The following is a 60,948-nucleotide window of genomic DNA, read 5'->3' as shown; positions in this document are numbered from 1 at the left end:
ACCCTGAAAAGTGGTTGGAGAAGTGTTACTAGCCTACGTACCCCGCTGTCTTTTGCTCGTTCCTCTCATCATAAGTTGAGAAGCTATATCTATGTAAACGTAAAAATTTGTACAAAAAATAAATAAATACACAAACCACATATCCACTGTGTCCGCAAGCAACCTGTTCATCAGACACTTTACATCTTGTCTTATATATGTATTTAAACAAGCTAAATGAAATAGGGAATCCATTAGTGTAAATTTGTACATTTAAAGGGGTAGTGCGGCGCTAAACAATTATTCACTAAATAACACACATTACAAAGTTATACAACTTTGTAATGTATGTTATGTTAGTGAATGGCCCCCTTCCCCGTGTCCCCCCCCCACACGCTAGACCTGGAAGTGTAGTGCTCTATACTCACCTGATCCGTGTCGACCCCCGTCCGTTATATATTAGTGAATAATTGTTTAGCGCCGCACTACACCTTTAAAAAAAAATAACAATAGTGGAAAAAAAAACATGTGTGCAAAACTACTATGGCTTTCAGCTACCTTCAATAGGTGGCACCAGAGAGTTACCTGTCATCTTTCTGGATAAGAGCTACTTTGCAATTTTTCCCCCAGGGGGCATTGCATTCCACAAGCCTTTAGGCACTCTCCTCATGGAGAACCTTGATCCAGAAAAAGCGGTTTGAACCAAAACATGGGGATGGGGGCAGATAGGGGATTGAAGCATATTACAAAGTTATATAACTTTGTAATGTGTTTCAATTACTGGGAAAAAGCTTTTTGCTGGAGTACCCCTTTAACTCATCTCTCCCCGTGCCTCTTTAGCCCCAGATTTCCACTCTGGAACCCGCTGATGGACTAACCGCTCAGCCATTCGAGGCTCCAGTCGCTCATTGGCTAAGTAGGCTGTATCATCCAGGACAGGCAATTTCCCTCATGACGTTGTTACAAACGGGGGAAAAATGCCTTTCAGCAGGGGTCTCGAGGCCACGGGAGAGGTAAGCAATACTTCATCAGTACTTTCCCCCTGTTCCTGCCACCTGCAAGAAGTCAGCTGAGGCAGAACTTCCCCTTTAAGGGGGCAAACTTGTATTCTCAACACCTATCCAACAGTGTTAGGGGTGAGGAGGTGAGGTTTTGCCAAAACTGGTGACAGCCCCCAACCCACTCCCCCCTCCACCCCCCAAAAAATAAATTAAAAAAATTGATTATTTGTCCTTTGTTGTCCATCTATGTGGGGTGGTTTCTTGCATCTCTATGTCCAATAAATTTGGTAGAAAACCGCCACACTGCAACTTTCACATCAACTGGCAAAGGTGTGTCTGAGCGGGAGCCTGTTTTCCCATAGACAATCCAATGAAGCAAGACAACACCAATTTCACTTAAACATTTTCTTTTGTATTTCTCAAGCAGCAGAAAGAGGCTATCGTACTTCGAAACGTCGCAGACGTGTAGACATGGATCTTAAGCCAACACTTACCCGTGAGTCCAGCTGGTGGCTCATTATGAGCATGGACTTTGCATAGCCCAGTCAGGGCAAATGGACTTTGTTAGGGTAGCTTCACACGTACCGTATCGCTGCGTTTTTATCGCGCGTGTTTGGTGCGATTTTTACATGCGAGTTTTGATTTTTCACATCAAAATCATGTGAAAATCAAAACTCGCATGTAAAAATCGCACCAAACAAGCAGCGTTAAATACGCAGCGATACGGTACGTGTGAAGGCACCCTCAAAAAGACTTGTGTGTACCCCTCAAGGCAAGCAGATTTGTTTTCACTGTGGTGATTTATTGTTATAAGAAAATGTTTAAGTGAAATTGGTGTTGTCTTGCTTTGTTGTCTTGAATCTCTGTCTTCTTAGCTGAGATTCTATATTGCTGGCGATGACCCTTCTTGCAAGACAATTATACGCGGCTACTGAATGTTTTCCTTATATGCTCAGCAGGACTCCGGAGGGGAACTCCGGATAAGAAAAACTTGTTTTCTGCACAGGGATGGAATGGGCCACAAAACCCATAAGTAAAACACTCGGTGAGAAGGAGACAACAAGACGCCACAGTAAGAAGAAGAAGAAGAAGGAAGGAAGAAATACAAAATGACTGTCAATCGACATCAATCTAGCGCTCCATGCAAAAACTAACCTCGTGGGGTATCCTGGATCATGAGGAAGGTGAGAGTTTAGCTTAAAACTACATGGGGGAGGGGGAGTGCCCGCAAGGTCCCACTGCTCAAGAAGGCACATGTGCCCATCTCAAGGTTGCCAATGAACACCTGGATGATTCTGACAGTGATTGGAAGAAGGTGCTGTGGGGAGATGAGACGAAAATTGAGCTCTTTGGCATTAACTCGACACGCTATATTTGGAGGAAGAAAAATGCTGCCTATGACCCAAAGAACACTGTCCCCACTGTCAAGCATGGAGGTAAAAACATTGTGAAAGATTTATCAAAGGGTGTAAAATTTAGACTGGTGCAAACTGCCCACAGCAACCAATCACAGCTCAGCTTATAGCTCTGGTGAAATGAAAGAGGAGCTGTGATTGGTTTGATAAATCACCCCCATTATGTTTTGGGGTTGTTTCTCTGCTAAGGACACAGGACTACCTCACTGCATCAATGGGACAATGGATTGAGATTGTACTTTAAAATCCTGAGTGACAACCTCCTCCCCTCCGCCAGGACATTCAAGGTACCGATGGAAAGAACACTTCATGGCGCTAAAAATGACACCTGACACAGCCCCATAGACCAAAGGATAAAAGCGCTATAAGCCTGGGAATGGAGCGATTTTAAGGAACATATATTTGTTAACAATGGTTTGAATTACAGGCCATCAGATACAATATAAGTTATACATGTTAAATATCATTGTAATCGTAACAACTTGAGGAACATATATAATAAGTTAGTTTTACCCCAGGGCGAACGGCGTAAAAAAAAATTCAATTTCACCACACATTGAATTTTTTTTCTGGTTTTGCAGTGTACTTTAGGAAAAAATTCCGCCTGTCATTGCAAAGTACAATTAGTGGCACAAAAAATAAGGGCTCATGTGGGTCTCTAGGTGAAAAAATGCAACTGCTATGGCCTTTTAAGCACAAGGAGGGAAAAACGAAAACGCAAAAATTTAAATTGGCCCGGTCTTCTAAGGGTTAAAATTGGGTCATGGCTGGATCTTCCAGCACGAAAATGACCAAAAACATACAGTCAAGGCAACAAAGCGAGTGTCTCAAAAAGAAGTGGCCTAGAAAATCTCTAGCCCTTGATCCCATAGAAAACTTATAGAGGGAGCCGAAGCTATGAGTTTCCAAGTGACAGCCTAATAATCTTAATGATTTAGAGCGGGGCTGGACAGGGACTGAAAATCAGCAAGGAATCAAATAATTATTTCCTTCACTGTATATTCCAGGTACTGGGGACAATTTTATGAGAAGAATAAAAGAAGAATCTGCTAAATATGAGGAATAATGTGTAATCAATGTATATAAGAAAGGATTAAGCAATCCAGCATGGCATTACCCAATCTTCACCCGTGTTCTTGTAGATATTTTGAAACATCTCCATAACTGGAAAATGAGTAGTGGGGACAATGAGTACATTCCCTGCAGCCCTGAAGGTTTCACTTGTGTCCTCAAGCCAGATGCTGGCCGTCAGATGTGGGCTTTATGGGCCTCCCGAGTCGCTCAACTTGTACTTTGACAAATAGAATAAAAATGTCTAGCATCTGATGGTTTATTTACTAAGGGCTTCTCAGCTGTAGACAATTCCTTTTCGTTGGAAAGGTCCCCAATGTTGAAGTGTTACTATCACTATCACATGCAAAGCAGCCAGGCAGGGTCTGAAGAGCTAAATAAAACTCTTCTCTTGGCTCTATATGAACACCTAAACCCCAACTGAAACTGTTGACTTTTTTGTAACATATGAAAAGTTTATTTAAAATGACTTTAATGCTTTAAAGGAGAAGTCTCATTAACATTACAGGTGCATTCTTTAGTTTCACCACTGGGGGCAGTGTTACTGTTTTTGTACCACCTGGTCTGTGCTGACCAATAGGAGATACTCTCTCTTCTCTTACCTGTCCCTGCTCTCCATATATACACACACAGCTTCTGGGGAAGTAGTCAGTTAGCACCTGATAGACAGGAAGTTAGTGTAGTGTGATCCAGAGTGTTAGTCAGAGACACACGTGTATGGAGAACCCAGAGACTTTTCCTTCTAAGACTATAGCTACAGACACTATGCAGTGTTAAGACCCCAACAGAAGGACAAGTCACCCAATATTGTAGACATGTCACTGGAAAAGTGTTCGAGGGGAGGTACATCTCACCCAGGCTACTGCATATGGTGAGATGGTAAATCCAGGAGAGATCTGTCACTCAGCAGTATTATGCTGCTGAGTTGTTGTTTCCATTTTTCGGGCCTGGATTTACTGGAATGGCGGGTAGGTTGGTAGTGGGACCTGCCATTCCCTTCCCCCCGATCCAGTTCGGGTGTTGCGGCCAGGTGTGCCCTGATGAGCCTACACGAGGGATAAAGCTCTCACAGTGTGCAGAGTGTGAGCTCTCAGCCAGGAGTGAACAGCCTGGGTGCTGTGTTTGCTGGGAGCTGGGAATACAGCCTCTGCTGGGACTTATTCACACCCTGCAAAACCCACTTATCGAAGTGTCAGATAGGTGACCTGTATAACAGGTGCCCAGGGGTGTATAACAAGTGCCCAGACGGGCAGGACCTTTTGTTTTCTTTTGTTCTTAAAAGCACGGTGTTGTTATATTTCTGTTGTGATGGACTGTTTATGCTGCAAATAAACGCCAAGCTGTTTTTATAAGTCCAAGTCTGCTGCTGAACTGTGTCCAAACACACCATCCCCCGGGAAGATCCCTACAATATATATATATAATATATATATATATATATTCTCCTATGTTTCTGGTTGGTATAGGTCTACCTGCATCTAGTTCTTTCATACTCTCACTGGGTTGTTAACTTGGTCTTTCATGCTACCGGTAACGGCCACACAAGATCATCTACAAATTAGTAGTTATATGTGTACAACTGTTCATATTGGTCGAAAGTTCACTCCTGTATCCACAATCTGCTGTTTTTTACCAGGTTTATGCAGTTACTATACATTATACTCCACATGCTGATTGCTATACTGTACAGTAACTTATAATATCACATATTCTGCTGTTACGAAATGTTTGTTTCAGTTGTTTTAGATGTCATTCAGAATAAAAAAATCATTATTTTGGGATGTGGAACCAATTGTCTGCATTTCAAGGTTAAAGCGCTCAATGCAGTGAAATCCTAGATGCATTGCTCCCTGGGAAACATGAATATGCTGTGAAGACTTCTACAAAGCCAGTATCAGCACCCGTAATCTTGTCTCTTCCTGGAATTCCTCCTTGAAGATGCTTCCTGGAAGATTATTGGAGTCTGCACTTTATGGTTTACTGGGAAGTAGCAATAGTATATGTCCTGTGGCTGATCAGGATTATTACAGAGAAAGTTTTTTAAGTTGTTATTTATAAGAAAATTAAAGAATTTTCCCTAAAACCATAAATTACCTAGTCAAGTTATCAGCCCAAGTCATGTTCCTTCACATGTGGCTTAGCCATCTCAGTCTCCTACAGCTGCAAAAAAGTAAGTGAATTCTTTACCAGTTACCAGGAATGTTGCATGGATTTGTAATAAAATACAGTCCTGACTTTTAAGGTGCTATTACATGGGTCGATGGCGGCCTGATTAATACTCTAAACGAGCGTCGATCGGCCTATTACATGGCCTTATAACCATTTAGCCGGGGCTGCAACCTTTGCCTAAACTGTTTTTACATAACCTGTCCATGCTACCGGTCTCCTCCTGCGCTTTGCATGCTTCCCCCCCGGTACCGCATGTTGCAGCTTCAGAGAGGCCCATCAGAGCTGACAGGCTGCTAAGCCAATCACTGTCCGGGACCACCCTGCGCAGTGATTGGCTGAGTGGCCTGTCTATGAAGCTAAAGCACACAGGACCAGGGAGGAATCATGCAGAGAGCAGGAGGAGACCTGGAACGTGGATAGGTAATGTAAACTGTTGAATAGTCAGCCGCCAGCCGTGCATCGCTATTACACGTAGCGATGCGCACTCAGCGCCCAATGAATATCGTTTCATCGGCTGATCATTGTCTCTATTACACTAAGCGATAATTGTCCGAATCGGGCCAATGACCCAAGGAGAGCTGTGCAGGCAAGTACTGATGGACCAATACACATTTGAAGAAAATATTGTGCAAATCTTGAAGCTGCGAACAAAGTCGAAATGTTACCTCACCTCCTTAGAACAAGTCTGCGGCCAGAGTTCATCAGGCGGTTGCCAAGCGAGCTTCGTAGAGACAAAACTTAACAATTGATTGCCCCGTCACTCCAAAATTCATAAAAATTCAAAACTTTAATTCGTGTCAAGATGAGAATTTAAGTTCCATGTTAGGAGAGAAAACAAGTTACATGCTGTCAGTACAGATCAAGTTACATGCTGCCAGTACAAGCATATGGAGAGCAGAATGGTGACAGGAGAGATCGTGGAGGGGTGAGTTCAAAGATCAGAGACTGCAAATAGACTACACAAACTAAGGGCCCTATTTCACAGGAACAATAATCGGCCGAATCGGCCCGATTCAGCCGATTATCGCTCGGTGGAATAGAGAGAACGAGAGATTGTTCATTAAGGGCCAGACCTAAAATCATGGTTCCTCCACCGCACATCGCTATGTGGAATAGCGGTGCACGGCGGGCGACCGACGATTTGAGAAGCACCATACATTACCTGTCAGGTCTTCTCCTCCGCTCTGTCTTCCTCCCCGTGTCCCGCGCGCTCTAGCTTCAGAGTGGCCTGTCAGCTGACGGAGCGCTCAGCCAATCAGGCTGGGACCGCCACGGCCTGTGATTGGCTGAGTGGCCTGTCAGCTGACAGGCCATGCTAGAGCGCGCAGGACCTGGGGAGGAAGACAGAGCGGAGGAGAAGACCTGACAGGTAATGTATGCTGCTAGGGCTGCAAGGACATCAGTAACGATGTCCCTGCAGCCCTCGCTCAACGATCATCGGGCCGTGGAATAGGCCCAGTAAACGAGCGGCGATCTAGCAGATCGGCGCTCGTTTACATCGTTGATCGGGCCCTGCTCGGCCAGTGGAATAGGGCCCTAACTGTAATTACTGGATTCACAGTTTAGACTGCCCATTACTGCTATGTAATGTTCTCCAAGCTGCTGCAACTACTGCTTCTTAGAGTATGTATAGAGGTATAAAGAAGCAAGATCCTTTTCAGTGTATACCATATACAATTCAGTAGTTCACTCTCAAAGCTTACCTTAAAACGTTATTGGAAAAACTTTTTACATGTCAAGGCTACTGATCGCACTGAGTCTCAGCCCTGAGATCAGCTGTAATCCTAAAATACACCCAAGGGATTGCACAACAGCTTGCAGCTGTCCCCAGCTGCCAATCAATCTAACTCATTTGCTTCATTAGGGTGGGTTCATACTGAGGAATTCTCGCGGATAACATCCGTGGAATTCCATCAGCTGTCCGCGCGCACGGCTGCGCGCCTTTCCGCCGGCTCCATAGACACCATTGTATGGGCCGGCGTATTCCGCTATCCGCCGAAAGAAGTGACATGTCACTTCTTTCGGCGGATAGCGGAATACGCCGGCCCATAGAATGGTGTCTATGGAGACGGCGGAAAGGCGCGCGGCTGTGCGCACGGACAGACATCGGAATTCTGCCGACATTATCCGTGAGAATTCCTCAGTATGAACCCACCCTTACAGTCTCTAGAGTGAAACACACTGGGCTGTATCTCAGGAATGCAGCAGGTCTCAGGGGTAAGACCCTCTGCGATCAGTACCTTTTCACGCTTTAAGCTTTATTGGCCTAACACTGAATATTTTGCCTGCAGGCTTATGTCTGTCTCTGATTATTGTATTAATACCTTGGGAATCTTTATGAGCATTTCTAGGTTATTAGACTGTTAAACTCATGCTGAATAGTGAGATGCAATAAAAATAAAAACTTCAGCACAATGGAAGACTTGTAAACGTAAGCCCGTGGCACAGGATAAAGAATTGTTAACCATTTTCTATATTTTGTGAACGTCTGAGAGCTGAAAATTAAGAAATGCCTGTATAATGGATAAAGTACACAGTGAAAAACTGTATAACCATATTAAGATCCACTTTTAAAGTCCCTGGCACTTTGTGATGTGTGAGCCATTTAAATAGAATTCTGGGTTGCCAAGATTTCAGCTAGACAGCAAAATTCAGAATCGGAAAACTCATAAACATAACAGTAATCACATGTCATCTAAGTACATTCAGGTATTACATAGCTTTGGATTTATTATCAGTGATAATGATATCATCCTTGGTGGTCTAAGGTGGGTTAGTAAGTAAGTAGGTAATGTGTTTATTCTGAGGGTCTGTACAGGTAATTGGATAATTGTGGCAACATCCCACAGGCTCCGGTGCTGAGCTCACATCATACCTGGTTAGTACCAGCTGCTATCAGCTACTCACTGCTAATGACTGACATCAGTGATTACACAGATGTCAGTCTTTAAAGGGGTACTCCGGGCTAGGGGTATTTTCCGTGTATGGCCAGGGATGGGGTGGATATAGAGGCCGCCGTCCACTTACCACCCCGATTCCAGCGCCAGGACCCGGATCGCGCCGCCCCGTTCTCCTGTCCCGATTCCTGGTCTGAGCTGCGTCTTGAGACGTGACGTCACGTCTCAAGCCGCAGCTCAGACCAGGAAGCGGGACAGAAGAACAGGGAGACGCGATCCGGGACCCGGCGCTGGAACCGGGGAGGTAAGTGACCGGTGGCGTCTATATCCACCCCTTCCCTGGCCAAACATGGAAAATACCCCTAGCCCAGAGTACCCATTTAACAAATTAAATGGCATAATCAGTAGAAAGCACATCATTTAAATGCTTCACTGACCTGTCACATTAATGTTCAGTGGTCAATCGGCACCCCCGCAATGTGAGCGCAGGGTGCCAATCGGTTATTATGACAGCCAGAGGCCTTTACTGGGGTCTGTACCAGCCATAGTGAGTCTTAGCATAGCATTGATCAGTATAAGTAATCTACAGATTGCTTATAATAGTCCCCTTAGGAGACCTAAAAAGTGTAAAAAAATAAATAAATATATATATTAAACACCCTATAAACGTGATAACTGTTTTTTTTTCTTTTTTTTTTAAAAACCTTTTCCTATTTTTCAAATTAAAAAAGCAAGCAAAAATATAAATATAGACTGATTTGGTATTGCTACGTGCAGAATTGTCCAAACTATTATGATATTATTAATATATCAAAACATCATTAATTCCACATAGTAAATAACATAAAAGGGGAAAAAAATCTAAAAAACCAAATTACTGATTTTTGGTCATATCAAATATCAGAAAAAAGTGATAAAAAAAGCATAATTTAAACCTAAATGATAGTAAAAACTACATATCACAGTACGAAAATGAGCTTTCATAAAGCCCAAAAGATGGAAAAATTAACAGAAAAGAACAATTTTAAAGAGCCAATAAAAACTAAAAAGTTTCAGAGTCATTAAGAGGTTAAACGTTTTTATACCAGCTGCTGGTCTAGTGTACAGAAGAGAACTCCTATTCTCCCAGTAGCTGAGGGTCCTAGAGCTGAGACACGTACCAGTTTGGCGTTATAGATGGCACATGGTAGGTAATGCAGATTTTTCCATTGTGATATCTTTTTACTATTGTTTTTTATGATGTTGTGATTTAGATTGGTCTGTTACGTATATTATGATCTGAAGCGTGGCACATAGTGAGTAATTTTTCAGAGACATATGACATCTCCAGAATCGGCTATTTACCCCTTATTAGTTCTGGGTTCAATCATTTCTGCCTTTACGGTAATAATAATCAGTTCTGATTACAGGAAATTTGTTCCATCAGCTGAAAAAAAAGTCCATCTGTTTTCCAATGATTCAGCTGCTAGATATTAACCATAACGTCTTTTTTGAAGGCTTAACCATTTTTGGAGGCTTCAGAATTGGCCTGCAATACACACTAAATAAAATTATAGGGTCTATATTTATTTAAGGGGTCTGGAATATCTATTAGTTCAGGGGGGTCTGTAGCTTATTTATTTAAAAACACTGGTGTAGCTAATATAGAGGCAGACCACTCAGCTGCTACGGGGCCCACGCCAACAAAGCGTGGTCTGCATCTATGGGACTGCTCACATCAGACCCCTGCCCCACCCCTGGACAGCTGCCACCTCCCCGCCCCACAGACGCAGGTCCGAATACACCCCACACCCCGCCCTCAGACAGCCCCCGCCCCCTGCCAGACCCGAACAGCTGCTGGCCCCCTGCACCACCCCTGGACAGCCACCAGCCCACACAGGCCCCTTGCCTGGACAGCCACCGGCCCGCACAGGTTCCCCAGTCAGCCACAGCCCCACCCCTCCACCTGGGACAGCCAGCGGCCTGCACCAGCTTCCTGCCCCCAGACAGCCACCAACCCACCCTTCCTGGAAAGCTGCTGGCACCCACCAAACCTCTATCCCCTGGGACAGCGGGGCTGGGTGAGTATATATGTTAACAGGGGGTGTCAGGGTTTGTGGAGTGTACAGGATTCAAGGGATCCCATACAGTTTTTTGCTTTGGGGCTCCATGAATCCTAGCTATGCAACTGTTTAAAGGGCCATGATCTCTACTAAGGGTGCCTGGTCTGGGGTCTGTATTTATTTATTGGGTCTGTTAAAGTGTTTGTAGTTACTTAGGGGCCCTTGTCTGTATTCATATTGGGATGGGAAGGAAGGGGTCATATGACAATTGCTCACTATTATATAGGTGGGGGCCCTGATTTCCCCATCCCTGATTTAGAAGTTACTATGGCCCTCAGATGTTCCTACTCTGCCCTCATATGAGCCGGTGTATGCTCTGCCTCTGACCCTGGTGGCCTCACATAGTCCTCTTCTCCTTCCTTCATGCGTCAAGTAAAGGGGTGAAATAACTGGATTCTATGTCATCAAATGTGTTTGATATTTAGTCCAAGTCTCATCTCTGCCCTCTACATCTCTACAATCTCCTAACTCAGTGCATATGTAATATACATTAATGTTATGTCTTTTTGCCTTTGATCACTTTTTCTTTTTACCCAAGTACTATTGTTGTTTGCTTACCAGTTGTCATCTTCCGCACATTAAAGTTTAGGTGCAAAGCATGGCAGATCTTACATTTATGTATGCTTTTAGTTATTTACATTGGTTTAATGCAAACCACATGTCCTCAGTGACTAAATCCTCTTGTTTTCATTGTGGGATAGGAAAGTACTAGATATTATTGCTGCTACTGTAGATATTGCATTTTTCAGGTTCAGACGTTTATTTCAAAAAGAGTCATTGATATTGGGTGATATTATTATAATCTATAAAATGTTCACAGATTGATCTTCGAGTTAGATTGATGATAATTCCAGAGAACATCAATAATCACCATGGAACCCTTACCATTATGGATTCAGGGACAGATGTAAGGCTACCATAGATGTTCTGTGATTATACCGAAAGTATAAGCTCATCATTCAACTAGAGCTGAAATACAAATACAATGTTCGGGAACGTATGTGCCACTGCTGAGTGTCTATCTATGGTCAGTCGGCACTGAGGTAGTTTGCTAAAGGTTCCTATGCTCCCCTGCTGTGTTAACTTTTGGCCACAAGATGCTGCCAGAGAGTATTTCTATACTGTACACGGTGCACATTGAAGTCTATTGGAGATTAATGTATTTTATATGTATGCTTTTTTGTGACGCATGAGCATAATTGCCAGGCACGTCCCACTGTTCCAGCCTATTAGGGCTCTGTGCAATAAATACAACGATCAGCCGATGACAATGATCATCGGCTGATCGTTGATATAGGTTTGAACCTATAATTGTCGGACGCCGACCGCGCATCGCTACGTGTAATAGCGGTGTGTGGCCGGCGGCTGACGATATACATTACCTGTCCAGGCTGCAGGCTCCTCTTGCGGTCTTCTCCCCAGGTCCCGCACGCTCCAGCTTCAGAGCGGCCTGTCTCAGCTGACAGGTCACTCAGCCAATCACTGGCTGGGACCGCCGCGGGCAGTGATTGGCTGAGCGGCCTGTCAGCTGAGATAGGCCACTCTGAAGCTGTAGAGCGTGGGACCCGGGGAGGAGACCGCAAGAGGAGCCCTGCAGCCTGGACAGGTAATGTATAAAGTTAAGCAAGGGCTGCAAGGACATCGGTAACACTGTCCCTGCAGCCCTTGTTAAATGATTATCGGACCGTGTAATAGGCCCAGTAAACGAGTGCCGATCTAGCAGATCGGTGCTTGTTTGCAGTTATTATCGGGTCTTCATCGGCCCTTGTAATAAGACCCTAAGGGCTTGTTCTAGAAAGTTCCCTCTAATGGGACGTCGTAGTACCTCAGGTGTTCTTCCACCAATGGGGGATTAGCCAAGCTTTAGCCCTTCAACAGACAGGGAACTGTTTTAGTCTGGGTCTGGGTCTTGGTAGTTAGTCTTAGAAAGAGTTCCTTATAAGTCTGCTGCACATGAGGGTTTACCTAAGGGCCTGGTCGTAGTGGCTAGGTGCATGCTCCTACAAAAGACTGTATTTTCTTCACAAGTGTTTCCAACAGAGGATGTCCTGCTAAAACCCTAAAGAGGGGCAGCTACTGTTAAAGAGGTCCACAATCTGTCTACATCTGAGGTGACCACGTTATACACAGTCTATTCTCAGAAAGTTCTTCAGCTGACCAGAACTATCCCCAGCGGTTGGGAAAGTAGCGACTAAAGCTGATTCGCCCCAATGATATTTACTCAATTGCTTTAGGTAATCTCTAGGGATTAGCTCCACCCAGTTGTTGAAGTCTGGGGCCCATGTTCCTGGATATGGCTTCCTGGGGTCTCTTTTAGAAAGAGGTGGTATTCTCCAAACTATGAGTACGGGTTTCTTCTATCAAGAGTCAAGTCTAAGGGTGGTATTACACGGGCCGAGCAGGGCCCGATAATACCTGTAAACGAGCAGCGATCTGCTAGATCGTTGCTCGTTTACTGGGCCTATTACACGGCCCGATAATCGTTTGACAAGAGCTGCAAGGACATCGTTACCGATGTCCTTGCAGCCCTTGCTAAACTGGCATACATTACCCATCCACGTTCCAGGGCTGCTCCTGCGTCCGCTTCTCCCGGGGGTCCCGCGCGCTCTCTAGCGTCACAGCAGCCTGTCAGCTGGTAGGCCGCTCAGCCAATCACAGGCCGGGACCGCCGCGGCCTGTGATTGGCTGGGCGGCCTATCAGCTGACAGGCCTCTGTGACGCTAGAGCGCGCGCGGGACGCAGGGAGAAGCGGACGGCAGGAGCAGCCCTGGAACGTGGATGGGTAATGTATATCGTTAGTCGCCGGCCACGCACCGCTATTACACGCAGCGGTGCGCGGTCGGCGCCCGACGAAAATAGGTTCTAAACTTTATCAACGATTAGCCGATGATCGTTGTCATCGGCTGATCGTTGCATTTATTACACGGAGCGATAATCGGCCGAATCGGGCCAATTCGGCCGATTATCGTTCCGTGTAATACCACCCTTAAGGTCACCCTGACAGAGTTCTGCACTACCTTGACAGGTCATCCCTGGTGGCCCCCTATCTTCTGTACAAGTATTCTACCTAAGAGACTTTGCAACTCAAGTATCACCTATTCAAAACTATTTCCAGTATTACAAGCGATTGGAAGTTATGCTCAAGCGCAAACCACTTTGTCTAAACTTGCTCCTGAAGTCATCTTGTCACTTTAAGAACTGTTCCAGTAAATTATCCTGGACTCTATGGTTACTCATGGGCACCTGTACACCACAGGGAACACCACAGACTACACCCTTTTAACAGGCATGTGTCTAGGACCCAGGAAAGGCATATACCTCTTAAGCCCCTTGTGGTACTTCAACCAGCCCTAGCTAATACCACCTGGAGAACTTATAAGTAATAGAAAAAGGTCAAGAGTAATATTAATAAACCATTAGACAGTAGTAGTACTAAGCTTCAGACATGACAGACATAACCTAACATGACAGAAACAAATAATGCAATATTAAAATGTCAAGGGTGAATAGATAAAAGATTTCAAAAGCAACCATGTTTGGTGAACCTTGGGCCCCACATGTATCGCCATGCTGCCAACTTCATCAGGGATAAGGTTTCTCTTAAACATTGTTCAATTACGTAGTAATATTAAGAAACATCAAATATATGGACCGTATCAATGCGAAACAAGATATCAATAAATATGCTGATCACTTTCCCGGTCCCTCCCCAGATGACTATATCATACCATGACTCTAAAAACCTAAAAGAGTGTTAGGAACTTACCTGGCTGGGATCCAGCACTGTCCTCCTCGCCAGCTGAGGTGCCGCCCTGGACTGTCAGAGCAGAGCATTCTGTTGCCGGAAGGTTCCCTGGCTGGGGGGTGACATCATGGAGACCCAACTGTGTACCTGGTTACCAGGGATGCCACGGTCCATATCAATGAAATGATAGTTGTTTAGGGAGCAGCTTAGCTGCTGCTGAATTCAGCTGACTGGCAGTTATCCCTGCCAGTCAGTTTGCTTTAAACTCGGGTATATTGGAGATGATCAGAGGTCCGGTCCATTCATCTTCAGGGCCATATCTTTGGTCTCCTATATAGAGTGTGCCTGACCTGTCTTCTATTGCTACTTATTGAGCTTGTCTCTGCCTGCTCCTGTGTCTTGTTTTTGCTCACTACTCTAATCTTGCCATTCTTCTGACTATCCTTGTTTGCTGCCAGCCCTGACCTTTTGCCTGACCTTTGAATTCTGATTTTGCACTTTTGATGCTTGCCGTTGTGACCTCAGACCTTTTCCGTGTTTTGTGTGTCACCTATTTAAGTTGGGGACCGTCTTCATGGTTTTTCGCAGCCGTTTAGGGCTGTTTGAGGCAAGTAGGCAGGGACAGTGGGCGGGGACAAGTGCAGGGTTCACTGTCTGTGTCTTCCCTGTCACTTCCCTGACTGTACATTTTTACAATCCCTTACTAGAAGTTATCGAAGAAGACATTCTTACATGAAGACTTGACATGAACCTTAACCAATATATCTAAATATGCACTACCAGCATGAACTACAGGGCACCACCTCAAAGGGGTATATAAAGAAGATTGATACTGTAAATCCCGGTATGTGATACATAGGAGAGCTTCTTATTGTATAGTTGCTTACGTCGTCCAACAAAAGAGCTTAATTTCCTGGTGGAAATATTTTTTGTGACAGATTTATTGAAGTGCCCTTCAAGAAGAAGCATCTGTCGGGGCGAAACTTACAAAGAGATTAAAAAATATGTTTAAATGAACATAAGGCAGTGATAAAAAAAAGATCTAAGCATCAAAGCAGGAAAAAGATCAGGAAGAAGAAGAAGAAGAGGAGAGGAAATGTGATTGAGAAAAGAGTTGAATGTGAGGAGAGGACAACAGATGCAGATGGACACTGGAGATGATACGTCGGATGTGCGATTTAAGGTGGCAAATACTGGAGAATGGAAATAGAAGACAGCTGGGACAGTGTGGGGGGCTTAGGACTGTAAGACATAAGATATCAGAACTCAAGGCTTGCAGCTTCAAATTGTTTGTGTGATCTTTCCCATTGTATAACAAACTGGTTGTCACAGACAATCATAATAGGGTTGGGTGAGACAGACTCATGCGTTGCATTATCACAGCCTCGTGAAGTGTGGTTATTGAGGCTTTAAGGCTATGTTCACACAGCGTAAAAGTACAATCGGCAACAACGGCCATACTTTGTACGAAAAGACATGCTGCATGTCCTTCTATGGGATCCCGGCCGGAGCGTATACACACAGTGTATGCTCCGGCTGGGATCCCAAGCGGCGCCGCAAACAACCGACATGTCAGTTTTCTGCGGCCGCTATTCATTGAATAGCAGCCGTAGAAAACCATGTCAGTGCACACTATGAAGCTCCGTCCGCTCGCTTCATAGTGTGCTATGGGGAGTTCTGATGCGGCGCGCTGATGTGCCCGCATCAGAACTCTACGGCCATAAAGATCATCCGGCCGGGACGATCTTTGCACAGACCGGCCGCTCCGGGAACGGCCGGTACAATACGCCGTGTGAACATGGCCTAACGGTGAAAGACTTTTTTTTTTTCAATTTCATTAAACCTTTACAAATTTACAATGAAAATTTTGAAACACTGCAGTTTTTTCATGCTCACTAAAAATAAAAAATAAAAAAACTGCACCTTGTAAGAGCACCCTAAAACCTCTCCATGAGTAAAGGTGCAGAGTCTCGCAATATGTTGCAGCATAGTTTGAAAGCTTTTTCTCATTTTCACAGACAATAAGGTCTTTAAAGTAAATGTACCACTTAGCTGCGATGCGGCAGAGAGGCACAGAGCGGGGAAGAAGACAGGACACCAGAGAAGCCAGCAGAATCTAAGTGAGTATGTTCTATGAACCTAATAAATAAAAGTATGTATGATGTTTTTTGGCTATTGGGTATTTTTGTCCTATTACCATTTTTTGTAATTTTCAATAAAGTTTATGATTATTAATATTTTGGAGTGCCAGTTTGGTTTAGGTGACATACTCTTTCTCTCTTTCCTGCATACGTCATCCCAATGTTAGCACCAGGTATGGCAAGGGCAGTCAGACAGATATAGACAGACAGTGAGCCCTGGCTGTTTCCGCCCTCTTTCCCTGCCTACTAGCCTCGGTCAGCCCTAGGCGGCTGCGGACAACCACAAAGGCGGTCCCTGCACTAGAGTAAGTGATACACAGACAAACACAATAAAGCGTGGTGAACAGTCCAGGTGAGTAACGGCAGGCGACAAAGGTACAAAAAACGGAGGCAGTCGGATAGTCATGGGTTAGGCACATGAAAAAGAAAACAGGAAGGAGACATTTGATGCATAATACTTATTTTCGTTGGGGTTAATGTTTATAGAACATTGTGACAAGTGAATTATAATTGATACCGTCTGGAGCCACTGCATTCAGCCGCTAGATGGTAGATTCCACCCTACATATAGGAAGAACTGGATCCACTCCTCTTCACAGGCATTGGTATCCCATGTACTGTATACATAAAACTATAAGTCTTCTAGACTTACCTCGAGGAAGGGTGATGCTCCCAAAGTCCAAGTCTGAGCAGCTAAGACTACACTTAAAGGAGTCTAAGGGGGAAATTTATCGAACTAGTGTAAAGTAGAATTGTCTTAGTTGCACCTAGCAACCAATCAGATTCCATCTTTCATTTTTCAAAGAATTTGTGAGGAATTAAAAATTGAATCTGATTGGTTGCTAGGGGCAACTGAGCCAATTTTACTTTAGACCAGTTTGATAAATCTCCCCCTAAATGTTTTTGAATTCTTTTCCCCTGCTTTTTAGAATGTGCAGCATATTGTTAGTGTCACCTTGTCAGTTTGTAGAATCCAAATGAAAAAGGGAGATATGTCTCCGCGTAGACCATAAGTATAGAAGCAAATTTTATTAGTGTATATCCACAGGTAACGCGTTTGAAGAGAGCTGGGCTCTCTTTTTCAAACCTCCAGGATTCTTAAAACATGGTACACATCGAGATATGGTAGTATCGCTCCGGACTTCCATGTTGGTGTAGGACCTTTGCACATGTGCACTCCGATCAGCACCATGGTGCTCCTGCAGCGGCCAAGTGTACTTTATACTATTTACATGCTGTTATAGTGGTTGTGGCTTCTCACAACCACATCAGGTGAGCTTAAACCTGTGTGCAACTTCATCGCCACGGTGCTTTTGAATATACAGTGTCACCCTATGAGGCGCTCTTCCCTGTGTTTTTTTTTCTGTTACCCTGTCAGTTTGAAATTTAAAAAAAAAAAAAAATCTTAAAAAAAATGGCAACCTAATATTTTATGGGTTGTTCTATAAAGGCGAAATAGATACATGGATCACCTGGACCAGATCAAAATCAATTGATAAATCCATATGATTGAATAATGTGATTCTTGAGTTCTTGGCGTACGCAATGGGTACTCATGTTGACCCTTTTATCTGTGGGCTCACACTGTATACCCATTGTGGTTCCAAACACCTGATGGTAGAAACAAGATGAAATAAATGACAAATGACACAATAGCACATCTGAGCCATTTTATGGATTTTTATATCAACAACTTGCAGCAAAACAGACACAATCAGAGATTAAACATATGTTTAGAATTGCTTGGCATGCCACAGATATACATGAAGTAATCAATGGATGAAAATTAATAAAAGATTAATTAAAATTAAAATAACAAGACTAAAATGAACATTTAGACAGTAAATGACCTAGAGAAAGTGCGTAATCTCCAAGAATTCCACTAAATCTATATAAACTACAAAAGTCACATCAAAGAAGTAAACAAAAACATATGCCTAGAGCGCCCTCCGTCTGTCTTATACTGGGAATCTTGACGCGTCTGCTATGACTGAGTTTCACAATGCTCTGCATTCCTTGGAGGAGAAGCTGGGGGCTGTGAGATTGACTTGGAGCTAGGAAGAGGTTGGACACGAGAAACATAAAGGTAATAAAGATGTAGGGGTGGAGAATACGGGGCTGGGATATATCTTACCCACAATTTAAGAGACTGCGGAATATGAGCATCTCATATTGGTGGAGATGACTCTGTTACTTCCATCCTTAGGATGGTCCAGGCTGATGGGTGAAGGGCTCCTCAGAATGTACCTCATTACTCCTGTCTTCTTCTTCATATTCCAGACAGGTGTTGTTGCCCACCCTCAATGCCTGGACTTTGGACCCCCTTTTAAACCCTCTGCGCACTTGGAGTTTTGCTTCCAGTATCAAGAATTTGGATGTTGCGACCAAGAGAAGGACAACATCATAGCCGAGAGATACTGGTCCATCATGGATCACTATGACTACAAGGAGCAAGAGCTGTGCGGGGATTACGTCAAGGATATTTTGTGCCAGGTATATGGTCATGTGTGTTGTTTGTGTGGTTTATGTGCTGTTTTAATTAGTAGCGACATGACTACTACAGCTAGCAGAGCTGATTTTGTTCCCTAATACTTTGGTTGTGCACTACTACAGTTTTTACACCCAACATTGTGTAGGTCACCCTTGTGCCTCCAAAACAGCTCTGACCCATTGAAGCTTGGAGTCCACAAGACGTTTGAAGGTGTCCAGTATTCTAACTTCTGTGGCTTCAATGTCATGGCTAATTGGTATACGTTTCCATACATGTATATACATATATAAGTATGTGTATATACTGTATGCAGGTGCATCTATATATGTATGTACAAGGTATATGTGTCTATGCATGGGTACTTTTATATATGCAAGTGTGTCTACATATGTATGTACACAATATGTGTGCATATGTTTGTGTGTATCTGTACTTTTATATGCATACAGTATATATCAATATATATATATATATATATATATATATATATATATATATATATATTAGTGTCTCTGTTGTACATCATTTGGATGATGTTGGTCTGTACCCCTAGCCTTATATCATGTATAATCAGGGACTCCCCCCCTTCCCCATGGGCCCGGCTTCTCTTCAGCTCCAAGCACTGCCGCACATGAGGTCCTGATGTTGGCCAGTGTCCAGATCCTGTATGCAGCTGTATTCACAACGTAATAGTGGCGGCCAGCATCAGGGTGACATGTGGGGCACCCCCTGAAGCTAAAGAAGAGTAGGACCCACTGAAGAGGACGAGGACATGGGTGTAAGGAGCACTGAGCAACTAAAGGGGTCTAATATAAGGTCTGAATTTTGGCATCTGAGGCCTCCGTTATGGAGTCTTTTTTAGTGTCTGGATATTTGGAGTCTGGTCTAGGGTTTGACTTTGACTATTGGAGTCTGGTAAGAGGTCCGAAGTGTGAGTCTGAATATCAAGGTCTGGTCCAAGTTTTGAATTATGTAATCTAAATTTTGGGGTCTTGTGTGGAGTCTAAATTTAGAAAAATTTAGGGTATGGACAGGATTTAAGGGGTAACCAGCATTATATATATATACAGTGTATATATATATATATATATATATATATATATATCAACTTTCATCTAAAATGTAATCTATTACAGGCAATCCCAAAATTCTGAAAAAAGTATTCTGAAAGTATTCAGAAATACTGTAAATGAAAAAAGACAAATTTCTAAGCTACTGTGATCTAAGTGTAGGATTTCAATAAAAGGTTGGAAGACTACCAGACAGCATAGAATTGACTTTCCTTTAATACTATATGTTATTGATTAGAGTTACATTTGCTTGTATCCTAGGAATGCTCTCCATATGCTGCCCATTTATATGACGCTGAAGATCTCCGAACGCCAGTGATGTCTCTTCCGGGTCTCTGTTTTCCGTATTGTTCCGACTTCTACTATACCTGCCATAGCACCATTTCCCTAATGACGAAAGACAAAAAATTATTAGAGGCAGCGAAGGACAGAGATCAATTTTGCAACCATCTTGAATTACCAGATCCAGACTATTGTTATCCAGACGTAATACAAAACATGGACCTGAATAACAACCTTGGGGCCGTGGTTGAAGACCAAGAAGGCTGCCTCAAAATGTGCTTAGTGGAGGTGGCCAATGGGTTGAGGAACCCGGTCTTGATGGTCCATGCTAATGATGGTACCCATAGAATGTTTGTGGCTGAACAGGTTGGCATAGTTTGGATCTACTTACCGGATGGTGGACAATTAGATGAACCTTTCCTATACCTGCAGGAGAGTGTGGTGTCAAGTCCATGGCATGGGGATGAGCGGGGATTTCTTGGAATGGCAATTCACCCAAAATTCCGATGGAATGGGAAATTTTATGTCTACTATTCTGTTCTTGATGATGAATATGTGGAGAAAATACGAATAAGTGAATTTAGAGTGTCACGCTATGACTATAACAGGGCAGATCGACACTCTGAAAGGTAAATATGGTCCTGGTGGGGTAGTTACATATATTAAACCCTGACCGGATCTGAAGGCGCTTACAGGTCATAACCCCCACTTTAAAGTGTAATATACATTATAATCTTTAGTTTTTTCTAATATTTTTTTATTAAATCATATAAGGTCTGTAACATTCTGATATCTCCCTTCTAACTTCATTCCGTGTGTTTATCTTGTCCACAGAATCTTATTGGAGGTCGTGGAACCGTATCGAAACCACAATGGGGGGCAAATACTTTTTGGTGTAGATGGATATTTGTATATATTCACAGGAGATGGAGGAGAGCTTGGAGATCCGCATGGAGAGTTTGGAAATGGACAGAACAAGTAAGTGATTGTTTATCTTAAAATGTGAATTCTTTCTTTTGGGCAGCATTTAATTATCCAGAGATTTGCTGGTACAAAGAGAGATACACGTCCAAAAAATCCCAGTGTCAATGTGAAACTAGAATTTCCAAAGCAGATGTTTAGATTAGCATAAAGATAAGCGTAAGGAGGCATCTAAAGGCCCTATTCCACGGAACGATTATCGTCCGTATTCGGCCGATATTAGCCGCCACCGACGATAATCGTCCCGTGGAATAGAGTGCAACGATCAGCCGACATCGTTCATGTTGGCTGATCGTCGCAGTCGCTTGTTTTTCAACATGTTGAAAAACAAGCGACTGATATAGAAGCGATCTGCTGCCGTCGCTCCGTTGAATAGGAGCGTTGGCAGCAGACGCTGCTATATCCTATGGGCTGCCCGGACAATCAGCGATCCTCCGAGCAGCCCCCCCGCAGCTCCCCGCCGCCCCTCCCGCACTCACCCGCTCGCTGCAGCCGCGTTGAATAGCGGCGGCAGCGAGCGGGGAACGAGGAGCAAACGAGTGCTGAGAGCGTTCGTTTGCTCCTCTGACGACCCGTGTAATAGGCCCTTAAACCTGCTTTAAAGGGATTATCCAGCTTTAGGCAGCCACTTTCTTCCAGAGACAACACGACTGTCTCTAGTTCAGGTGTGGTTTGCAATTAAGCCCCATTTGTAAATGAGTTGCAAAACCCTACCGAAACTGGAAACAAGAGTCTCTGGAAGAAAGTGGCCATGTTTTTGTAACGTTCGATAACCCCTTTAAATTTATTGGTAAAAGTATTTGTCAAAGCCTTTGATCTTGAAAGTCCTTTTTTCAACTTGAAATGGTCCTTATAAAAATACCACTAGTATCGACTATTTACCATCAAAGATTATGTATTCAAATCTTCATTCTTGTAAAGAAGTAGAACACCAGAAGCTTCTCATTCATGGAGGGGCAAATAAGGGCTCATCAATATAGCATCCATATTTTTTGTTGCTCAATGAACCCACTCAGACCTCTCACTGTGACAATATCATAGCATGGCTACACAACAATTCGAATTACTCTCGAAGAAAGGCGTTTTTGCTTCTACAGTCACTTTTCCCTCCTAGCCATTAGAGTGTTTGGACACTTATACCTAGTAACAGATCATAGAAAGAAAGGAATAGGATGGTCCTCCATAACCTTCAGGTCCTAGGACATCTGTCTCTGTTGAAGTCTAAAGGAGTTGGCTCTTTCCTTAAAGCTCATCGATTTTAGTAGAGAAGGCCATGTGCATGTTCTGCCCCCAATCCTTTATGTGACAGGGAGATAGTCTGGTTGCCAGAAAAGAGATGGTCACCTTTGCTAAATCTTTACACAGGGGCTTCCACCAACCTCAATATGAACCTGCATCTTTCCTAATTCTAAGACTTTACTTTCCAATTCCAGAAGCGCATTGTTGGGTAAAGTTCTCCGAATTGATGTAGATGGTCAAAGAGCTCCTGGAAAGGCCTATGGAATCCCACCAGATAATCCATTTGTTTCAGAGCGTCACGCTGCTCCGGAGGTCTATGCCTATGGAGTGCGAAACATGTGGAGATGTTCTGTTGACCAAGGAGATCGAGTGACTGGGAAAGGAAGAGGTCGGATCTTCTGTGGTGATGTTGGCCAAAGCCGTTATGAAGAAGTCGACATCATTACTAAAGGTGGAAACTATGGCTGGAGAGCCAAGGAGGGGTTTGAATGTTTCGACATAATGCTTTGCCTCAACTCTTCTTTACGTAAGTGCCCATTGTTGTATTCAATTATTATTTTTATTCAATTTGTTTTCCATTTTATAATCGAAACACAATGGATTGGAAAAGTGTTGAGTAATAATACCAGCATTCAGATAGTCTAACACAAAAGCCTTTATCATACTCTATTGTTAGCATTTTATTGACTGTGGTATATGGAAATCCATATGATTCAGATCCCACAAAGTCCAGAATAGATCATACAGTTCTTATCGATATATTGGCTGTCCATTTGAGGAGATGGACCACTGCTTGCCTTACTGTGTTTACAATGGCAATGCTTGTGCAATATCTAGAAAAAAATTGTATCTAAAAATACAAATCTCCAATATTAAGAGCCTAATATTTTTTGTAATTTACATTATATGCTGAGTGTTCTTCTCAGAAGAAACAGGGAGCTGCATTATCCCGTGTTATTTACTTTCACAATGATTTGTCTTTTACAGATGATATTCTACCAATTTTTGCTTATGGGCACAACGTTGGTAAATCGGTCACTGGTGGTTATGTGTATCGAGGTTGTGAATCTCCAAATCTGAATGGCCTATACATCTTTGGGGACTTCATGAATGGGTAAGTTTAGATTAAATATGGGGTATCTATTGGCCGCACTTGCCCGATTACCGGCCGTTCCAGGCAATAATCCTTTGATGTGATTAGCTGACATGCACAATGTCGGCTGATTGTGGTCTTTTAACTTGTTGAAAAATCACAATCAGTGTATTGATGGTATGCAGCATGTTGCTCCAAGCAACAGGAGCGGCGGCAGCAGCAGACTGTCGCTGACTTCAACAGGCAGCCTGGATCTAAGGATCGTCCGGGCAGCCCCTACTGCTACTCCCCGCGGCTCCTCCCACTGCTCCCTGCTCACTGTTTGTGCGTGTAATAGCACAGACAATGAGCAGGGAACGAGGAGCAAGCGAGCACTGTCCTGACAGGTCAGTGCTTCCTTCCTCATTATATCGTGCCATGTAATTCGTCCGTGATATATCGATATAGGATGATACAAGACAAGAGATGAACATAGGGACAGGGTTCTATTGTTCCTGTTATTGTTGTTTTGACATGTATTAAATGAGTTTTTGCATTGTATTCTTCTTATAGACGGTTGATGGCATTGCATGAGGATGAAACAACCAAACAATGGACCAGGCAGGACATCTGTATGGGAGACCTCTCCGTCTGCGCGTTCCCAAAGCTGATCAACAAATACAGCAAATTCATTATCTCCTTTGCAGAAGATGAAGCTGGTAATTTCATGCAGGGCTGATTGTGTACAATATAGTAACACAGAGTATAAAGTAACACAGGGCCTCCACTTTCCATTTTAGATGGTTGTCCTCATAATTTTAAAGTATGCATATAATACACAGATACCTATATACTTTCTACCAAATATTAGTAGACTAATCCTGCCATACAATGACAAATAAGATCATTTACAACACAAAACTATTTTTAAATATTGAATCATGTAATATTCCCCCACACATTACCTCTATACCAGCAGTACATTCGTATTAAGATTAACATGGATAGAACGGCACGGGGAAGCCATTGATTCTAAAGGAGCCACATCATAGAGGGGGGTTCCCTCCACTGGGGGAGGGCCGGTTAGATTTCAGTGCTTCACCCCTAGCCGGTGCCCAGGAATAGAACAGCGCTGTACGCGGAAACCGGGCTGCCGCTCAAAAAAGGACCATGGCCCCAGCTTCCCTGCGTCGGCACCGTTTTAGCCATGTGTATATCTTAAAGCGAATGTGCTGATGGTATTTAAATAATACTGCTATAGAATGCCCAAGAAGTAATGGGGTAGATGCAGGTAGGCCAGTGAAGGAAATAGTGGTAGATGCCTTGTTGGTCTGTGAGAGGGTTAATAGTTATTGTTGGTCTAGAACAGTGAGGGGGTTAATGGTAGATTTTCTCAGGCGTTAAGGGCATTGAGGGGTAATAGTAGAGTCCCTGGTGGTTTAGGGTAGTGAGAGGTTAATGATAGAGTCTCTGGCGGTCTAGGTCAGTGAGGAAGTTAATGGTAGAGTCACTGGTGGTCTAGGGTAGTGAGGTTGTTAATGGTAGCTCCCTATTAATTTAGGGCAGTGAGGGGTTAATGGTAGAGTCCCTAGTGGTTTATGGTAGTGAGAGGTTAGTGATAGAGTCTCTGGTGGTTTAGAGCAGTCATGGAGTTAACGGTAGAGTCCCTGATGATCTAGGGCAGTGGGGGGTTAATGATAGGCCCCTGGTGGTCCAGGGCAGTGAGGGGTTAATGATAGTTATCTACGGCAGTGAGGGAGTTAATTGTAGAGTCCTTGGTGGTCTAGGGTAGTGAGGTTGTTAATGGTAGGTCCCTGGTGGTCTAGGGCAGTAAGGGGTTAATGATAGAGTCTCTGGTGGTTTAGAGCATCATGGAGTTAATGATAGAAACCTGGTGGTCAACGATACACAAACGATTTTTCGATTGTTGCCTGCAATTTCATGGAATGGTTATTGTTTAAACTCGAACGATATAACGATTTTCTGTACGATAATCATCCTGTGTAATAGGGCCCTAAGTCCTATAAAACCCCTTAAAATTAAAAGTAGCAATCACCTAAAAACTTACAATAAAACAAAATAACATTTTTACATGACTTTTTTTTTTTAACAGGAGAATTGTATTTTCTTTCTACGTCGGATCCAACATCTTTATCTCCATATGGAACATTATATCGACTTGTAGACCCATCTAGGTTTGTGTATATTTGTGTGTGTTGGTCAACTTTTCTTTTCAATGATTTTTTTTCTCTTCAAGGTGGTTTTTCCTCATTATTACAGATGATAGTTTATTTTTATTCAGGGGCCTATCCAAAAAACAATGGGCCCCAAGATATTTTTTTTTCTCCATGATTTTCAAAAATTTTGACAAAAACTTTATAGATTTATGAAGCCATTGCTTCATAAATTGCGATTTTTCTGAAATGACTTTCCAGTGTAATGTAGATGTGCATCGATTGTGACAGCTCTAAAAAAACACATAAACCTAATAAAGCCCTAAATCAAAAAGCAGAAATCATATTCACACTTTATAGAATGTCAGCCTGCAGACTGCCGCCAGCCAATATAAAGTAGTACAGTTGTCCACATGTGTTCTATAGGTGTAGAGGCATGGCATGAGGCTTTAGGACCCCAATGCAAAATCTCTAAGTTGGCCCCGCCACCCACCATGTGTCATTTATAATAGTTGAGTCTTCCCAGAGAATGCCCACCACCTATTGACCTATTCGTTGATGCTTTACTTTGTGTCTTTCATTTATGGGCCCGAGAATTAGTCAACCACAGGAGTCTCTGTACATTATAGCAGCTTCTGTGCAGGTTCTGTATTTAGGCTACCTTCACACTACGTTTTGGGCCTTTCACTGGCTCCATGATGGCTTTCTATCAAATAGGGTGTGACATAGAGTCTTTCCTTTCGATTAACTTTAATTGTAACTCCATTCGGCCCAATTTCCGAATGTACCTGCTTTTTAAAAAAACGGAGATGTGGTAGACTACATTCCGCCCGTTAAAGTCAATGGACACAACAGGCTCTATGTCAGTATCCCGTTTTGACTGGTTGCTGACGTGTAGGTTACAAAAAAGAGCCATGAATTAGGCCTTAGTGTTTCAGCCTCTTATACAGCAGGTCCCAAATGTGAGACTCAGCAGAAAAGAATTATAAGTGGACACTAAAAATAATGCTGTATAGGGAGTCCAGAGAGGGCCCCTGACCCAACATCTTGTGTTGTGGAAAGGTTTTCATGGGGGGGGGGGGGGGTATGAGGGTAGGAGAACACATCAGAGCCTTGTTATTATGTCCTAGTATCCTGTGTATAAACTTTAGAGGACTACAGAAGAACTTATGGAGGGCCCTGGCATCTACCCAACCTTGGCTGATGCCTGCAGGGTCCATTGATTAAAGGAGACATTTTAGTTTAGATAATGTATTTCTCCTGCTCCGGTAATTTCCATGCTGCCTAGAAGCAATCTATACCAAGCCATGGAAATCCAGATGGTTGCCAATTTTGTTAAGTAATACATGCAGATGTTTTTAGCCATGGTTAGATATTATGGCCATTCTAAGAGGCCAAGTTACGTATCATAAGTCAAGACATTGGGAATGGTTCTGGTTATTGTGCTTATGTTTTTAATTTATGATGAAAATGTCTTCCCAAGATTTTGTTTGATGTGTTTTTTTTTTTTTAGGAGAGCGCCCCCTGGAAAATGTGGCTACAAACCCGTGCCAGTAAGAACAAGAGGCAAAGTCATTCCATTCGAACCCCGTGAAAGTAAGTGGCTCCAATGAAAGAACGTGTTGGTCACTGCGGCAGATTTACTAATCCTGTCTTAGGCCTTATTCCCACTTTCCACACACGGCGCATAAGTTTGTTGTCACACGTCAAGTCAACCCCCCTCTCTGCTGAACCACACAGGTAAGCCATGCCCCCTGTCTAGTGAGAAGAAAAAAGTGGTGCAAGGCAAATACACCAGTTTTTTTGATTCAAATTGAGTGACAGTTCTGGCACATATAGTACGCCGCCATTAGAGCCGCAGCCCTAGGGTGTTCGGAAAAGCTGGAATCCAGTTTTTCCCAGCACCCAGGGAGGAGAATCAGGGATCTGAACAGAGTTGAAAGACAGGAAGCTGATAAGCCCTTTGCCCAATCAACTTTTTATGTTAGAATGACAGTCTGGGAACTTTTAAATGTATCTTTCAGAATACTCTAAAAATACAGTAGAATCCAATGGATGACAGATGCCACTGTATGGAGGCCAGATGTGATATGAACAGAGCTTGCGTTCAACTGACGTATAGAATTATATTGACGTAAAGAATGGGGCTCTGAGTAGGGAAACTATCTGTCCATAATTTCCATATGCCCTCCATTAGAACTTACAGACCTTTTTTTTTTTTTATCTTTAAGGGACTGTTCTTGAATTACTCAGTGAAGAAGCTAAGCCGGTAATCAAGAAACCTATTAAGGTGATGCCAAAAATACAAAAAACCACCACTAAAGCGCCTGTTAAAGTTACTACCACAAAAAACCCCATTACAACTCAAACTACACCTATCGAGGTAACAAAGAAGCCTACAGAGGCGACTGTCAACAAGATAGAACCGACTCAGGAAACAAAGATGTCGTATGTGCCTAGTACCGAACCTCCATCTTCCAATGAGAGATCAAAGGAGCCTACAAAAACGTCCAATGTTGACAGATCAACAGAGCCCACCAAAGTTTCAATTGTTGAAACATCAACAGGGAAGCCTTCACCTACCCCAGAAGCAAAAACAACTTCTAAGGATGTGAAACCATCTCCGACCAGTAAACCAATGAGGTCAACTGAGGACATGCTGACTCAATATCCATCTGTTGGACACATACAGCCCACTGCAGACACAGTTAAGAAGACCACAAAAACACAGGATAGCATATCACCTTCTAATTCAGAATTCAATAAACCTTCAACCACCAAAGCCTCTAAGAAGGTCAAGCCTACTAAAGTCCCAAAACTTAAAGTAAAAGATAAGAAAAGAAAACAATATGAGCCAAAGCCCAAAAAATCCAAAGTTGGCAACAAAGAAAAAGAAATCTTCTCGCAAGACAAAATTAAAAAACACAATAGAAAGAAAGCAAAACCAACAACAAAACCTGTTGGCCTATTGTCAGAAGAAAGCAACTTGGCATTTTCCTCGAGAAAGAAAACAAGTAAAAGAAACAGCAATACAAAAATTGAGGCAGGAGAAGCATCCCTGACCTGGTCTGAAGATCTGGTGACTGAATCCTCACACGATGAGGGTACAGACCATACTGTGTTGCCTCATTTAAAGAAACCTTCACCCACCAAGGCCTTCAAGAAAGTGAAAAACACAAAAATTCCAAAAACAAAAGATAAAATTTTAAAATCAGCTGCGTCTCAGAAAAACAAACCTCAAGAGGTGGCAAACAACAAGGGCAAAATAGAAAAAAAGGACAAAAGCAAAACTCAGAACAAAAAGGAAGAAAAACCAACACCTAAACCCACCGAGACATCTCCAACACAGGAAAGTTAGGACCAAAAAAAAGCAACAATGATATAAAAGGATTTACAGAACTGCTTCATCCTACAAATAACCCCACCCACCCTATAAAGACTTATGATATGACTAATAATAAATGGGAAGGGGTTGTTTGATACCTCAGGTTACCTTCTACTGCAATCTTCTAGCCTCTTAATTTTTAAAAAAAATTCTTTATTTAAATTTTTTATTTTTATTTTTTTTATATAGTAACAAAGAAACAATAACACAGAAACACAAAATTGACCATGAGCAGACAGTAAACAATTAGGTAGTATAACCATCGGTATGTATTGAGAGGTCGGAATATCAAAACATATTAATCTTTACTACACATGGTCAGTTATATAGTATGAACCAGTAAAGATGATGGTCTAAAAAGAATGGCAACAATACATTTAGGGGGAATTAACAATAGAAAGGGCTGCGAAGTAGAGGGGAAAGAGATGGAAAAGGGAGGCAGAGCTGAAGAGCATAAGGACTAAGAAGAAAAACAAATCTTTACTTTTGGATATAGGGGGCAATATTGTAGCACTTATATTCCTGTAGCATTTGGGGGCTGTATTCAAATTTTTTTTACTGTACATAAGGGGCAGTATTGCAGTAATTTTAGTCTTAGGGTTATTTTAGGCAGCCAGACATGAGCGAGATTGGCGCTTGTCTGCAGTGCCTTTACACAGCATAATGAATCAAGAGGCCGGACTGCACGAATGATGTCTGTATAGTTTGTGCAGCCATGGAAACTGAGAGCAGTATTATAGCAGTTATATTCTTGTGCATAGGGGGCAGTATTATAGTAGTTATATTCCTGTATATAGGGGCAGTATTATAGTAGTTATATTCTTGTATATAGGAGCAGTATTATAGTAGTTATGATAAGTAGTAGAAAAAGACAGTGCACTCACCACTTCTGACAGTCTTTATTTTCTCCTTAGCGGTGCATAGCCTGGGGGAGAGGACGAAGGTGTGCTGGAGCTCCAGCACACCTTCGTCCTCCCCCCCAGGCTATGCACCGCTAACGAGAAAATAAAGACTGTCAGAAGTGGTGAGTGCACTGTCTTTTTCTACTACTTACCATTGAATCTGTGTCTTATGGTAGCTCCCCACGCAGTCATTTGTGTGTTGCATCCCGTCCAGTGTACTGCTACACTGCAACGTGTTGATCGCTGTGGTGCCGACTGAATTCTTGTTTGTTATTATAGTAGTTATATTCTTGTATATAGGAGCAGTATTATAGTAGTTATATTCTTGTATATAGGAGCAGTATTATAGTAGTTATATTCTTGTATATAGGAGCAGTATTATAGTAGTTATATTCTTGTATATAGGAGCAGTATTATAGTAGTTATATTCTTGTATATAGAAGCAGTATTATAGTAGTTATATTCTTGTACATAGGAGCAGTATTATAGTAATTATATTCTTGTACATAGGGGGCAGTATTGTTGTAGTTATATTTTTGTCCAAGTATCATTATTGTAGTAGTTATATTCTTGTTCATAGGAGCAGTATTATGTTAGAGATATTCTTGTTCATAGGAGGCAGTTTTATGGTAATAATTCCAAACACCAATATCTCCATTAAACACTACTAGTACATAAGAAGAAATTATCAAGCCCTACCCCCAGCCCATTTATTAAGTAATACTACTATGCTGTGTCTTTACATAGTTAGCTGTAAGCGGGTTTTGGTGCTGTGTCTAAATAGGTGTATCCAATGATGTACTCAATTCTAGAGAGCATCCTGTCCAACATGTTTAGAGGGCAATGCACTGGGTATAGCCAACTGTTAAGTGTATGTAGTGGCCCTGTCATCCCCTACCTATTGCCTGTACACAGCTGTGTACAGGCAGTAGCAGGGAATGACATAGCTGTGCCTGCAATGTGTGCTTGGGTCTCTAATCAGGTTTACCTGATGCTGTTTGTCTCTATCATTGGGTATGGCACTGGGTAAACCTATTTAAGGAGAGTGAGAACAGCAGATATAGCTCAGCACTGATATATGGCAGTTCTGCTATTGCCTGTACACAGCTAATTATATATGGACACAGCATATAGATATTACTTCTCAAATGGGCTGGGGGAAGGATGTCATTTTAACAAGAATTCTCCCACATTCTACCCCCCAAAATCATTTTAAAGAGGCATTTTGTAAAATAAAACTATTTTCTTTTACCTTTCTCTAATAAAGTTATAACTTTGTAATATAACATTAGAAAAAAAAAAATGTGGTAGCGCTACTGAGTTTCCCCTGATGTCTATGTAATACGTACATGTTTACACTGGGAGAACTGTCTGTGTCACTAGTGCTGTAGTCTCCCCTGATGTCTATATATTAGATCTTACCATTAGAGTAGACAATACTCTGGGGGAAGCTGTCTATGTCACTAGTAGGGATGAGCGAATCGGATCGGCTTCTGATTCCCGCTGTCTGCCCGCTCCGTGGAGAGGGTGGATACAACGTTGAGGACTGCCTGGAAAATGGGGATACAGCCATAGCCATAGGCTGTATCCCAGTTTTCCAGGCGGTCCTCCCGCTGTATCCACCCTTTCCACAGAGCGGGCAGACAGCGGGAATCAGAAGCCGATAGTTCAGGTTCATACGAACCCGAACCTTGGCCGGTTCGCTCATCCCTAGTCACTAGACCTGCAGCTTCCCCTGATGTCTATATTATACAGGTCAATATCAGAGTATGCATTACACTGGGGGAGCTGGCTGTGTCACTAGTGCTGCAGCCACCCCTGATGTCTAGATATCACATGTTACCATTAGAATAGACATTACACTGGGGGGAGCAGTCTGTGTCACTAGTGTTGCAGCCTTTCCTGATGTTGATATATTACACTTTACCATTAGAATAGACATTACACTGGGGGAGCTGGCTGCGTCACTAGTGCTGTACCCTCACCTGATGTCTATATAATACATGTTAGTATTAGAATAGACATTACACTCGGAGAAGCTGTGTCACTGTGCCTTAAAATGTACATCATGATGTCTGTGTGTATGAGGCTTGTTTTCCCAACTTTATGTGTATGGTTATTGGTAACAAAGGGACAAGAGTCCATTAAAGATTCCCGTTATCCTCTTCTTGGATACGTTTCCTGTCAGTGAATGGAAATGATATTCATCAGAAGGCAACAGAGAAATAGTAAACCTTACGTCTGCATGGTGGATAGACACAGCAAATATCTGTATATATGAGGCTCTTGTTTGTATAGATAGGTCGCTGCTTGTCTGGATTTCTATGTTGCATAATAAATGTTCTAATTTATACAAATGAATGTGGAATTTGCTTCATTGTATCTGATCTATCTGGGCTGCACTGTAAGGAATGGGACATTGCATAGCTCCCAACTCTCCCGAATCCAGCGGGACATTCTGATTTTTGGGTCATGTCCCGACGCCCTGGAAGGGGCCCCATGTGTTCTACTTCTTATTAAAACATCCAGGGTTGGGATAAGCAGTGCTACAGCTGTATACAGCACAAATAACTTGCTTGCCCTGGATTGGAAGCTCCTTCTATAACGGAGGCAACCGGGGTCATGTGATCATTACATGGCTGGGCCAGGTAGCTCCACCAATCAAATGCAGGCAGATCGCGGGTTGAATCAATACCCAGCATAGTCTTCCTGCTTCCTTCACCTGTACCAGATGGCCTCTAGCAGGGGCCCTGAGCTAGTGTGGGCCCCAGGGGGCCGCTAGAATACCCCTGCTGTATATTAAATATTATATAATGCAGAGGGATTTTGTGTGTGCCCAGCACCTGCACTGCCTGCGCTCTGTACAACACACACAGTCCTGAAAAGAAACTCTTAACCCCTTGAGGGCCAGGCCCAAAATAACCCAGTGGACTGAGCAAATTTTCATTTTTGTTTCCGTTTTTCCCTCCTCCCCTTCTAAGAGCTCCAGCACTTTCAGTTTTCTATCTACAAGCCATGTAAGTGCTTGTTTGTTACAGGAATAGTTGTACTTTGTAATGGCGTCTTTCATTTTACCATAACATGTATGACGGAATCCCAAATATATTATTTATGAAGATATAAATAGGTGTAATCGTAAAAAAGAATGCAATATGGTAACGTTTGGGGGGTTCCTGTGTCTACGTAATGCACTATACGGTAAAAGCGACATGATACCATTATTCTATAAGTCAGTCCGAACACAACCATATGCAGGTTACACAGATTCTCTAATGTCATATATATATATATATATATTAACGAAATCTTTTTTTTTTTTTGCAATTAATTATTGTTAAAATGGGCCTATTGTGACGCTTATAACAGTTTTAGTTTTTCACCTACGGGGCTGTATGGGGGTCATTTTTTGCTCCATGATCTTTAGTTTTTATTAATACCATTAATAACCCCTGTCACTTACACTTAAACGGCGCGGTCGCGCATTTAGGGGTTAATAACGGTGCTCACTGCAGCCAGCCTCCACCTGCTATGAAGCGCGCTCCGCTCCGGGACGATTATCGTTCGCATAATCGTTAACGATATACGATCCAAACGACCGCTATTGCGAAATCGTTCACCCATTTACATGGAACGATAATCGTTACTTATAATCGTTCTTGTGGTCGTCTTGTCGTCGCTATTGCGTTTGTCACTACTGCGAACGGCCGAACGACGTCTTATTCAATGCGAACGATTTGAGAAAGAGCAACGATAAAAATAGGTCCAGGTCTTACTAAGCGATCAACGATTTGTCGTTCGGTCGTTAATCATTAACTGCTATTCAAACGAACGATTATCGTTTAGATTCGAACGATTTAACGATAATCTGAACGATAATCATCCCGTGGAATAGGGCCCTAACACTGTACAATAATAACAATATGGGGGAGATTTATCACAGCCTGAACAGGGAAGCAGTTGCCCATAGCAACCATTGCGTTTTATTACTTTTTAAAAGGCCTCTCTATACACTCTCTATATACACTGTGTTAGCCGGTGTGCGTGTTACCTAGCTTTCCTGGGTTCCTGAAAGGTAAATGTGCCTAACTAGGCAGATTTAGAATTTTGCAGTTTTAGCATAACATGGTAGACTTGTCATTTACAGCTTCCCACAGGTTCTTACACAGCTTTCCCTGGCTCCTGAATAACAAATCTGGCTAGTTATTCTATAATATAAGAATTGGGGCCCTGGGTAGATATGGGGAAAGCTGGGTAACAACCTCTGGAGCTGTGATGAAGGATAAATTGATCATCACCCAGGATACATCAGTGATATATGTTGTATATCTATCATGTAGGTCTGTGGTCCCCACTGTGGCTCCAAAGTGTCATCACTCAGCTTTCCCAGCAACCTGAACGGAAAGTCTGTTGTGCTGTATATAGGGGGATTGATCGCTCTATAACTTGGCACAATGAAGCCTAAGACCGGCTGTTGCTGTACTCTGTTTTCTTTCCTGAATGGAACAGAAGCAAGATACTGCCATTTCGTTCAAACCAGGGTCACAGGACCACCTGTACTCATAATTAATGGTGTTATATATACTTTGACCCAGTGGCAGGGCCATTGAAACCTGTACATTCATATGCATTGTATGTCCGCACCCTATTCTGACAGGATTCTGATGGATACGAGGAATGTGTGAGCAAATCAGACTGTGGATGTAACATTACAGGAATAAAGGGAATTACATGCAATACCAAAATATTCCACCAGATGGCAATAAATAGCAATTTGTGAATTCAGTTGTGTTTGTGTTGCAATAATACAGTATTAACCAAAGATGTCAAAATAAAACAGGTAATAAAACGCCAAATAACACAGGTGTGAACAAGGTCTAAAACACTCACCATACTTCTGCAGGTAGAATGGGAAAAACAGGAGGGATCGGTCATGTGTGCCCAGGTGTCTCCTGCTGATTGCGGTCTTTTTCTCCCGGTCCGTATATATGTATGTATATATATATATATATATATATCACTGTGTTTTTTTCGAAGAAACTTGGTAGATAGACAGATAGATACAAGTCTTTCAGATAATTATACACTATGTTTGCCCAAGAGAATCTAATTTATGCAAACCTTAATTATGCAAATGTATACACCAATCACGTTTGGTCACTAATTTATGCACCTGTATTTAAATGATCTGTGTTTGTATGGTAATCACGCTTGAAAAAGACGACGGAGGTCGTTGAAACGTTGCGCACTTAACTTGTTGTGCTGTGCTGCACATTATGTGTGAATAAACACTTTTTCTTTATCACGAATTGGAGTGCTGTGGGCGATCCTTTTGAATAGACAGATAGATAGATAGATAGATAGATAGATAGATAGGTCATTGTCTATGGGAGAGCCAGAAATAAATGTTAGAGGATGGAATACCCCCTTAGAGAATGTCAATTCTTTGCAAGGAGAGCGGCGGGAGCGGAGACACGTGAGCCCTCTCATAGACAGGCTATGGTACACTGAGGCAGGCAGGATTCTGTGGCGGAGAGTTCCACTGTGGAATTCCCCCATGTTTACTCAGTGTGAACATACTCTTAGGGCCACATGTATCATCTTGCGAACAGATGATTTTCGGCGGAAAGTGCCGATTTTTTTATACGCAAATGGCCGATCTGCAAATAAAATATTCGCAAATCGGCACATTCCGCCGAGTACGCCAGGGGAGCGGAAAGGGGGCGTGTAGTGGGCGGAACGGAGGCCGCGGACTCAGAGTCCGCGCGATTTACCATCCGTTCCGCCCAAATATTCGCCGAAAACCTACTCCAGTCCTCAGCTGGCGTAGGTTTTCGGCCGTGCGCACCAGCGCGCACGGGATTTATGTAGAGGCAGTCCGCCTCTACATAAATCTCCATAGCGCCGGAGCTTAAAAAACGCCGGACTTAATAAATGCCCCCCTTAATGTCTCCTGGCACCTATAAACTGCGGAGGTATCTAAGCAGTTTCTAGGTAATTTTGGCAAAAGGGGCAAAACTTGATAAAAGCGCTCCCCCCCCCCCACTCAGCACTGGGGAAGGAAGGGGGGCTTTCATTCGGGATACTAGTAAGAAGCAGTGTGTGTATTGCGGCATAGAGTGCTGTGGCACCCCTAACAGATAATGTTCTGCTGAATACAAAATCATTATACAGGGACTCAAAGATGACGTCTTCTTTAATCTGAGGCGTCACTTTCCCTTTTCCTCTCCATCTGGCCCAGACCACCATTATAATTTCTTGCTACTATCATTCATCTCTTCAGAACCTGCCAGACAAACATCTCAGGATCCGCACTTATCCTTCAATTTCCTTCCCTTTTCCCACCTATAAGGTCCCAAACTGTAGTAATTCTGCTGTCTGGTGCAGTAAGGTCAGCTGGAAGCTGTGTGACCTCCATTACACTGACATACAGGATGCTGGGAAAGCTGTATGACCTCCATTACACTGACATTCTGTACAGGATGCTGGGAAACCTGTCTGACCTCCATTACACTGACATACAGGATGCTGGGAGAGCTGTGTGACCTTCAATACACTGGCATACAGGATGCTGGGAAAGCTGTCTAACCTCCATTAAACTGACATACAGGATGCTGGGAAAGCTGTGTGACCTCCATTACACTTACATACAGGATGCTAAGAAAGCTGGGTGACCTCCACTACACTGACATACAGGATGCTGGGAAAGCTGTGAGACCTCCATTTCACAGACATAAAGGATGCTGGGTGAGCTGTATGACCTTCATTACACTCACATACAGGATGCTGGGAAAGCTGTGTGACCTCCATTACACTGACAAACAGGATGCTGGGAGAGCTGTGTGACCTCCATTACACTGACAAACAGGATGCTGGGAAAGCTGTGTTACCTCCATTACACTGACATACAGGATGCTGGGAAAGCTGTGTGACCTTCATTACACGTACATACAGGATGCTAGTAGAGCCATGTGACCTCCATTACACTGACATACAGGATTCTGGGAAAGCTGTGTGACCTCCATTACACTTACATACAGGATGCTAGGAAAGCTGGGTGACCTCCACTACACTGACATACAGGATGCTGGGAAAGCTGTGTGACCTCCATTACACTGACACAGGGCCGCCATCAGGAATTTCGGGGCCCCATACAACCAAAGTGTCTGGGCCCCCCACATTAATAAAAAAAAAAAATGTGTGTTCGACCCACGCCTTGCTGGGAGGTATAATTTGGTTCCGATCAATTCTAGAGAACTGGCTCATATACCCCATTTTCCCCAGTGGCTTAAAATGTAACCTCTGTTATACAGTTATAAAATTGTAGAAACTAAATGTGAACAAGGTGCAATTTAAATGTCACCATACAGACACTTACTTGTATAGCTGCCTCTTGTGCTCTGTATGCAGTGCATTATATTCACCCTTGCAACGTACAATTTATAGCGTGTCTACAAGCCCAGCGGGGCTCATTATGATGGAGACTAAAACTTATACAAGAGTGGGGTAGGGGTTCCCCTGTATTCAGAATGCTGTTGAGTGCTAGGCAATGCCCCGAGGGTCTATGCAGAGCAGCATAAAGACACCTCTGCTGCACAAACAGGATCTCCTAGAAAGCGTTCTCACCGCCATGTATTCACTATCACTGTTTTGGGTGAGCTAAACTAGTCTGCCTGGGGGGGGGGGGGTGATTTGTATATGCTCACTAACATGGAACAGCCTCATTATATTAGCCTTATCAACATATTCTATGTTAGTGAGCATACCGGGGGGGGGGGGGTATTGGTGAACATATACAAATCAAACAGCCCCCCAGACCCTCGAAATTCAATAACCCCAAACGGGGCATTGCCTAGTACTCAACAGCATTCTGAATTCAGGGGAACCCCTACCCCACTCTTGTATAAGTTTTAGTCTCCATCATAATGAGCCCCGCTGGGCTTGTAGACACGCTATAAATTGTACGTTGCAGGGGTGAATATAATGCACTGCATACAGAGCACAAGAGGCAGCTATACAAGTAAGTGTCTGTATGGTGACATTTAAATTGCACCTTGTTCACATTTAGTTTCTACAATTTTATAACTGTATAACAGAGGTTACATTTTAAGCCACTGGGGAAAATGGGGTATATGAGCCAGTTCTCTAGAATTGATCGGAACCAAATTATACCTCCCAGCAAGGCGTGGGTCGAACACACAATTTTTTTTTTATTTTATTAATGTAGGGGGCCCAGACACTTTGGTTGTATGGGGCCCCGAAATTCCTGATGGCGGCCCTGCCTCCATTACACTGCCAGACAGGATGCTGGGAAGGCTGGGACCTGTGAACTTTGGCATCGGGGGCGGGGCTTACCATGGGGAGGCAGGGCTTATTGTGCGCGCGGGGGGGGGGCTTATCGGGATATATCTGGGGCTCCCTCTGTGCAAGATTCCCCCCCCCCTCCTCATTAGCCCCCACCAGCTACCCACCTCTCACCCTGCTGCGTCCAGCTCCTCTTCTTGGTGAGTCCGTTCTCTCCTGGCTTCCAGTGCAGGCAGCCAGCCTGTTATACAGATGCCGCCTGCACAGTGTTCTGTTAGTTGGTGCTTTATCCAGAGGCTCAGACAGTGTTGTGAGTAGCAGACATTTTATTCAGCTGCCATTTCACATGAGGTAAACTACTGAACAACTACCAACAAGATAACACAGTACAGTTGAACCATATGAACAATATAAGTAGTGAGACCCCTAGAGGCCATACAGAGCATATACATATTGCTACATCCTTTTTCTTTTAAATGACAAAAGAATGAACTAAGATTAACTCTAAAATTGTGAACATAAACATATAGGGAATGGACTTCCGGTTCCGGCGCATATGGGATGGCAGCAGTGTGAGTGAGCTCCTCCACCCTCCGCTCATAATATCGCTCCCCGCTCTGACTCCTGACATTACCGGCCCTGCCGGACCACATCTCTGACTTCTCTAAGTGCCGAGAAGTCGGAGGCACCACTTCATTAAGCGGAGAACCACTTATGCACCTCCCCATAAGCCCTCCTTCATTTACCTCACAGCTCTGTCACAGGGACACCTAAGATGGCGCCGACACGAGGTGCTGCTGCTGAGGCACACACAGAGGAAACACATACCTCACAAACCCCAGTGCCGGACCTCTGTGACACCATAATACAAGGACTAAATATGTCTTGCAAGGCACTGGCAATTCAAGTGTCCAAGATGATATTAAATTACATAAATCCTCTCTTGAGGCCACTATAGTTTCCTCCCTAGCAACCATACAGGGAGATATAGCAATGCACACCTCACAGATTACTGAACTTCAGGAGAGAGTCAGCCTGTTAGAAGATGAAATACATTCTACAAAAATAAAACTACAACAGAATATGAATGTCACAGCTTCATTGCAAACAAAGACTGATGATCTAGAGAACCGCTCTAGGCGCAACAATTTACGTATTATAGGTTTACCTGAATCCATTCCAGCCATGCAATTACATGCTATATGTCAGGGGTCCTCAACTGGCGGACCGCGGTCCGAACCCGGACCGCGGAGGCCAGCTGTCCGGACCCCTGGTCAGACCTCCTAACCGCCCCGGATCCGGTCCGTCCCGCTCCCCACCGCACTGCCTCCCGCCCCATAGGCGTACTGTCCTTAGATGTCAGTACGCCTGTGGGGCTGGGGGCAGTGTCGGTCCGGCCCCCGGCTGATACGCGCTCTCTGGGGATGTCCCGGGGATTCCCCAGAAGAGCGCGCACCACAGACCTCAGTGTACGCTGCCGGCCTGTCCTTCCCGGAAGTGCAGGCCGGCGGCGTACGCTGAGGTCTGTGGTGCGCGCTCTGCTGAGGAATCCCCGGGACATCCCCAGAGAGCGCGTATCAGCCGGGGGCCGGACCGACGGGAAGAGAAGAAGTCAGCCGCAGCGGGGAACGAGGTGCTAGGTGAGTTGTTTTTGTTATTTTTTTTTCTGTCTGGGGGGCATCTACAAGGGGAGAGCGCACAGGTGGACTATATACTACAGGGGGGACCTCACAGGGGGCTATATACTACTGAGGGGGCTATATACTACTGGGGGGAGCGCACAGGGGGCTATATACTACAGGGGGGACCTCACAGTGGGCTATATACTACTGAGGGGGCTATATACTACTGGGGGGAGCGCACAGGGGGTTATATACTACAGGGGGGACCTCACAGGGGCTATATACTACAGGGGGAAAGCACAAGGGGGGCTATATACTACTGGGGGGGACCTCACAGGGGGCTATATACTACTGGGGGGAGAGCACAGGGGCGCTATATACTACTGGGGGGAGCTCACAGGGGGATATATACTACAGGGGGACAGCGCACGGGGGGGCTATATACTACAGGGGGAGCTCACAGGGGGCTATATACTACAGGGGGGAGCTCACAGGGGGGCTATATACTACTTGGGGGGAGCTCACGGGGGCTATATACTACTGGGGGGAGCTCACAGGGGGCTATATACTACTGGGGGACAGCGCACAGGGGGCTATATACTACAGGGGGAGAGCGCACAGGGGGGCTATATACTACTGGGGGGAGCTCACAGGGGGCTATATTCTACAGGGGGAGAGCGCACGGGGAGGCTATATACTACTGGGGGGAGCTCACAGGGGGCTATATACTACAGGGGGAGAGCGCACAGGGGGGCTATATACTACTGGGGGAGCAACCAAGGGGCTATATACTACTGAGGGAGAGCGCACAGGGGGGGCTATACACTACCAGGGCAGTCACCCCCTTTGTACCTAATATCAAAGGCCTGGTGAGAGAGAAAAAAATGCCAGTTTTCCCGCTAATAAGCAGCAATTCTGTATATAAATAGTTGAACGTTTGTGACAAAGACACGTTTCCTACTGATGTTCAGCTCGGACCTTCACCTGACAATAGACCCCGGTAAGTGGACCTTCACTAAAAGTTGTTGAGTACCCCTGCTATATGTTCTCTAGAAATTCCCCAAGCCTTGGGTATCCCAGGTCACATTACTGTGGAAAGAGCTCAACGTGTGGGACCCCCACCAGCGAAACGAAAGCAAGATGCAAATCAAAAGGAACAGAAACCCAGACAAGTGATTGTCAAGTATCTGAATTATAATGATAAAAACAACATTTTACAAAGCTTTAAAAAATCTACAGTTGATGTTGCAATTCGTGGCCACAAAATCCTCATGTTTAATGACTACTCCGCAGCAGTGGTTCAAAAACGTAAAGTTTTCGCACACATTTGCTCAACATTGGTGAAAAATCAAATACGATTTGCTCTTCTTTATCCTGCCATACTGAAAGTTTTCAAATCGGATGGTTCAGCCTCTCTTTACAGTTCTCCTGAGGAAGCCATTTCTTCCCTTAAAAATGTAAAGGGTCTCACTCCACCTATTCAAGACAAGCACAAGAGACGACGTTTGGATAGTCCTACTGACACGGTAGAAAAAATGGAATGATTATGAACTCCATCTCTATTCTGTTGGACGCTATGCTGCTCATTAAAACTGAGTATTTTTTCTCTATTTAGCCCTATATATGTTGACTAAATACTATATTAGGGACACCTTGTTACTACATTATTATTTTCTTTAGTCTAGGTAGTAATGCATTTGGTGGTGTGTGTGTCTGTGTGTGTATTTATGTATGTATATATGTATATGTGTGTGTGTGCATGTATATGTATGTATATGTATAATTCCACCTTGTATGGTTTTAGGTTTAAGTACAACTTCTTTAAGTACTAATCATTATATACTGGCTCTCCCTTTTATTTTATTTTAGTTTATTTATTTGCTTCCCTGTGACAACTCACACATTTCTCAGGAGGGTAGGGATGTGTATGTCTTTAATTTTAATATATACTCATTTAGTGGAGCGGAGGTTGATGTGACCTCTCCACCAGTTATTTCTTTCTCTTTATTTCTTCTCCATAATGCAGAGTTTGCGAATGCTCCGAACATTGGACAATACGAAAAAAGTGAAGTCCACATCTCACTTTATTCGCTTAGTTTATATTGTTAACTGTTTTATTCTTAGGTATATCACCTTAAGTTTGTCTGAAAATGCTACATGCTATCCTCTTTTTCTGCCTGAAAGGGTTACCCACTACCCACTTCTTAACACCTCCTCTTCTATTAATATTGTATGAAATTAATCACTTGGAATGTTAAGGGACTACGTTCCCCATCTAAGAGGACTTCTATACTGAAACACCTTATGAGACTTAGGGCCGATATAGTATTATTGCAAGATACACATTTAACTGAATCGGATTATTTCAGACTCAAACATTTTTGGGTGGGTGCAGTTTATGGTTCACCAGCTATTAACCGTAAAGGCGGGGTAGTTATTCTTACACATAAAAATTTAGCCTGTACGGTATTATCTCAATATCAAGATGATGAAGGCAGGATATGTCATCTTCTTATTGACACTCCAGCGGGCAAATATAGCATATATAACGTTTATGGTCCCAACACTCAGAGACCTGATTTTTTTAAAAAAATTGGAAAACCTCATTCTGCAAGATGACAATAATCTTAAAATAGTTGGTGGAGACCTAAATACTGTTCTTAATACAACTGAAGATAGAAAAAGAACTAAGACCCCTACTGTATATACTTCATCAGATAATATTTTATCCAACTTCCTTAATTCTACCTCCCTATCTGATTCTTGGCGTCATCTACACCCAGATGGTAGAGAATACTCTTTTTACTCTCACTCCCAAACTGCCTGGTCAAGAATAGACTACTGTTTAGTGTCACCGGACTCTCTTGGCAGAGTAGAAGACTCTGAAATTCATGATATAGTAATTTCGGATCACTTCCCTGTTAGTTTACAATTAAGAGATATTTTTCAGAAGGGATCCGATGTTATTTGGAGATTTCCTTCTCATTTAGCTAATGATGAATCATTTATCAAACTATTAAAAAAATGGTGGTCAGACTTTTATTCTAACAATGCTGAACATACACAATCCCCAATACTTTTCTGGGAGACTGCAAAAGCAGTTCTAAGGGGCCAAATAATTTCTTATGTGGCTGCCCAGAAACGTGAAGCACGTAAAAACTATCTTCAACTTTCCCAAGATCTGCGCTCTACATACACTCTTTTCCTGTCTTCCCCTACAGATGACAATAAATCTAAATGGACAGCAGCTAGACAAGCTTTCGAAATTGAACAGGAAAAACTCAATGCTATATATAGAGATCAATACATATCCCATTTATTCCGCTATGGTAATAAATCAGGGAAAATGTTAGCTAACCTTGCTAAAGGACGTAGACCTACTACACATATCCCTGCTCTCAAAGATACAGCGGGTAATATACAAAAAGATCCTAAAGTCATATCACAACTTTTACAACAATTTTACCGCTCACTATATTCCAAAGATAGGCTTGATCTGGCTGCTGGTAAGAACTTTCTAGAGTCATTAACTCTACCTTCTCTTGATACCCCTTCTCTTGATTCTCTCAACGCCCCAGTCACATTGGAGGAAATTACTGCCACTATCTCTACACTTAAAAATAACAAAGCTCCAGGCCCTGATGGCTATAGTGCGGAATTTTATAAATCTATGTCTTCTGTCATCTCCCCCACTCTTCTTTCTACTTTCCAAACTATTCTGACTGACCATCACATGCTCCCCTCAGGAGATACTGCATATATCAAAATACTACATAAACAGGGGAAGGATCCGACATCTCCTAATTCGTACAGGCCAATCTCTTTAATAAATGTAGACCTAAAATTGTTGGCAAAGATTATGACCAATAGATTGGCAGACATCCTACCATCACTAATAGGCAGCCATCAAGTTGGCTTTATAAAAGGACGTTCTGGTGTCACTAATATAAGAACGGTACTAGCGGCCCAGTCTGGTGTCCAATCTGGGGGTCGTTCCAGCCACTCTCCAGGTCTGTTGGCAATTGACGCCGAAAAGGCTTTTGATAATATCAGCTGGGAGTGGCTGGACATGACCTTAACAAAATTTGGTATCACAGGTCAATTCAAAGATTTTATTTCCACAATATACACATCTCCGAAAGCTAGAATTCATACCCCTGGTTTCCTTTCAGATAGCTTTCCCTTACAAAAAGGTACCAGACAGGGTTGCCCCCTATCCCCTCTATTGTTCAATTTGGCGATGGAGCCTCTTGCTAGATATCTTATTTCTTCTGACTTTTTCTCAGGCATACGGGTTGGTTCCCAAATCATCAAAGTTACATGCTTTGCTGATGATACTTTAATATATTTAGATAACCCAGATCTACATGTTCCGGCAGTATTAGATGCCTTAAAATTTTTTGGTTCCTTCTCTGGGTATAGAATCAATATACATAAAAGTCAACTTCTTTACCTAACTCCACATAAGAGGTCTACTTCGGGTCCTGCGGGGGTCTCCATCGCTAAATCCTATATTACTTATCTTGGAATCCAGATTGGCAGAACTCCCTCCTCACTATATTCCCTGAACTATCGCCCTATAATTAAGAGAATAAAACAAGATCTCCAGAGATGGGAATCTCTACCATTGTCAATTCTAGGCCGTAACCACTTAATCAAAATCATGTGTTTTGGAAAACTGTTATATCCAATGCAAACAATACCCCTTTTACTCAAACATTCTGACGTTTCCCTACTCCAATCATATTTCACTAAATTTATTTGGCAATCAAAGAGACCTCGTATTGCCTATTCCACTCTCTGTCTCCCTACTTCTAAAGGTGGCGCTCAATGCCCAGATATTAGATTATATAATTTAGCCGCTCTCTTTTGCCATGCTAAAGATTGGATTATGGACACGTCATATTTCTCCAATATTTTAATTGAGAAAGCTTTAGCAGCACCTTGGCCTTTACCCACCCTGTTACATGCTAAATTACCAGAACTACCCCCAGAAATTAAGAGAAGTGTTATCTTTAAAGACACCATTGCCACATGGAAGGCGATACGAAAATTATATGGTTTACCCTTTTGCCTATCGAAAAGATTTCCTCTGTGGCATTCACCACTTTACCCACCTGACTCAGACAAATTGGACTACTCAGAGTGTCAGAGTGCACATGTTTCTTCTGTTGGGGATCTGCTGGATACTAATTCCAACACTTTCTTATCATGGGATATCGTCAGAACACGATTTAAATTGTCTTCATTTAATTTACCTCAATACGATTCTATAATTGAATTTCTTACTTCCAGAGTGCGGGGCATAGCAGAAGCAGAAAGTGATATAGAGTTTAATAATCTATTCCCAACACCACCAGTTCATAATTCTTTATCACATACATATGGAGAACTTAGATCACGCTCTCAAAAGAATTTATCTAGACAAATTTTTTACAAAAAATGGTCCTTCGTAATTTTTTCAGAGGATCTGACCCAACAAATATTGAGAGGATCTCAACTAGTGCATTCTGCCACTCCTAATGTGGTTCTACGTGAAATACATTTCCGCTTTATACACAAGGCTATATATGCCTTTAATATTCCTTTTTCCAACTCCCACACTTCTCACATAAACAGTTGCCCAAAATGTTCACTTCCTAAAGCAGACTTGCTTCATTGTGCCTGGGCCTGCACGCGAGTGCAGAATTTTGGGACTCTGTGCGGCTCTATCTTTTGTACACTTGGGGCCATGCCATACCACTTCTCCCTCTTAGTTATCTTTTTCATTTTATTGATATAGACTCTACTACTCCCTCTCCTAAATTACTTACTTCTAAAGGAATTCATATAACTCTATTAGTTTCCCTGAAATGTTTATTAAGACACTGGATACTGGATACTCTACCAGACATTTCTGAGGTAATCTCCGCTCTGAAGGAGATCTTTCATTGGGAACTTTTGGATGTATTGCGCACCAAAGAAAAATCAACAAAAACATTTATGTTCAAATGGACACAATTTCTAATTCATGATTTTACTATAGAAGAGAGAGACTCTGTCATTGATCAATTTAAGGACACTGATTGGTATTGCATGGCCGCCCAAAAGGGAACTCTGGGAGCACTCCAAATATCTTAAAGGACAACTCCGGCGAAAATTTTTTTTGGCTTATTTAACACACATTACAAAGTTATATAACTTTGTAATGTGGTTAAATACCCGGTCTGGCCCCCTTCCCCCACTTTCCGACCCCCGACCCCCCACCCCGGAAGTTAAAGAATATATACATTACCTATTACGGTCGTCACGGTCCTCTTCTCTGGTGTCGGGTGATGTCAGAGCTGGGGGCGGTCCGGGTCTTCTTCCTCCTCGGCGTCTTCATTGAGAGTGAATGGGAGAGAAAAGGCTGCTGGTGCACATGCGCACCAGCAGCCTTTTCATTGGCTGGAGCGCATCACATGGCTTCCAGCTTGCTCAGCCCTGATTGGCTAAGCTTGCTGGAAGCCATGTGATGCGCTCCAGCCAATGAAAAGGCTGCCGGTGCGCAAGCGCACTGGCAGCCTTTGCTCTCTCATGGACCCGGAAGCAAGAGACATCGCTGGACGGCGGAGGCAGGTGACGGTGAGGCGGACAGCGGGCGAATGGAGTGGCGATCGTCACCGGAGGGATGGTGAGTATGGTGTCTGTGTGTGTCTGTGTTTTTTTTTTTTGGGGGGGTCCTGCCGGAGTTGTCCTTTAAGCTTTTCCCTTTCTCTGTTAAAGACATTTCTGTCCATTCTAATGGTAGCATAATTGAATATCTGACATCTATACCATGTTTTAAGGTGATATTATAAATTACTGTTTTTCTACTTATGTTTTTGGTAAGACTATGTTGTATTGTATATGATAATATATCTTTTAAGGTTATTATAAAGGCTCATTGTATCTGTATGATATTGTAAACATACAATCCTTTGTTGCCTGTGAGCGACTTTCTTTTTGAATATGTAATGAATTTTCAATATGTATGTTCAAATATTACATAAGCCACTAATAAAATATCGTTTAAAAAAAACAAAAACATATAGGGAATAGCTATAAGTCATATATAATCCTTGAGGTGGACTGGCTTTCTGATTGTTCTGCCAGCTCGCGTAACATATGGGGTTTCCTCCACATCTGGGTGCTCTTCTGATTCAGGCAAACTACTTTCTAGGACTGGCTGTCTTTGGCTAGAGGTCTCCCCCTGCTCCCCAACATTCTCTGTTTCGTTGTTGCCTGTATTCATAGTCTCATTGCTTTCAGTGTCCATATAGTGATCCATAGGTCCTGTATCATCTCTTTCTTGTGTTTTTCTCAGATGTCTGCGATTTCTCCTCAATCTTCTTCCTTCCTCTGTGAGAATTTCATAAGACCGTGGTCCCACTTTCTGAACAACCTTCGCCTTTTGCCAGTGTTTGTCATATTTGTCTAGTGGCTGGATCCGTATATTTTCATTTCTCTGGAGAACAGGCAGATCCTTTGCCGATTTATTGTAATAGAACGCCTGCCTATCTTGATTCCTCTTCAGTTTGGCTTTAACATTGCCCATAAGTTTTGGCTTCAGCAATCAACTTACAGTTGGTAGGAGAGTCCTTGTACGTCTACTCATAAGCAGGGGCTGGCTGGCAAATTTTAGCCCGGGGGGCAAGTACACAGCACTGGCCCATGAGTAGCAGGCTGGCGGCCCATCCTTAAAGGACCACTCTGGCCTCTAACCTCTTACCTATAACATCTTCGGTCCTTCCAGTCATTTGTGACCAAATATCCTACTGTGCCCTGTGAAAGGGTCAGAACTCACTTTCCTGTATAAGTCTATTGGGCGGCTCAGTGATGACACGAAACGGTCCCATAGACAGATGCTAGGAAAGCTGGGTGACCTCTATCATACTGAGTATAAGATGCTGGAGAGCTGGGTGACCTCCATCATACTGAGTATAAGATGCTGGGAAAGCTGGGGTTACTGTATTTTTACAATAGTTTATATCACTCGATGTACTTCTGTATATATGTCTCCTCTATGTACTCCTAAAAAATATGTCTCCTCTATGTACTCTTGTATATATATGTATCCTCTATGTACTACTGTATATATGCCTCCCCCTGTATATATGTATCCTCTATGTACTGCTGTATATATGTATCCTCTATGTAGCAGGGACACATGCAGGCAGGGGCATTTCCGGGATAAGCGAGGGGGTGGGGGTGGGGATAGCGGGACACATGGTGCCTCCATCTAGGTAGAGTGTAGTAGTGGAGGTATAGTGGATAAGGGGTGTAGTAGTACAGATATAGATATGGGGTGTATTAGAAATACAGATGAGGGGCATTAGTAGTAGTACAGGTAAAGATGAGGGGTGTATTAGTAGTAAAGATGAGGGGAATTAGTAGTACAGGTATAGATGTGGGCTGTAGTAGTACAGGTAAAGATGAGGGGTGTAGTAGTAATAAAGGTATAAATGAGAGGTGACAGGGGCATACTGGGGGAAACTGGGGCAGCTGGGCGTGATTGGGGCAGGAGTGCACATATCCCTCCTCCTCTCACCCCGGCACACAGGTTCCCCTCCCGGCCACACGTGCAGGTCCCCGGTCTCTGGAAGAGGCCGCAGGCAGGGCTGTATTAACAGCTGCTGCTGCCCTAGGCACTAAACCTGAAGACGCCCCATCTTCACGCACCTATTGGCGATACCAGACCTGACCAATACCACCATACCCCCCACCCCCCTGGAAAAGACACCAGATTTACTGGCAAGTCTGAACGGGAGAAGGGAAACTAAAAAAATAAAAACAAAAGAATTAGTTTTTTCTGTCCCCCTGCTCCCTGGTGCTGCCCCCCTGCAAGGTGCTGCCCTAGGCATCGGACCACAGGTGCCTAGTGGTAAATACGGCCCTGGCCGCAGGGACTGTAGTGGTGATAGCGTCACTGCCATTACTGGAGCTGTACAGCGGGATCGGGGGATGCAGATCCCGCTGTTCAGCTCCAGGACCTGAAGCGACGCTATCACCACTACAGTCCCTGCAGCCTCCTCCAGAGACCAGGGACCTGCACTTGTGGCCGGGAGGGGAACTGGATGTGATATGTATAGCTGGGGCAGGTCAGTCGCGGCTCTGTTAGGCGGACTGCCCGACTGCCCTGCACCTCACCTCCGGCGCGACACTCCACGCACCGCCGCCCGCCATGCACCTCACCTCCGCGCCACCTGCTTGACCTGCAACTCCAGCCCAGCCGCCAACCCATCACTCTACGCTGCTCTGCCTGCAGTGATTTTTTGTGAAAATTTAATTTATGATTTTAATCGAAATCGATTATAACCTTCTGGGCAAATTTATTTGATTAATCGCCCAGCCCTAACTCCTCTGTATGTCTCCTCCTGTATATATGTATACTCTATGTACCCCTGTATATATGTCTCCTCCTGTATATATGTATCCTCTATGTACTGCTGTGTATGTCTCCTCCTGTATATATGTATCCTCTATATACTCCTCTGTATGTCTCCTCCTGTATATATGTATCCTCTATGTACTGCTGTGTATGTCTCCTCCTGTATATATGTATCCTCTATATACTCCTCTGTATGTATCCTCTATGTACTGCTGTGTATGTCTCCTCCTGTATATATGTATCCTCTATATACTCCTCTGTATGTCTCCTCCTGTATATATGTATCCTCTATGTACTGCTGTGTATGTCTCCTCCTGTATATATGTATCCTCTATGTACTGCTGTGTATGTCTCCTCCTGTATATATGTATCCTCTATATACTCCTCTGTATGTCTCCTCCTGTATATATGTATCCTCTATGTACTGCTGTGTATGTCTCCTCCTGTATATATGTATCCTCTATATACTCCTCTGTATGTATCCTCTATGTACTGCTGTGTATGTCTCCTCCTGTATATATGTATCCTCTATATACTCCTCTGTATGTCTCCTCCTGTATATATGTATCCTCTATGTACTGCTGTGTATGTCTCCTCCTGTATATATGTATCCTCTATGTACTGCTGTGTATGTCTCCTCCTGTATATATGTATCCTCTATATACTCCTCTGTATGTCTCCTCCTGTATATATGTATCCTCTATGTACTGCTGTGTATGTCTCCTCCTGTATATATGTATCCTCTATATACTCCTCTGTATGTATCCTCTATGTACTGCTGTGTATGTCTCCTCCTGTATATATGTATCCTCTATATACTCCTCTGTATGTCTCCTCCTGTATATATGTATCCTCTATGTACTGCTGTGTATGTCTCCTCCTGTATATATGTATCCTCTATATACTCCTCTGTATGTATCCTCTATGTACTGCTGTGTATGTCTCCTCCTGTATATATGTATCCTCTATATACTCCTGTGTATGTCTCCTCCTGTACATATGTATCCTCTATATACTCCTGTGTATGTCTCCTCCTGTATATATGTATCCTCTATGTACTGCTGTGTATGTCTCCTCCTGTATATATGTATCCTCTATATACTCCTCTGTATGTCTCCTCCTGTATATATGTATCCTCTATGTACTGCTGTGTATGTCTCCTCCTGTATATATGTATCCTCTATATACTCCTCTGTATGTATCCTCTATGTACTGCTGTGTATGTCTCCTCCTGTATATATGTATCCTCTATATACTCCTCTGTATGTCTCCTCCTGTATATATGTATCCTCTATGTACTGCTGTGTATGTCTCCTCCTGTATATATGTATCCTCTATATACTCCTCTGTATGTATCCTCTATGTACTGCTGTGTATGTCTCCTTCTGTATATATGTATCCTAGGGCTGGGCGGTATACCGCAAAAATACCGATACCGTCTCTGGCGTCGGTTAACCGACCTCAACTTGGCCAGGACGGTATCTGCGGTATTTTTGTATTTTTATCTCCTGGTCTGAGCTGTCCGACTTGTCGGAGCGCCTCCTCCCCGCTCCAGTCCCGGCTTGTCAGTACCTTCCCCCTGTCAGAGCGTCCCCCAACACACACACACACGTGTGGCCCGGCGTGAGCGCTGCACGTTATGTGCAGGGACACCGGTATCAGAGCGGGAGGTGGAGGAGGAGCCGCAGTGGTGAGAGTGTCTTGAGTGCCCCATCCTCCTGCACCCGGCCCGTACAAGCGCCCCCCCGCCCATTACCAATGCGCCTGCACCCGTCCCAGTATCCCCTCCCGGATCAGTCCTGTCCGAGCGCCCCCCCCCCTCCCCGGCCCCAGTCTCGTCCGAGCTACCCCCCACCCCGGCATCAGTCCCGTCCGAGCGATCTCACACCACACACACGACCGGGAAGCGCTGCACCTGTTGTCCTGTGTGTGCAGGGAGGACACGGGCAGGATATGGTGGAGCAGCATTTGGGAGGCTGCCGTACTGTAGTTCCATCAGCATCATTAACAGTACAGTGCTGCAGCTTAGGAGGAATGAATGGGCTGCAGCACACAGCAATGTCTCCTATAAGTTATGTGTGTGGCATCCTGCCTGCTGCAGCCCATTCATTCCTCCTAAGCTGCAGCACTGTACTTCCCATACCCTCATCCCTATGTGCCCCTTATATAGTAATAAAGCCCTAATCGTCCCCCCCTATAGTCATACACCCCTATCCACCATCTATCCCTATGTGCCCCCTATATAGTCATACACCCCTATCCACCCCTATGTGCCCCCTATATAGTCATACACCTCTATCCACCCCTATGTGCCCCCTATATAGTCATACACCCCTATCCACCCCTATGTGCCCCCTATATAGTCATACACCCCTATCCACCATCCATCCCTATGTGCCCCTTATATAGTCATACACCTCTATCAGCCCCCGTATAGTCATAGACCCCTATCCGCCCCCCGTATAGTCATAGACCCCTATCCGCCCCCTGTATAGCAATACACCCCTATCAGCCCCCCGTATAGTCATACACCCCTATCCGCCCCCGTATAGTAATACACCCCTATCCCCCCTGTATAGTCATACACCCCTATCCCCCCTGTATAGTCATACACCCCAATCCACCCCCTGTATAGTCATACACCCCAATCCACCGCCTGTATAGTCATACACCCCAATCCACCGCCTGTATAGTCATACACCCCAATCCACCCCCTGTATAGTCATACACCCCAATCCACCCCCTGTATAGGAATACACCCCTATCCACCCCCTGTATAGTTATACACCCCTATCCGCCCCCGTATAGTAATACACTGCTATCAGCCCCCCCGTATAGTCATACACCCCTATCCGCCCATATAGACATACACTGCTATCAGCCCCCCGTATAGTCATACACCCCTATCCGCCCCCGTATAGTAATACACCCCTATCAGCTCCCCCTGTATAGACTTACACTGCTATCAGCCCCCCGTATAGACATACACTGCTATCAGCCCCCCTGTAGTCATACACCCCTGTCCGTCCTCCCTGTATAGTCATACACTATCAGCCCCCCTGTAGTCATACACCCCTATCTGTCCTCCCTGTATAGTCATACACCCCTGTCCGTTCTCCCTGTATAGTCATACACTATCAGCCCCCCCTGTAGTCATACACCCATCCGTCCCCCCTGTATAGTCATACACTGCTATCATCCCCCCTGTAGTCATACACCCCTATCCACCCCCCTGTATATCATACACCCCTGTCCGTGCCCCCTGTATAGTTATACACTATCAGCCCCCCATATAGACATACACTGCTATCAGCCCCCCTGTATAGTAATACACCCCATATCTGCCCCTCCCTTTACAGTCATACACCCCTTTCCCTATGTAACCCCCTGTAGATACACGTCCAGGTCTCTGCTGAGACCCCCTAATAACGACGACATTACTTTTATTTTTTTTACTTTTTTTAATCAAAATATTGTTCGTTTGGCATAGCAAGTGGGTGTGGTTTGCAAAAAAGGGGCGTGTCATAATTATCGTTCAATTATCGTTACCGCAGCTACAACCGCGATAAACCGCGATATTGATTTAGGCCAATATCGCCCAGCCCTAATGTATCCTCTATATACTCCTCTGTATGTCTCCTCCTGTACATATGTATCCTCTATATACTCCTGTGTATGTCTCCTCCTGTATATATGTATCCTCTATATACTCCTCTGTATGTATCCTCCTGTACATATGTATCCTCTATATACTCTTGTGTATGTCTCCTCCTGTATATATGTATCCTCTATGTACCCTTGTATATATGTCTCCTCCAGTATATATGTATCCTCTATGTACCTGCTGTGTATGTCTCCTCTTGTATATATGTATCCTCTATATACTCCTCTGTATGTCTCCTCCTGTATATATGTATCCTCTATGTACTGCTGTGTATGTCTCCTCTTGTATATATGTATCCTCTATATACTCCTCTGTATGTCTCCTCCTGTATATATGTATCCTCCTGTGTAGGTCTCCTGTATATATGTATCAGGAATAGGGAACCTTGGCTCTTCAGCTGTTGCAAAACTACAACTCCCATCATCTATGGTAAGCCTATGCCTGCCCAGGTATGATGAGAGTTGTAGTTTTGCAACATCTGGAGAGCCTTGGTCCCCTCCCCCTGCTCTATGGCCTGCTGTGTAGAAGTCCTGCTGTGTAGGTACCTGGCTTCCTGCAGACACCATCTTCTCGGTCTTCAGGCTCTTCTAGCCCAGACACAGGAGAACCAGCTGGGAGGAGAGAGCGGCCTCTGGTGGCCGGAGGAAGATACTGCGTACAGCAGTTTGCTTTTTACCATAAGCCTCATAGGCTTATAGGAAAGCATAATGGCCATAAAGGAGGCGGGGCTTAACGTCATGGGGGGCGGGGCTTCAGCGGCCGCTTCCATCACAGTCCGGATCCACAGCCACAGGTAAATATGACAGAAGAGGGCCGGGGCTGTAAGCAGGGGAGGCACTGAGGACTCCAGCCAGCTGTCAGCAGCCAGGCGGCCCTGACAACTGGGGGAAGACCGGCCCAGGGGGCATATGCCCCCCTGCCCAGCCCGCCCCTGCTCATAAGCCGCTGTGCTGGACTGGTGTCTAGGTTTTGTGTGGGTGTCCTGTGGTCCAGTATAGACAGGTATATATCTGTACCTGCCTGTTTTGCTTTCCACATCAGTCTTTTGGCTGTTTTCACAGCTGACTCTGCTTTACCATTACTTTGGGGATATCCTGGAGATGATGTCTGATGTTCAAATTCCCAACTCTCGCAAAATTTTTTGAACTCTTCCGATGTAAACTGAGCAGCATTGTCAGAGAATACAATCTCAGGGATGCCATACCTGGCAAAATGGGCCTTGAGTTTTTTAATTACTGTCTTTACCCTTGTATCCTGTAAATAGTCTACCTCCCAGAAGTTGGAAAAATAGTCCACAGTTACCAGATATTCTTTGCCATTCCATGTGAACAGATCTGTTCCTATTTTTGACCATGGCCTATTGGGAATTGCATGTGGCTGTAATGTTTCTTTCTGTTGTTTGTCATTACATGAGGTGCATATTTAACACCGTGAAATAAAGTTTTTAATGTGGTCATTCATTCCAGGCCAATAAACACATTCTCGTGCCCTACGTAGACATCCCTCTACACCTAAGTGGGAAGAGTGCAATCTCTCTATTATGTCTCTTCTGAGGGTTTCTGGTATAACAGCCCTTTCTCCTTTAAAGATCACTCCATGTTGCAAAGACAGTTCATCTCGTATGTGGAAAAATGGAGAAACTTCCATTGGAGCATGTTGCTTGTATTTTGGCCACCCCTTCAAGATGACATTCTTTAGGATCTGTAGAGTTTTATCTTTCTCCGTGCAGGTCTGTATCTGTTTCAGTCTGTCTTTTGAGACTGATAGATATTCACACATATTGATGCTTTCAATGTTTTTCTTCTTCATTCGTGATGGGTAAGTAAGCTCTGCTAAGGGCATCTGCTATCAGTAGGTCTTTCCCTGGACAGTAGCAGATTTCAAAGTCATATTTCTGAAGCCTTAGAAGCATGCGCTGTAGTCTTTTGGGGGCATTTAGTAGTGGTTTCTTTGTGATACTTTCTAAAGGCTTGTGATCTGAATGCACCATTACTTGTCGACCATAGGTGTACTGGTGGAACTTCTCCAACCCAAATACAACAGCTAGTAGTTCTTTCTCAATTTGAGCATATCCTTGCTCTGTTAGAGTTAAAGCTCTGGTTGCATATATGACTGGCTGTTTATCCTGCTTTAGTGTGGCTCCAAGGCCTGTTTCTGAGGCATCACATTGTACTACCAGTGCTTGATCTGGATCAAAATATTTTAGGGTTGCTGTGTCTGCAATAGCATGTTTTACTGACTGAAAGGCTGTTTCCTGTCTTTCTGTCCATTCCCACAGAACGTCCTTGTGAGTTAGCTGTCTCAGTGGCTCACACATGTCTGACAACTGCTTGCAAAATTTGGACAGATAATTCACCATGCCCAGGAATCGTTGCACTCCTCGTACATCGGTAGGTGTTGGCATGTCCTGTATTGCCCTCACCTTTTCTGGATCCACTTTAACACCATTTGAGGTTAGAAGATGTCCAATAAATGGCACTTCTGTCATTTTCAGTTTGAATTTTTCCAGGTTCAGTTTAATTCGTTTTTTTCTACATCTGTCCAAGAATTGTATCATCTTTTGATCGTGATCCTTTGTTGCAGATTCAAGGTCATCACCTTCTCCAACTATCAGTATATCATCTGCTATTGTTTTTACGACTGTATAGAGTTCCATGACAAACTTTTCTTACACTAACGCCACCAGTAATAAAGACAGACAACAGTGTTTCTTTGCTGGGTGATGGTCGGCCACAGCTTTTATTTTAACCATTTATAACCGTTAGATAACCACGGGCACTAGAGTGCCCAATAACCTATGGGGTAGCCTCGGGGTGCCACCGGCGGACTCCCACCGTACACGTACGACAGCTATTCCCCAGCACTGATAAACAGGTTTTTTCCCGCAGCTGTGACTTGTACACAAAAAAAAAAAAATTATTTTTTTTTTTTATTATTATTTTTTTTTTATTAACGTGTATATGCAACAAAATTTCCAGGGAGGGAGGGTGGGAAACCGCTCCAGAGAAGGCAGGTCAGTGGAAAGCGCGGGCCGGCTGGATGTTATATAGGGGGAGGGGTGGCCTGCCCGAGTACACTCTCTTATTGGCCCAAAAGACCGGGGCTATTAGGTATTGGCTCTAAACAGCTTAATTTCAAAGGGGGAGGTGTAACATTACAGGGAGATGTTAACCCCTTCCTGGTGGCCCATACGAACCAAGCTAAGGAGCACATGGAGGGACCCCTCATACAGTCAGGCATCACCCATTCCTATGCAGACGGGTGCTGTTCAGACTGTATAGAGTTCCATGACAAACTTTTCTTACACTAACGCCACCAGTAATAAAGACAGACAACAGTGTTTCTTTGCTGGGTGATGGTCGGCCACAGCTTTTATTTTAACCGTTTATAACCGTTAGATAACCACGGGCACTAGAGTGCCCAATAACCTATGGGGTAGCCTCGGGGTGCCACCGGCGGACTCCCACCGTACACGTACGACAGCTATTCCCCAGCACTGATAAACAGGTTTTTTCCCGCCAAGAAGGAGCTCTGTGCCTACACAGGGCTCCGACCACCATCCAACAGGAAGAGTGCCTGCTCTATTCCGTCCTGAAGGCCGGACAAAAATATGTCCGTCCCAATGTCCGAACGATGTCCGATGTCTGTACTCCATCGTCTGACATCAGCCCGCTACCCCCCCCCTTCTAGCTGGCGGTGTCGTACGACCACGCCAGACCTTGATCTAACAAACCTGGACATACGGGCGTTGAGTGTCTGCCTAGATCTTTCCACTGCCTCAGAATCTCTAGCATAATGCCACAACAAGCCGAGGGACGATCTCTGACCATACGAGTACACATTCAGAGAATAGGGAACCGAGGCGCTCTATGTCCGCCCGCATCAGCGTCCCCAACTCGCCTATTTTGCAATGACACAGGTCATTACCCCCTGCATGGACTACGATAATAACTGGGCCTGTCGCCGTAGCTGCAAAGGCCATGACCTCCGGGAGCACCTGCTGCCACCGCAATCCACGGATCCCTCTCCATGACACTCGGATGTGCCTAAAACCAAGGCTCCGACCTCCCGGACGAACCTCCGCCCTTTGACCGGCCCGGAAGATGTATGAATGGCCCACTATGAAAACCGAGGGGGGCACGATCCCTAAAGGAAAACAAAGTTAGTACACTTATAATAACTCGGGTCTAACGTACCGCGCATAGCAGCCGGAGCGCCAACGGCCAATCCTCTTGACCGTTTCCTCTGACAGGCCTGCCCTAGCCACCTCCGTGGCTGCCCCGATTCTAAATGAGTGGGTCCCGTATTCCTCTGCCCTGAGCCCTAACCCCCTAAGCAAAGTGCGGAACATTGCCTTGAACTGATAAACCGTGAGGGGGGTAGCATCCTCATGCAGCAAGAACTGACTACCCGGGACCCTGATTCGCAAATATTCACCCACCAACTTGACTGGGCACACATGACCTTCGATGGACCATAACGGCAGCCAGGCCCCCTGAGCAAGTTGGTCGGTCTTAGACTTCCTAATCCGAACCCTGACCGCCCTATCGCCCATGACTACATCCGACTCCATTAACCCTCCTGATTTATTCTTAGACAGCGGAAGGAGCTCACCTACCCTAAGGGCCCCGAAAAAGGCTAGACCAAACGCCGCTGCCATAAGGGCAGTCTCGTAAGGAGATCTGCAAGCGATAGGGCAATGAGCAACTAGTCGAGCCAGCAACTGGTAAGAAACTGGCCTGCGTTCATCCGCCGTAACCTTCTCTTTCTTCCAACCTTTCAACGCTTGCCTGATTAAAAACGCCCGAGTGACATATTCCCAACCTAGAAGTTTAAAGTAAAAGGAAACGCCAGATAGCCTCCGCTGCACGACAGATCCCGATGCGCCATCCTTTCGCAAGCGCAACAACAACTCCATCGTGACATCCAGGCGACAACGTCCCTAGAACCTACCAAGGCACACCACTCCTCCCACGCCTTACCATGCTGCTGCCACGTGGCCGGGGAGACCGATGCTGCCACCAGAGACATCACTTCAGGTCCACCAAGTTCCATAGCCGCTCTGGGCACTCCTTGCCCGTTTCGACCGCCCCAGGCAAAAGACTCCGGAACTCCTGCCAATTAAAGCGAGACAAAGCATCAGCAACCCTGTTATCCACGCCTGGGACATGACTGGACCTGAAATAGATGTTAAAGTCAAGGCAACGAAGAACCAAATGTCTCAACAAGTTAATGACAGGTGTGGAAGAAGAAGACAAATTGTTAATACACATCACAACGCTCATGTTGTCGGACCAAAAGCAAATGTGACGGTTGGCAAGCTGAGGACCCCAGATCTCCACTGCAACAACTATCGGGAACAGCTCAAGCAGCGTGAGGTTACTGCAGAGACCTCGGGACCTCCAGGCCACCGGCCACTCTGCTGCGCACCAATCATTGCCAAAGATGGCACCGAAACCTATGGAACCAGCTGCATCTGTAAAGAATGCCAATTCCTGGTTTGTCATGCGTTCACTCATCAGGCAAGTACGTCCGTTGTAGAAGGACAAAAATTGGATGCACGCAAGAATGATCCCTCTGAGGACCAACAAAAAGAAAATCGTCTAAATAGTGCAAAACAGCATTTGAACCTGTCTCAAATCGCACCACCCACTCCAGGAAGGAGCTGAAAACCTCAAAGTAGCGGCACGATATGGAACAGCCCATAGGCAGGCACATGTCATAATAGAAAAGACCGTCCAACTGGTGACACTCGCGGTGAACAGGGAGCAAGCGGAAAGCCGATTCCACGTCTGATTTGGCCATGAGGGCACCTGGGCCCGCCTTCCTCACCAGCATGACCGCTCTGTCGAATGAAACATACGAGACTGATACATCATCTTCCAGGATACCGTCGTTAACCAACATACCTTTCGGGTGCGAAAGATGATGGATGAGTCTGAACTTACCTTCCTCTCGCTTCGGAACAACACCAAGCGGCAACACCCGCAGGTTATCGAAAGGGATCACTCCGAAAGGGCCGGCGATACGCCCCAAAGCGACTTCCTTAGCAATCTTCTCTCTCATAACCCGAGGGTGCTCACGCGCCGACTTGAGATTGTCCGAAAACTGAGGCGAGCTAGAAAACAGGAATGGAATGAAAAAACCTTCTGTAAAGCCTTGAAAAATTAACGCCGCTTCGCCCTCATTGGGGTACATTTCTAGCCAAGGGTGCATCGCGAGAACGTTCACTGGCGTCCTTGGCTTCGGCCGCAGGGGTTTTTGCAGCTTGCTTGACTGCGGGTCTGGGGCATCGTACGACCGCATGAGTGCCCCCGCAGGAGGAGCACTCGTGCTTGTACTTGCATATGCCGGCAAATTTGCAGTGACCCTCTGTCACGGCCACGGCGGCGTCCCGTGTTCCGGGCCGCCGCCGCGACCTCCTCCTGCCCCATGCAGCCGCCGGGGTCCTTGTGCAGGGGGCGCCTCACCTCTCCTCCGCTCCTGTCTCAGTCTGTGCCGGCCGGCGCGCGTCCCGCCTCCTAGGGCGCGCGCGCGCCGGCTGTCTCAGATTTAAAGGGCCAGTCCGCCCCTAATTAGTAGTTGCACCCAATCACTTCCTATAAATCCCAGCGTGCCCTGTCCCTCGCGTTGGAGCCTCTACATGCTTCCCATAGCGTTTGGCCCAGCCCCCTGTTGTTCCTGACCTTAGTCCCCGCTGCCTTCCCATTGTTCCTGAGTCCTGTCCGCCACCTGCGAGCACGTCTACTATCCTCTGCCTGCACTATCTCCTGCATACTGCTCCTGCCACGCCTCGCCTGCCGTCACTAGCAACCAAGCCAGGGGTAGCGACCTGGGGGTCGCCTGCCGCAGCAAGTCCATCCCGCCTTGCAGCGGGCTCTGGTGAAAACCAGCGGCCCCTTAGACTCCGCTCCCTGGTGAGGTTAGTGCCATCGCTGGTGACGGTCCAGTGGATCCACTACTCCAGGCCTTACAGTAGGCTCCAACCATGGATCCCGGCGAGGTGCCTGATATCCGTGACATAGCCCGAGTGGTCGCCCAACAGGCGCAACAAATCCAGCAACAGTCGCAGCAGATCCAGCAACTCACTGCTGCCTTACAGCAGCATACTACAGCCCAGCGCTCACCACCTCCTGCTGCTTTTTCTACACTTCGACTGGCTCTCCCAAGTAAATACTCTGGTGACTCCAAGTTGTGCAGAGGATTCCTGACCCAATGCACCATGCATATCGAACTTCTAAGCAGTCAGTTTGCCACCGAGCGCTCTAAAGTGGCTTTCATCATCAGCCTATTGGAAGGTAGAGCTCTGGCCTGGGCCACACCACTGTGGGACCGTGATGATCCTGTGGCTGCTAATCTCCGAATTTTCCTGGCCGAGTTCCGCTCTGTCTTTGAGGAACCTGCCCGTGCGTCTTCGGCTGAGACTGCTCTCCTCAACCTATCCCAAGGAACTTCCTCTGTTGGTGACTACGCCATCCAGTTCCGCACCCTGGCGGCAGAATTAGACTGGAATGAGGCCGCTCTAATAGCCACCTTCAAGAAGGGCCTGTCCAGTCGGGTGAGAGACGTGCTTTCCGCCCGAGACCTACCTACCTCCCTGAACGAACTCATCCTACTGGCCACCAGGGTCGATACTCGTTTTTCTGAGAGAGAGGAGGAGGTCTGGCATGAACGGCGACTAGGCCTGTCCCGTCGCCATCACCAGCTGGCGCCGGTCTTCCAGAATCCTGATGTTCCGGAGTCCCAGTCGACTCCTGAGATTCCTATGCAGGTGGAACGGGCTCACCTGACGCCTGATGAAAGAATTCGTCGTCTGGAGCTGAATCTCTGCCTCTACTGCGGTGGTTCGGATCACTT

The 60,948-nt window shown here is 44.6% G+C and overlaps 1 protein-coding gene across 1 annotated transcript; it reads left to right on the top strand.

Annotated features, from left to right (window-relative positions):
- The first annotated feature begins 2,155 nt into the window (after positions 1–2,155).
- On the top strand, positions 2,156–29,187 carry HHIPL2 (HHIP like 2). Its single transcript, XM_069954540.1, has 12 exons — positions 2,156–2,164; positions 2,251–2,416; positions 16,398–16,499; positions 18,727–19,013; positions 20,343–20,992; positions 21,198–21,341; positions 22,778–23,109; positions 23,571–23,697; positions 24,229–24,374; positions 25,769–25,850; positions 27,343–27,425; positions 28,061–29,187. The coding sequence occupies exons 1-12, from the start codon at positions 2,156–2,158 to the stop codon at positions 29,185–29,187; spliced, it is 3,255 nt and encodes a 1,084-aa protein (XP_069810641.1).
- The last annotated feature ends 31,761 nt before the right edge of the window (positions 29,188–60,948 follow it).

This window comes from Dendropsophus ebraccatus, chromosome 15 (genome assembly GCF_027789765.1).
Source record: "Dendropsophus ebraccatus isolate aDenEbr1 chromosome 15, aDenEbr1.pat, whole genome shotgun sequence".
NCBI lineage: Eukaryota > Metazoa > Chordata > Amphibia > Anura > Hylidae > Dendropsophus > Dendropsophus ebraccatus.
This window is presented reverse-complemented; position numbering and strand designations above follow the sequence as displayed.

Bases quoted from the DNA above. Each gene is read 5' to 3' on its own strand.
- HHIPL2 (XM_069954540.1), top strand. The intron at 2,417-16,397 runs GTAAAAACATTG...TCATTTTCACAG, and splicing joins CCCCACTGTCAAGCATGGAG to ACAATAAGGTCTTTAAAGTA. The intron at 25,851-27,342 runs GTTTGTGTATAT...TTTTTTTTTTAG, and splicing joins CGACTTGTAGACCCATCTAG to GAGAGCGCCCCCTGGAAAAT.